The sequence below is a fragment of the Setaria viridis genome, chromosome 3 (assembly GCF_005286985.2).
Source record: "Setaria viridis chromosome 3, Setaria_viridis_v4.0, whole genome shotgun sequence".
NCBI lineage: Eukaryota > Viridiplantae > Streptophyta > Magnoliopsida > Poales > Poaceae > Setaria > Setaria viridis.
In genome coordinates this window covers 41,074,778-41,146,866 of record NC_048265.2, presented here as the reverse complement: position 1 = coordinate 41,146,866, position 72,089 = coordinate 41,074,778, and the positions used below count along the sequence as shown (strand labels likewise).

The 72,089-nt window shown below is 47.5% G+C and overlaps 3 protein-coding genes across 3 annotated transcripts; all 3 read left to right on the top strand.

Annotated features, from left to right (window-relative positions):
• The first annotated feature begins 42,674 nt into the window (after positions 1-42,674).
• LOC117847497 (importin subunit beta-1) lies at positions 42,675-48,004 on the top strand. Its single transcript, XM_034728712.2, has 3 exons — positions 42,675-42,865; positions 44,315-46,741; positions 46,838-48,004. Exons 2-3 carry the CDS (start codon positions 44,322-44,324, stop codon positions 47,034-47,036), a joined length of 2,619 nt encoding a protein of 872 aa, XP_034584603.1. The 5' UTR covers positions 42,675-42,865; positions 44,315-44,321; the 3' UTR covers positions 47,037-48,004.
• Positions 48,005-48,583: 579 nt separating this feature from the next.
• LOC117847498 (osmotin-like protein) lies at positions 48,584-49,542 on the top strand. Its single transcript, XM_034728713.2, has one exon. The coding sequence runs from the start codon at positions 48,679-48,681 to the stop codon at positions 49,357-49,359; it is 681 nt and encodes a 226-aa protein (XP_034584604.1). The 5' UTR covers positions 48,584-48,678; the 3' UTR covers positions 49,360-49,542.
• Positions 49,543-59,206: 9,664 nt separating this feature from the next.
• On the top strand, positions 59,207-60,115 carry LOC117847071 (uncharacterized). Its single transcript, XM_034728231.2, has one exon. It carries the CDS (start codon positions 59,303-59,305, stop codon positions 59,819-59,821), a length of 519 nt encoding a protein of 172 aa, XP_034584122.1. The 5' UTR covers positions 59,207-59,302; the 3' UTR covers positions 59,822-60,115.
• The last annotated feature ends 11,974 nt before the right edge of the window (positions 60,116-72,089 follow it).

Here is a 72,089-nt window from a genome sequence, read left to right as displayed (position 1 = left end):
TTAGAACTTGCAGCCAACGACTGGCGTAAAGAAATTGCCGATTACCTGAAGGATCCGTCTAAAAAGGTGGAGCGACGAGTACGCTTTCACGCCACCAAATACGTACTGCTCGAAGATGATCTGTTCTACCGAACGATCGACGGAGTCCTTCTTAAATGCCTTGGGACAGAAGAAGCCAAGACTCTAATGGGAGAAATCCATGAAGGGGTATGCGGAGCACACCAATCGGCACATAAGATGAAGTGGATGATCAGGAACAACGGGTACTATTGGCCTACGATCCTCGAAGACTGTTTCAAATATTATAAGGGTTGTCAGGAATGTCAAAAGTTTGGAAATGTCCAACGTGCACCCGCGTCGGCCATGAATCCCATCATCAAGCCATGGCCGTTCAGGGGGTGGGGAATAGACCTCATCGGCCAAATTTATCCACCATCGAGCAAGGGGCACAAATTTATTCTGGTGGCTACTGATTACTTCACCAAATGGGTGGAGGCAATCCCGTTGAGGGCCGTGACCTCGGCTATCATGGCCGACTTCGTAAGGGACCATATCGTCTACCGATTCGGTATCCCTCAAACTATAACAACCGATCAAGGAACAATGTTCACATCGGGGGAATTTGAGGAATTTACGACCGATATGGGCATCAAATTGTTAAATTCTTCTCCGTATTACGCTCAAGCCAATGGTCAAGCAGAATCCTCCAACAAAGGAATAATCAAGTTGATCAAAAGGAAAATTGAAGAATATCCGAAGAAGTGGCACTTATGTTTGATTGAGGCCCTGTGGGCATACAGAATGGCCTGTCATGGGGCTACCAAGTTGTCTCCCTATCAGTTGGTGTACGGTCACGATGCAGTACTGCCATGGGAGTCGAGGGCAGGATCGAGGCGAATTTCGCTCCAAGACCAGTTATCGGCCGATGATTACTCATCACTTATGAGAAGGGAACTTGACGATTTGGCTAACCAACGATTGAGAGCCTTGATAAGCATTGAAGAAAATAAGAAGAGAGTAGCCAGGTGGTACGATAAGAAGGTCAAAGTCAAACAGTTCTCCCCCGGAGACTTGGTATGGAAGTTAGTACTGCCGATCGGGTCGAAGGATCCTAAATTCGGAAAATGGTCCCCTACCTGGGAAGGGCCATATAAAATCGGCAGGTGCGCTCCGGGAAATGCTTACATTTTGGAAACAATAGAAGGAGAAGAATTCACTAGAGCTCTGAATGGAAGGTACTTAAAAAGATATTACCCTAGTATATGGGTCGGAACGTAAGAAATCGACCGTAACACAATCACACGCAGCCGATATAAATCGGTTCAAAATACATGAGTCGATCGGATCGGCCGATTACATTCATTCGGTACGGACGACAGATTACATGGCCGACAAAACATTAGTCGCCCTTAGAACAAAAAAAAACATATACAAAAAAAAACAAACTAATTGTTCTTCTTCTGGGATGCCTTCCCATTCCGCTCCAACTCGTCCACAGCACGAAGGCGCAAGGCCTCTGCCGCCGCAAGGATGACGGGCCGAGGAAGCAGACGGGCCCTATCGGTGGAAGGCCGCTGGCCGCCATTCCTCTCCATGTAGTCCAGGATCGTGCGGGCTGCCGAAGTGACGTCATCTCCAGGAGCGTCACAAAGACGACCCCTCATGATTGGAGATCGGCAACGGCTTTCACTTACCACGGCATCCAAGACTGCATGAGCCTCTGCAGTAATGTGGTCTTGAAGCTCCTCTCGGTGGGCCAGAATCAGAGCCTTGTCCTCTGGGGTCAATGGATCTTCAGAGTGGATGCACTCGATGGCGCGCACGAGCTCCGGACCAAGACGTTGGGGCTGAAACAAAGAAAGAATAAGGCGAAACATTCGTTTCCTAAGATCTAAGAGAAGAAGTCGGGGCTTCACCTGATTAACAGAAGAAGATGACGATGAGGCCATGACGAAATAGTCGCGCTGATGAGAAGAAGAAGAAAAGTGAAATGGGAGCCGAATCGATACTATCGGGAGTAGGCACCGAGGTCGATATTTATGGGGAAAAATACGTGGAAATCTGGTTAGGCCACGTCCCATCGGTAATAAGGAAGGCAGTAAATAGAGAGGGCGTCGCGAAGGGTCGGTCAAAGAAGATAGTAAATGTTCGTACAAAACGGTCAGTGTTTTACAGATTACTCAAAAGGGTATCGATAGCCGTGATGGCCCGGCGCCGGATCTGATCGGCAGAGTCAAGAACCTGTTGGTCTTCTTCCGCCGATCCAGGGACCTCCGATGCGCTGCGGTGGAGTCTCAGAGCCTCATGAGCAAAACGCTGCCTTTCCCGTGTCAAATCGGCAATAGCAGAGGGTAACTCTTGAAGTTTGTTCTCTTCGGCGCTGATTGCCTTGGTCACTTGCTCCATCTCTTTGGCAAGTTCCGCCCTCCGACGTTTGAGGCGGTCTATTTCACTAATGATCGCCGGGCGTGAGTCTTCTAGAACATGGATACGCCGATGCGCTTCTTGAGCCTGACGCTTGAAAGCGTCTTCATCTTCACGAGTCTTGGCCAGTTTTGCGCGATCGGCCATGTGACGAAGGGCCCTAAAGACTGGGATCCTCATGGACTCGATGAAGGCCGCCGGTGCCAAGGCCTCTTCCGCTTCCTCTGGTACTCGTCCGCTGACGTCACTGAAGAGCTGCCGAATCGGCGAAGCATCTTCTACCAATCGGCCGATGTCCCCTTGTAGGAGGGATCGGATGTTGGTAAGTTTAGCTCGGACGTCGTCAGGAACGGAGCTTAGAGCAACTTGGCGGGATGCGACTTCCTCGTCATCAGAAAGAGCAACCGCGAAGGAGAAGAGGCTGTTGTCGGGGGAGTCTTGTTCCTAAGAAAATAAGGAAAAGGGGTGAATCGGCGGGGGGATCAGAGCAAATCGGCTGGTTGAAAGCTGGTTTAGGAACTTACCATTTTAAAGCGAATTTCTTCATGCTGTGCTTGTAAAGCCGTCGTGTCTTGCTCAGTGGCATGTGCCATAGGTTCATCTGATGAAGAGGACTCCACAACAATCGGCGCGGTGCTCGGACCAGCTCCCTGAGAAGAAATCGGTTGTCGAGAAGCGCTCGGTGTGCCGATGGCCTGCGCCGAAGAATCGGTTAAGTACATTACGCAAATACCCGAAGGAAATCCGTAAGATAAGTACCGTACCTCAATGGATGAGGGCAGGGGCGCATTGGTGTCCGGTCGAGTTGTCGCCGATTGTGATATTTCCATAGAGGTGCTCTAAGAAGTACAAAGTTAAGAAGAGCTAATATCAAAATGACAATCGGAGATGGTAAAGCTCGGACTTACTTGTATAGCTTCCAACAATAATGATGCGGCAGCCACTCCGGCTTGTGTGATGGCTTGAGTATCGGCACTTTGTGCGGCCTGGGAAGGTGGTGCAGTCAGAGTTTCTGCCGATACAAGCACAGGAGGATCCGCCGATTCCATACGAGCCCGGACTCGGCGACTGGTTTTCCTGACGACCTTCTTATGAACCTGCTTCGATCGGCCAGCGATCATGTCAACTGACGGAGCGTTGTAGCCGATAAGAGGATAGATGGTGTATGGATAGCTCTCTATTAACCGACCGCTGCGGCTGTGCGTTGGAGGGGTCCGATTCCCGGCCTTAAGAAACAATAGAAACATTAGTGTTCAATCATGTTGAAAAGAATAGAAATCAGCTATGAGAAGTACCTCGGCGTTTGGATCAATGTTGGCCGGATCCAGAAGATTGCAGTATGCCGATGCTGAGTTACAAAACAGAAATTGCTTCCATTCGGCCCACCAAAGTTTGAACGGCTGGACGGCAAATGGAAATAATAGCCAGTCATTCAAGTTAATTGTACTGGAGTCTGGAATTCGGTCTCGCAACCGACAGTAATCCAGGCCAGATGTGAGCACATCTCTGAACTTGATTCGGCCAGCAAAATACACCTGTATCGGCAGTTGACCCATGCCGAATTGTCGTGCTGCGGTGGACGGGTTGTAGAATTCGTACGTAGGGGCATCCTTCCCTGAAAAGAAGTTGGCCGGCAGGAGTCCTGGTTTAATCAGTCCTTCATAAAGATCTTCATCAAACCGGCCAGAAGTTGAGTCGAAGCAGGTGGGGAGCTCAAAGACTGGGTTGTCTCGCTGGTATGGAAACCAAATAGTTGCATCTTCATTAAATCCATTGTAGAAGCACTGAAAGTACTCGGCTACCTATGTAGCAGAATACGCACAACCCGGAAAAGCTGACGCTGCTTCACCAAAGGACATGCATCGGCGACGCTCGCTAGGGTCCTCCGCCGATTCGATATTGGGGAACATCATATGGTCCACCGGTTGCCGGGTGATTCTGCTCATGTAAAGGTTCAACCATAGATTGACAAACCACCAAGGCCCGCCTGGATTGCCGATTGGTTCTCCCTTGGAAAGTTTTGTGCCGATTTGATGAAGCATGTGGTACACGGCACCCAGAAGATGTTTCCCGAGAGGAATATGGTTTCCTCTGGACAGTGCTTCAGCTAAGGGTTGGGTGTTGGTTGTTGGGCCGGCGGCTCTTCCACAAAAGAAGTGTTTTTCTAGCCACATCATCAGGAAAGCTGTGTGCTCCCTGTTCTCAACGGTACCGGTCTTCTTGTTACTGTTGATGAAACCTTTCCAACCGCCGATTCCCCTTGTGTCCAGCCGATGCGATGTTGTGGTCAAAAGGTGGAAGGGTGTGTCAGGGGAAGATATGTCCAGGCCGGTCAAGAGGACCACATCGGCCAGGGTGGGGGTCATAGGACCGTGTCCAAATAAGAACGCATTAAGTGCGTCAGACCAAAAATAGGAAGCCGCCATCACTAACGGCTCATTTTTCTCCATTTGAGACAGGGAGAGGTTGATGCATTGGCCGATTTTGAGCTCTTCCCACGAGACGCTCTTTGACACGGCCACCCGTTGGTACCATTCCCTCCAACATGGGGTTTCATTCGGCCAAGATCTGAAGGTGCTCACCCATTGATCTAAGTTCATATCGGATCGTTTGAAGGGTATCCGGTCGGTTTCCGAATTTATAAGATCTACCGGATCTGGGTCTCCCATAGGACCGAGGCAAACAAGGCCAGGACTTCCCGTGAGGAGAATAGTAATTCTATGCCTAACCGCCTAAAAAAGGAAAATGAGTACGGGAATGTAAGAAATAGATCTAAGATAAATACGTTGCCGATAGGGGAAGGATTCGGTATTTACCTCCGGGATGAAGTTCTGAGTAATCGGTGTGGTTGCCGATGCGGATGTGGATGACGGGGCCGCGATGGGGATCGCCATTGGGATTTCTGATGAAGCTCTTTCATCTATGGATGGAGTGACGGTCGTCACCACCACCACCGGAGGCGCTATCTCTGGAGCATCGCGTGCGGGGGAGCTGCCGGAAGGAGCCGCCATTGAAGGGAAGAGGGAAGAAGTAACAGGAGCTGGAACTAGAAAACTTCGATGGCAAGGGAAAGTGTTGGAAGAAGAAGGATGCGCGCGCGTTGGGAAAAGAGACGTGAGCTTGAAGATGAGCTGCGGTGAAGCGCTATTTATAGGATGCCTGAAGAGAGGGTAAAGATGGAATTTTCATCGCGCCGGCGCTTCGAGTTTTTCGGGGTAGTGGCTGTCGTGGGCGCCCGTTTCAAAAAATTGCAATGATCAGCTGGGAGACCGCGAAACGGAAGGATATTTTCACTGCGGCCGTTTCGGAAGGGAGGTTATAGAGAATTTCGAAGTAAAAGACTGTGTTTTACTCCGAAACTGGGGGGCATGTGTTGACGCTGGATTTCGTCACCAGTAGAATCGGCGCCAAGAAGAAAGGAAATCGGAGAAGCACAGTTGGGAATCGGCTAAATGGTGTTATAGTGCGGAATCGGCTGGCGACTTTTGTCTCGCTTCAGGATGAATGCACCAGAATCCCAATCGGTAATCTTTTGCTGATGAGAAATCGGCCGATTACGAGGGTGGATTAATTGGGCCTGTATGGGCCTGGAAAGGGATAGAAGGATAAGGTGGAGGTTAGCCCACGAAGCGTGGAGTAACTAACCTAGCACGAATTGTGCTTGTAGATATTTGTTTTCTGTTTGAATTAGAGATAGGATTCTAGTCAGTTAAGAAGTTGTCTGTGCGGGGCTATAAATAGCTACCTTTGTAAATCTGTAATCATCAACCAATCAAAACAACAAGCTACTTTTTCTTCGTACTTACTTTCGAGCAGGCGACTTCGCCATTACTTTTTCTTCTCACGAGTTCGTGCAGGTTGGCAGGGCTGCATCATCTTGATCTCCGGCCGATTCTGTAAGTTCCGTTTATCGAGTAATATCTAAGCTTTAACTTCTGGCGCATCGCTGTTGTTTCGTTTAGATTTATTCATTAGTTATCGATATTTGCTAGATTTATAGGTTTTTACCTGTTTTTCTAGTTTTTATCACCAGTTATCTAGCTAGGAATCAGTAGTATCGGCTTTCTTTATTTTCTATCGTTAGATTCATCTATTGCCGATTAAATCTGTTCCTAGTATTGTTATCACAAGCTTTGTTCCGATTACTTTAGCAATCTCCTGTCTACAAGGTTATAGAGATCAGGCTGTCTTATAGCCGATTTCATCATCACAGTAAATCGGCCGATTCGCCGATAAACTCTCTCGATCGGAAACTTAGCCGATCGTAATTTCTGAACCTAACACGCGTTCTTCCTTGCCAATCAACAGGTCAGATTGGCTGGCACGCCGCGCGAACCGCACCAGGGCATTCACCCGAACAGGAGCTAAGCAGATTCTCCCGGGTCGTGTGTCGGTCGCTGGGATTCGGTTGACCGATTTCTGGCACCAACAGCAGACCATTAAATACATTAAAGTGACAACACATATGGCTCCTGCCGTGTTGCCGTACGCGCGACACACAGGTCACGAATGAGTTACAGACATGCATCACATACACAAGGGGGCCATACTAATCACAAGATACATACATCCTACAAAACAGAGTTAAGCGTCCTAACGTTCCAAACTTCGGAGGCCCGAAACTCCATCTTCCAAGCCGAATTTAGGAAATCTAATTTCGCTGAAAATGGCAAAGCCATTGAATTTCATGTGTAACTTTTTCTGTAGATCAATTTTCATATAAAATTTACCCCAATCCGAGATCGTACGAAAAAGTTAAGGCTGATTTACCAAAACATACGCACACGGCAAAATCCCGACCCCGGTAGTAGATCCCATCTACTATTGCACATCTCATGCGCCTGGCGTATGAACCTGGATTTCGATTCAACCAATCACATTGATCTTCGCTCACTGCAACTGGAATTACGTGTATCACTTAACTCCGATGGCGGAAACCCAACCGGTAGGAGTATGTCGTTACACTATCATTGCAGCAAGAATACGAAACTAGGACATAGATCAAATTGAAAACTCACATATCTCCATATGCACACATCCTGAATCCAAAACTAAACAGCTACGGCTCTGATACCACTGTTGGGATACGAGGTAGGCTACACTAGCGCAAATCAAAAATTTCTACCGCGTAAACCAGGAAAACTATCGTATAAGGATCACGGGATTACCACTCGACGCACTGGTGCGGAAGATGTAGATTCACGTCGATGCAGCGAAGTTGATCAGCATAGTCGTACGTAGTCGATCACATCGACGTCCAGCAGCTCCTCAGCAGCTCACCCTCGTGCCGCAGCTCATCGTCGGCTCGTCGCGACTCGTCGGCGGCTCGTCCAAGTGCTGCAGGCGCAACACCTCCAAGGTATCCACACGTGCAGGGAGGAAGCGTCGCAAGTCGGACTGCTAGATCCGTGAGTTGCAATAGGCGAGGGCATGGGAGGCGCGGCAAATGTGTTTCGCCAAAAAGGTGTAAACCCTAGGGCGCCCCCACCCCTCTATTTATAGACGTTCCTAACGAGCCTCTGAGTCCGAGGCCCATTAGTACTTATAAACCTAATCCAACTTGGATCACATCCGAATTGGGCTTCCAGCCCCTTAAGTGTTTGACCCTATGGGTTCGGATACGTATAGACATGGCCCGAGTACTCCTACTCGGCCCAATAGTCGGTAGCGGCCTCTAGCAAGACGTGCCAACTCCTATACGCACACGAAGATCATATCAAACGAACCATCACAACATTATATACATGCTATTCCCTTTGCCTCACGATATTTGGTCTAGCTCCAAGCCAACTGCTCTTTCTCGATCCTGTGATTCGGAATTCCTTTGTAGGTTAACTCTTAACCGTACGTAGTATGGCCATGCATTTTCGGATCCGATCACTTGAGGGGCCCAGAGATATCACTCTCAATCAGAGAGGGGCAAATCCTATCTTGATTGACCATGTCTCACAGCATGCTTCTTGACAAACCCGAAAGCTACCTTTATAACTACCCTGTTATGGCGTAGCGTTTGATAGCCCCTAAGTAGGTCGATCCACATCTTGAATACATGCGACAATCTCAGGTCTAAGGACAAAGCGTATATGTTGTTTAAAGAAAGAACTACTTCTCGTGTTGGGTCAGTCCTAGCACATGTCTCCACATGTGCCAACATTATTAGTTCAACATCTCCATGTCCATGACTTGTGAAACATAGTCATCAACTAATACATGTGCTAGTCTAATATTCATGTGTGTCCTCACATGAACTCCGACTAGGGACAACTTTAGAATAACCATACAAGTAAAGAGTTTCACACACAATTCTCATAATTGCAAATCAATTCAAGTAGCCTTTAATGGATATTCAATGAACACAATATAAATCATGGATACAAATGGAATATCATCATCTCTATGATTGCCTCTAGGGCATACCTCCAACAGTTTCAACTTCATAGCTTATTGTTCGAGGATAGAAATAAAATTTGGAAGATGAACCTAACTAAATGAAAGAAAGAAACCTTGAATAATGATAAAGGAAATTTTTGGAAGAGGTACGAAAGAACATTCAGAAAATAGGATAACTTTCCGATCTGAAGTTTAATAAAGTTAAGTTGTATATATGTACACAACCACTATCAAATCAACCCCAGGTTTTGTGCCACGACACACCTTACCTTATGCAGGTAAAGAAAGTGTAGAACCTTGTTTAGGTGAACGAGGTCATGGTGTAATTTATACTTCAGTACTAATTCTTGTTTTACATCCTATGAGAAAGCTTGGAAATTGAACTTGATGCATTTGCATTTCGTGTAGAGCTGAACCTCACTGACGGGACATACGAGCTTCACCCAACGCCAAAATAAGGAGTCTTAGTTCATCTGCAACCAATCGGAGTCCAGCCCGTACTGGAGCAAGCCGAGGACCAGTTCGCTAACTCCCGTGTGAAGGCAAGCCCCCGAGCATGATTTCCTATCTTTAATATGTGGCGGAACACCTCGGATTAACTCAACTAAAGCACGGTTAAGTCGCTTAACACGCGAAATCTCATGCCTTAATTGAGTTAACTCGACGATCCATCAGATTTCATCCGATTTAACCACTTAACAGGACCGAGTTAGCATAGCTCACACGAAAGTGAGTGGTTCTAGAGAATATAACAGATCCACAATTAGCTTAATCAATTCATTACAAGCTGTTCGAAATCAGAGTTTTACAGGGTTTGAAAGCAACAACGGCAGACAAAAACAGAGCAAAAGCTAGCGTCGGGGTCGGATGTCCCTGGTGAGGCCAACAGGACATCAGTGATCCCATTCCCCGTCGTCCGAGGAAGGACCCCACTCGACCTTCCACCCAGGAGAAAGCTGGGACGGCCAAGTGCCACACGCAGCAAGCTCGGAAGTTTCAACTTCACCTGAAAAGAGATGCCACAAACAAGGCTGAGCTTCTAAGCTCAACAAGACTTAACCGACCGGTGGGATAGCTACTCCACCACTTCTAGACATGCGAGGCTCTTTGGCTGAGGGGTTTCTATTTGCCAAAAGCAACTATGTTTGGTCCTTACTTTCAATGTTTTAGCTCAGATTCTAAGTTCATTAACCAGTCTATGTTGGCAACTTACACTAAGAAATCATAGATCCAACTTTATGTATACAAGCTCAACATTAAGACCATGTCATCATCAGACTCCTTCATTACTCAGTGTAGCATGGTGATCAAGCAGTCTCAAACTGTGAGAGACAGACGAAACGATTCGAGCTCTTTAACCATGTATGGTGAACCTAACCTCACGACATCCGCGCACCACCGAGGGTCGCTTCCTGTGTCGGCCTTCCCCATCAATTCCCTAACCCGTGTCCGGCCCACTTCCCTTGGTGCAAGGTTCCACAGACCCGGCCTCTGTCGTTCCGTGACCACACTTGCCACCACACGCGGCCGCAGGGGAACTTCATTCCAGAGACAGTGGATCGAACCGCTCATGTTCAGGTTCAATCAGGTACTAGGCTTCCCCATCCCATAATATGTATGAGATTAGTACTTTCAAACACTTGATCACGAACACCACCACTGTCGGGCCTTAACAGATTTAATAAACAGACGGGGCGATCAGCCGACCACCAAAAGAGTTCACCAAAACCCTGCCCCGTCCATTGTCCTTATAGTTGTAACCAGGAAAAGAACATCCAACTCCTATAACTCGCGAGTGACAGGAAATCACTCGACTTTTACCGAATCCTATTAAGCATTGCAGCTACTCGACCCAACAGACTAGTGTTCAAATCAAAGGAACTAAGTCATGCATCTATGGTTTCAAACAACTCCTATACGTAAATGCACATTCATTAGAAGGAAGGCATGTGCAAGTTTAGAAAGATGGGTTCATGCTCCGGGGCTTGCCTTCAAGCGGGGTGGAGGCAGACGGGTCCACAGCGGGTCCTGCTTCGGCTTCTGCAATCGACGACTCAGCTACCGCTCCGTCTTCAGGCGCCGGATGTAGCTCGTAGGTGCCGTCGGCGAGATGTAACTCTACATGAATGCAATGCAGGAGTTAGTACTTAGACGGTTATTTCAACAACACTTGCAAGTTGAAGCTCAGACACTTGTAGCAAAGCTACAAGAAAGGTGGGGGAGTTCAACTTCAGTTGGGGGAGAACAGGATAAAAAGGGTCAGAGGGGGATAAACTTGTGATCTGACCCTTAAACTTAAGGAATAACTATACCGGGGTCCTTAGACTTAACACAGAGAAGTCCCCGATATTTACACAGATACCCTCGGGTCAAGGAAAGAGATACAGCCGAGCCCTCGGGTGAGGTGGATAAGGGTCAGCGAAACAGACAGGGTCGGGCGAGACGGAAAGGGGTCGGGCGAGACGAAAAGGGGTCGGGCAGCTTACCTTCAGGTCTCCTGGTGAAGGTTTGCGGTCGGGAAGGAACAGACTTGGGCGGAGAGACTTAAGCGCTAAGGCTTGGGCAGCGGCGAGGTTCAACGGTGCTCCGGCGGTGGCGGCGCTTCATGTGGACAACAAGAAAGCTCTGGCACCGGGCGGAGGATCAGACGGCTGGTGGGTTGGGGAGAAGCGGGTTTGAGCAGAGAGGGGAACTTCTCAAGAGCTCGAGCAGCAGGGCTCAAGTGCTAGCAGAGTATGGTGTAGCGAAACAGCGATAGCGAAGGAAACTCCGGTGGGGGCTCTGGTACTCATTATTATAGCTGCGCTGGGGAGAGAGAGAGAGAGAGAGAGAGAGAGAGAGAGAGAGAGAGAGAGAGCTTTAGCAGCACGAAGACCGGGAAGAAAAGGATGGAGTGCGCTGCCCTGGCGGCAATTGAGCGGCGATGGGTGGTGAAACAGAGCTTCAGAGACAGGGTCTTTGGTCATTGGGCATGGGAGACAAGGCCGGCGCAGGCGCGGCTTTGCCAGGATTTAGATTTGGCGAAGGCGAGCATGGTCTAGTTGCATCCAGTGGCGCATTGTGGGTGGCGGACTTGACTGGCATGTGACAGGAAGGAAGGCGCTGCAAGCGAGGTCTCAGCAGGCGAGGTGACAGGGCGAGTGGCGGCGTGAGCGAGCACAGACAGCGGCTTGCCGGGGCACATTACTGGCTAGGTAGAAAAAGGAGTTTTCCCTGCCGGAGTCGTGGTTGGTGCGGGCGGTATCATTGTGGAGCGAGCTCATGGGCAGTGCGACTGTGGATAGGCGGAAAAACCGGAAGGCATCGGAGCTTGCAACCGGGGATCCGGGCGAGGTGATGGGTGCGGGGTGCGAGGCGGTCTGATGCAGCAGCGGCAAAAACTCTGCCACGGCGGCGACAGGGCACCTTGGCGTGGCCGGCAAGGATGCGAGCGAGACGAGGCGAGGCAGAAAGGGTTGCAGGGCCTTCCGTTGCGATTGGGGACAAAGGCGCGCTAATCCATCCTGTCGCGGTCGGCGACTGGGCGAGGCGGCGCGCATCGGAGAGATCGAGCCACGCGGCGGGGGAGCTCTGAAACGGGCGCATGCTGCTCTAGCGTGTTTGTCTCGAGAGAACCGGGGAGCTGGTTGTGGTCCACCATTCAGTCTCTGGTTCTCTTTCTGCTCCAAGATTTGGAAGAAACACTGTCTTTGGGACTTAGAGGGAAACGGCGGTCTAGTTTGGGTTCTAGGGGTCTGGGCGAAGAAACGGGACCTTAAGCGCTCAAGCTCAGGAAAGGTTGAGTCAACTGGATTAGGGACTCGGTTTAAGATTAACTTGGCTAATTAACCGAGGTCGTTACAGCCTACCCCCTTAAAAAGAATCTCATCCTGAGATTCGGGTGTAAGGGCTACCAGTGGGGGTGTGCGGTCCTTACCTTCTTGGCTGAAAAGAAAACCTCGGAAGTGCTTGTTCAGATACTCCTCTGTTTCCCAGGTTGCTTCTTCCTCCGTGTGGTTGTTCCATAGTATCTTATACATTTTCACCGTTTGCCGTCGGGTGTGTCTTTCTTTACGGTCGAGGACTCTGGCCGGGTACTCAGTGTAAGTCAAGTCAGGCTCAATTTGAAGTTGCTCCTGTTCCACGACTTCAGTTGGGACTTGGACATATTTCTTCAGCTGGGATACATGGAAAACATCATTGATGGCCGAAAGCTGTTCTGGTAGTTGGATTCGGTAAGCAACAGGTCCACAAATTTCCACAATCTCATAAGGACCAATGTAACGGGGAGCCAATTTTCCTTTTACTCCAAACCGTTGCACTCCTTTGGTAGGGGAGACTCGAAGATATACGTGATCACTAATGTCAAACCGGAGAGGTCTCCTTCTCCTGTCGGAGTAACTCTTCTGTCAAGATTGGGTGGCCTTGAGATTTGCCTGAATTGAGTGAAGATGTACTTGAGGCTCTTGTGATCGGTGTAGATGTTGCAGTGGGTGCCCATCAGATAGTGTCTCTATATCTTTAAGGCATGAATCACTGCTGCCAACTCAAGATCATGGGTCAGATAGTTTAGCTCATGAGGTCGCAACACCCGCGAGGCATAGCCAATGACTCGGTTGTCTTGCATAAGAACACACCCAAGTCCAGTGCCAGAGGCGTCGCAGTATACGTCAAACGGCTTGGAAGGGTCGGGTTGAGCTAAAACTGGGGCTGAAGTCAGCAAGTGTTTCAAGGTGTGGAAGGCTTCTTCACACTTGTTGCTCCACACAAATTTAACCTCCTTCTTCAGCAGCTCAGTCATCAGCTTAGCTATCTTGGAGAAATCCGGGATGAAACGCCGATAGTAGCCTGCTAGTACAAGAAAACTTCAGATCTGGTGAACTAAAGTGGGTGGCTTCCAGTCCATGACCTCCTGTACCTTGCTGGGGTCAACTGCTATGCCATTTTGAGAGATGGTGTGTCCCATGAATTTGACACTTTCTAACCAGAATTCACACTTGGAGAACTTGGCATAAAGCTGATGATCTCTCAACCGTTGAAGAACCATATGAAGATGTTCGGCATGTTCTTCTTCGCTCTTCGAGTACACCAGGATATCATCAATGAACACCACCACGAACTTGTCCAGTTCGGGCATGAACACCGAATTCATGAGATACATGAAATAGGCGGGTGCATTGGTGAGTCCAAAAGACATAACGAGGTACTCGTAGAGTCCATATCTTGTGGAGAAAGCAGTTTTGGGAATGTCACAGGGTCTGATCTTTATTTGGTGATAACCAGAATGAAGATCAATCTTGGAGAACACTCTGGCTCGAGCTAATTGGTCAAACAGAACATCAATGCGGGGAAGTGGATACTTGTTCTTGATAGTCACCACATTGAGGGGTCGGTAGTCCACACACATGCGTAGACTTTGATCCTTCGTCTTCACAAACAGGGCTGGGCAACCCTAGGGTGAAGTACTAGGTCAGATAAAGCCTTTCTCCAACAGATCATGTAATTGGGTTTTCAACTCAGCCAGCTCGGCGGGTGGCATCCGATAGGGTCTCTTCGATATCGGGGCGGTGCCTGGCTGCAGTTCAATGGCGAACTCGATATCTCTATCTGGAGGCATGCCAGGCAAGTCATCTGGAAACACATCCGGGTACTCGCGGACCACAGGGAGGTCTTTTATCCGGGCTTCTGTTACAGGGTACGCACAAGGAGTTGCGTATTTAGGGTGGGTCAAGTGTAGGGCAGAACTGCCATGCAAGGGTGAGTTGATGTGGAGAGCTCGGGCAGCTACGTCTAGAACCACCTAGTGGCGGGACATCCAATCCATCCCCAAGATGATATCTATTCCTTCTAGGTCAAGGATGATGAGATCCTCCCTAAAAAGAGTCTGGCATAACTGGATAGGCACAAGGTTAACTATCTTGTCTGAGGCTATCTTCCCTCCCGGGGTGGAGATCACATAGGACCCTTTGGTGCAACCAACGCTCAACTTACATCTCTCACTAGTCCTATTCCCGATGAAGCTATGGGATGCTCCCGAATCAAACAAAACAACAACAGTTTGATTATGGACAAGGAAGGTACCCAACATTACTGGCACACCTTCGGGGAGCTCGGTCAGGTTGGTGTAGTTGAGCCGACCTTGGCGAACCTGCACCTTGGGCCTTCTTCCCCTGTTGGCCGTGGGGTTTTGGCCAGGCCGCTGATTCTTGTTTCTGGGGCAGTCCTTGGCAAAGTGTCCTTCATTGCCGCATGTGAAACAGTGGTTACCGATCACAGGGCGCGGTGGTGGCGGTAAGGTCGGCTGGGGCGCCTGCGGTTGGAAACTGAGAAAACGAGGTGCTGCTGGTGGTGGAGGGCGAGCAATCCATCATCCCGATTGTTGTGGCTTGTGGGGCACCTGAGGGGGAACCATTCTGAACCTTTGAGCGGGCGGGCTCAGTAATGCCACTGAGGCCTTCCGCTTCTGGTCGGCCTTGAGGGCCTGCATGCAGTCTTCTTGGGAGATGGCCAGATTCACCAACTCATTATAGGTATCCACCTTGATAGGATTCAACCTCTCCTTGAGCTCTAGGCTTAACCCTCTGCGGAACCTATCCCTCTTCTTCTCGTCGGTATCCGCGTGATAGCCGGTGTAGCGGCACAAGTTGTTGAAGGCTTGTGCGTAGTGTAGAACGTCGTGGCTTCCCTGGGTAAGGGCCAGGAACTCTTTGAGTTTGCGCTCCAGAAGACCTTCTAGAATGTGGTGCCCTCTGAAAGCGGTCTTGAACTTATTCCAGCTGACAGCATGGTCGGCTAGCAACATGGCATGGTAGTGGTCCCACCAAAGCCGGGCGAAACCACGCAGTTGTTGAGTTGTGAATCGAGCTTTGTTCTGGTCAAGGCACGGGGTGGTGAGGAGTTCAAACTAGGATTCGATCGTATGAACCCATGCATCGGCGTTGAGAGGGTCCTCTGTCTTGTGGAAGGTCGGGGGCTGCGTGCTCAAGAAGTCTTCATAGCGAGCAACTTGGGGTTGCTGATGAGCCCTCCCTCCATGGGGCTGCTGCTGTTGCCCTTGGACAATGTGCCTTAGTAGCTCAGTTTGAGCCGCTAAGATGGCTTCCAGCGAAGGTGGGGGCGGAGGCGGGGGAAGGTCCTACCTCTGCTCGCTGCCACTGGGCACAGAGCCAGATCGGGTGCGGTGCGCCATCTGCAAGAGTCAACATCCTATTAATTCCATAAGCTTAGAAGTATTCCAAGCATGCGGGAACGTATATGTTAAATCCTTAAATGAGACTCTTGCCGATAGTGCAACACAACAACATTTCTCACTAAGGATATGTACACTTCTTTTTGCCATCCTAATTAGCAACAAGCTTGGTCCTGCACACAACCTCGGGCGAGCCAAAACCGTATCCCATGGGTTCCACTATATCCGACCTTAGGTGCTCGGGTCGGGGAAATGAAACCGGGCAACAAGGGGTCGGGTGAGGCGGAGACCTACCACGAGGGGTCGAGCGCATCCGACCTTGCTACTCGGGGTCGGCCAAGCTTTGGACAGACCCAAAGGAACGGGGTCTAGGTTATCTAGGAACGAGGACAGACCTTCCTACAGTCTTCAACCTAAAAGTTATCTAGGTTCCCTACTGAGGAAACAATATGAGTCGGAGAAGGGGTGTCGCCATCTTCAATGTCCATACTGGACGCTCCCACTACCGCCTCAGGATCCTCTTGCTCGTCCAGCTACATTTCAAGGGCATGGATGGCATCGAGCTCGGTGTGGTGCTCGCCCAAGTGGGCATTAGCAACTGCGAGCTCCATCTCAACTTCCATCTTTTCTTCGGCAAGCTGGATCATGTCGTTCTCCATGTCCGTCACTTCTTCCTCAAGCTCGAAAATTCTGGCCTGCATGTCATGGATCTGTATGCTTCTCTGAATGAGCTGATATGACCGCTCCACCAAATCCCTCTTGGCGGCGTTGAAATGCTCCTGGGTATCCACGGCTATCCGAGCCAAGACAGCCATGGCCCGGCCTTGAAGCTCAATCAACCGGTACAAGGCTGACATGCACCTGGTTCTGGTAGAGAGGGTGACCAACGAGTGGGAGGTTGCCAACACCTCCATGTTGTTAACGCAGTCAAGCCAAGCCGGATCTAGCTGATCCCTAGCGGGAAACAAGCGGATCGGGTCCAAAAGGACCTCAAGCGGATGTAGCCGGCAAAACTGGGTGAGGGCCTGCAGGGCAGCCGACTCCCAGGTGTCCTCAAGGGCATGACCGTAGGTCGAGACCTCGATCTGGGGCCACTCGGGCTGTACAGGGGGTGGAGGTACAAACACTTGCACATTGCACCGCTGCACTCCGTGCTCCTGGTACTCCCGTCCCGCGTACAAAGGCGGTGACTGGTACCCAAACCATCTTAAGGTATCCCACAAAATAGCAGGAAAACCCTCAAAGTGTAGGCATGTAGAGTGGGAAGTGCCATCAGCGCCATAAAACACGTGTCCGGGAGCAACCATCTGGAACCAAGAACCGAAACAAGCATGAGATAGAAACCCCAAGGAGAATAGATCGGGCAGGAAAAGCACTCAGAGTTTGACCAGAGCGCAAGATGAGAAGGCAACTAGAAATCCTTAAAGCGAAGAAGAGCTTTTTACCAAGGCAAGGTTGTTGTAGGGATGTGATTTCATAGATTTTAGTTTATGACGCATGCACGACCTACTTCATCCTCTCAACCAAAACAACTGCCAAAAACTTTGGTCTTACGCGATCAGTGCCGGTGGCAAGGCAACCAGTACGTCGCTCCCTAGAGTAGCTAGTCGGCTTCTAACAGCGTTTCCCTAAGCGAACGTGGTTAGTGTACCTGCAGAAAACACGACCACATGAACCTTTCGTGCCACCACCCACGAAAGCGTCCCCAAGCATTACCGTTCACTATAGAAACGGTACCCATGCGCTTAACGCTGCATGGACAGCACAACAACCATGGAAATAGGTCCCCTTTGAATGGAACCATATAACCCTTCGCAAACTCGAGATGCGGAAATCAGCGCACGTATAATAGATGTGGGCGAACAACCGTGATGATAGGCTCATTGGAATCGAACCATACCACCCTTCGCATGAATTAACATACGGAACCTGCGTATGTATGATAAACGTGGGCGAAACAACCACGATGATAGGGTCCTTTGAATAGAACTCCCTATCAACCCTCGCATACTCGTGATGCGGAATTCGGCACACGTATGATACACGTGGCGAAGTGCTGGGGGTTAGCAAAATAACCAATAAGTAATAGCCACCTAAAATAACCCCAAAATCCCCTAGGGCCTCTCGTACTAAAGTCATCCTTAACGATCGTACGAGATTTTTCAACCTTTTTCTTGCAATTTTCATTCAAAAACAACGTGTTTTAGGAGCCATTGTGTTCTCTGTCCTGCTAAATCAGCTCTGATACCAGCTGTGGCGAAACACCTCGGATTAACTCGACTAAAGCATGGTTAAGTCGCTTAACACGCGATCCTCATACTTTAATCAAGTTAACTCGACGGTCCGTCGGATTTCATCCGATTTAACCACTTAACAGGACCGAGTTAGCATAGCTCACACGAAAGTGAGTGGTTCTAGAGAATACAACAGATCCACAATTAGTTTAACAATTCACCACACACTATTCCAAATCAGAGTTTTACAAGGTTCGAAAGAAACAACAGAAGACAAAACAGAGCGGAAGCTAGCGTCGGGGTCGGATGTCCCTGGTGAGGCCAACAGGACATGAGTGATCCCATTCCCCATCGTCCGAGGAAGGATCCCACTCGACCGTCCACCCAGGAGGAAGCTGGGGCGGCCAGGTGCCAGCAGCAAGCTCAGAAGATTCAACCTCACCTGAAAAAAGATGTCACAAACAAGGCTGAGCTTCTAAGCTCAACAAGATTTAACCGACCAGTGGGATAGCTACTCCACCACTTCTAGACATGCGAGGCTCTTTGGCTGAGGGGTTTCTGTTTGCCAAAAGCAACTATGTTTGGTCCTTACTTTCAATGTTTTAGCTCAAATTCTAAGTTCATTAACCAGTCTACATTGTCAACTTAGACTAAGCAAGCATAGATCCAACATTATGTGTATAAACTCAATCATCAAGACCATGTCATCATCAGACTCCTTATTTACTCAGTGTAGCATAGCGACCAAGCAGTCTCAAACTGTGAGAGGCAGACGAATCGATTTGAGTTCCTTAACCATGCATGGTGAACCTAACCTCACGACATCCGCGCACCACCGAGGGTTGCTTCCTATGTCGACCGTCCCCATCAATTCCCTAACCCGTGTCGGGCCCACTTCCCTTGGTGCAAGGTTCCACAGACCCGGCCTCTGCCGTTCCGTGACCACACTTGCCACCACATGCGGCCGTAGGGGAACTCCGTTCCAGAGACAGTGGATCGACCGCTCACGTCCAAGTTCAATCAGGTACTAGGCTTCCCCATCCCATAATGGGTATGAGATTAGTACTTTCAAACACTTGATCACGAACACCACCACTGTCCGGCCTTACAGATTCAATAAATAGACGGGGCGATCAGCCGACCACCAAAAGAATTCACCAAAACCCTGCCCCATCCATCATCCTTATAGTTGTACACAAAAAGAGACCAACCAACTCCTATAACTTGCGAGTGATAGGAAATCACTCGACTTTTACCAAATTCTATTAAGCATTACAGCTACTCGACCCAACAGACTAGTGTTCAGATCAAAGGAACTAAGTCATGCATCTATGGTTTCAACAACTCCTATACGTAAATGCACATTCATAAGAAGAAAGGCATGTGCAAGTTTAGAAAGATGGGTTCATGCTCCGGGGCTTGCCTTCAAGCGGCGTGGAGGCAGATGGGTCCTCAGCGGGTCCTGCTTCGGCTTCTGCAATCGGCGACTCAGCTACCGTTCCGTCTTCAGGCGCTGGATGTAGCTCGTAGGTGCCGTCGGTGAGATGTAACTCTACATGAATGCAATGCAACAGTTAGCACTTAGACGGTTATTTCAACAACACTTGCAAGTTGAAGCTCAGACACTTGTAGCTACAGGAAAGGTGGGGGAGTTCAACTTCAGTTGGGGAGAACAGGATAAAAGGGTCGGAGGGGGATAAACTTATGATCTGACCCTTCAACTTAAGGAATAATTGTACCGAGGTCCTCAAACTTAACACAGAGAAGTCCCCGATATTTACACAGATACCCTTAGGTCAAGCAAAGAGATACAACCGAGCCATCGGGTGAGGTGGATAAGGGTCGGCGAAACAGACAAGGTCGGGCGAGACGGAAAAGGGGTCGGGTAAACCGGGAAGGGGTCGCCAGCTTACCTTCAGGTCTACTGGTGAAGTTTTGGGGTCGGGAAAGAACAAGCTTGGGCGGAGAGACTAAAGCGCTAAGGCTTGGGTGGCGGTGAGGTTTGACGGTGCTCCGGCGACGGCGGCGCTTCTTGTGGACAACAAGAAAGCTCTAGCACCGGGCGGAGGATCAGGCGGCTGGTGGGTTGGGGAGAAGCGAGTTTGAGCGGAGAGGGGAACTTCTTAAGAGCTCGAGCAGCAGTTCTCAAGTGCGACCAGAGTATGGTGCGGCGAAATAGCGATAGCGAAGGAAACTCCGGTGGGGGCTCTGGTACTCCTTTTTATAGCTGCGCAGGAGAGAGAGAGAGAGAGAGAGAGAGAGAGAGAGAGAGAGAGTTTGAGCAGCATGAAGACCAGGAAGAAATGGATGGAGTGCGCTGCCATGGCAGCGATTGAGCGACGATGGACGGCGAAACAGAGTTTCGGAGATAGGGTCTTTGGTCATTGGGCACGGGAGACAAGGCCGGCGCAGGCGCGGCTTTGCCGGGATTTAGATTTGGCAAAGGCGAGCATGGTCTGGTCGCGTCCAGTGGCGGATTGTGGGTGGCGGACTTGACTGGCGTGTGACAGGGAGGAAGGCGCTGCAAGCAAGGTCGCAGCAGGTGAGGTGACGAGGCGAGCGGCGGCGCGAGCGAGCGTAGACAGCGGCTTACCGGGGCACATTACTGGCGAGGCAGAAAAAGGAGTTGTCTCTGCCGGAGTCGTGGTTGGCGGGGGCGGTATCGTCGTGGAGGGAGCTCGTGGGCGGTGCAATTGGGGAGAGGCGGACAAACTGGAAGGCATCGGGGCTGCAGCCGGGGATCCGGGCAAGGTGATGGGTGCGAGGTGCGAGGCGGTCTGATGCAGCAGCGGCAAAAACTCTGCCACGGCGACGACGGGGCTCCTTGGCGCGGCCGGCGAGGCTGCGAGCGAGACGAGGCGAGGCAGAAGGGGTTGCAGGGGCTTCTGCTACGATTGGGGAGGAAGGTGTGCTGATCCATCCTGTCGCGGCTGGCGACTGGGCGAGGCAGTGCGCGTCGAAGAGATCGAGCCACGCGGCGGGGGAGCTCTGAAACGGGCGCATGCTGCTCTGGCGCGTTTGTCTCGAGAGAATCGGGGAGCTAGTTGTGGTCCACCATTCAGTCTCTGGTTCTCTTTCAGCTCCAAGATTTGGAAGGAACACTATCTTTGGGACTCAGAGGGAACCGGCGGTCTGGTTTGGGTTCCAGGGGTCGGGGTGGAGGACCGGACCGTAAGCGCTCGTGCTCAGGAAGGGCTGAGTCAACTAGATTAGGGACTCGTCTTAGGATTAACTCGGCTGATTCACCAGGGTCGTTACAAGGCCATCCTGTAGGCCCATAAAGATTTAGTCAAGGATGTGTGCCATGGGCTGCTCCTCTATCTTCCTCTTGATCAACTTGATTATCCCCTTATTGGATGACTCGGCCTGACCGTTAGCTTGAGCATAATACAGAGAAGAATTCAACAATTTAATTCCCATATCGGCGGTGAACTCTTCAAACTCTCCCGAAGTGAACATTGTCCCTTGATCGATTGTGATGGTTTGAGGGATACCGAACCGATAAACAATGTGGTCTCTCACAAAATCGATCATAGCGGCCAATGTCACGGTTTTCAGGGGAACTGCCTCCACCCACTTGGTAAAGTAATCAGTGGCTACTAATATGAACTTGTGTCCCTTGCTTGATGGAGGATAAATCTGTCCGATGAGGTCAATTCCCTAACCCCTAAACGGCCACGGCTTAATTATTGGGTTCATAGCCGAGGCTGGTGCATGCTGCACGTTGCCAAACTTCTGGCAATCCTGACACCCTTTATAATATTTAAAGCAATCCTCGAGTATCATCGGCCAATAATAACCATTGTTCCTAATCATCCACTTCATTTTGTGAGCTGATTGATGAGCCCCGCATACTCCTTCGTGAATTTCTCCTATCAGAACCTTCGCCTCTTCCATTCCAAGGCACTTGAGCAGAACCCCATCAATCGTCCGGTAAAACAAATCATCCTCAAGTAACACATACTTCGTGGCCTGAAAACGTATTCGCCGATCCACTTTCTTGGACGGATCTTTTAAGTAATCGGCGATCTCCTTTCGCCAATCGTTGGCCGTAAGCTCCAGAGTCATGGCACCTTGAATCGGCCGATACCCGAAAGCATGTTGTGCAAGCCTGTTGGCCGCTTCATTATAATTTCTAGGAATATGCTCAATAACCGCAGACTTGAACTCTTTTAACAACCGAAGGCAATCTTCGTAGTAAATCCTTAAGACATCATCTTTGCATTCAGATTTCCCCATCAATTGATCGACAATGAGCATGGAATCCCCCAAAAATCTCCACTGCATCGGCTTTGATCTCTCTCAATAATTGGATACCTATTAGGATAGCCCGGTACTCTGCTTGACTATTGGTGGCGGATGCCTCTATCGGCAGAGAGAAATCATAACTAGCCCTCCAAGGCAATATGAGGATGATGTCAATTCCTGATCCGGCCCCACATGAAGAACCGTCGAAGTACAGTGTCCATGGAGCTGGCTCGATGACGGCGATTTTCGGTCCACAATGCTAGGCCACGAAATCGGCCATAACTTGGCCCTTGACAGCTTTGGCCGATTCGTACCTTAGGTCAAACTCTGATAGAGCTAGAATCCATTTTCCAATTCTTCCTTACAAAATCAGCAATGATAGCATGTACTTTACCACATCATCTTTGCACACGACTATGCACTCCGCCGATAACAGGTATGTTGGAGGTATGCCCTAGAGGCAATCATAGAGATGATGATATTCCATTTGTATCCATGATTTGTATGTTGTGTTCATTGAATATCCATTGAAGGCTACTTGAATTGATTTGCAATTATGTGAATTGTATGTGAAACTCTTTACTTGTATGGTTATTCTAAAGTTGTCCCTAGTCGGAGTTCATGTGAGGACACACATGAATATTAGACTAGCACATGTATTAGTTGATGACTATGTTTCACAAGTCATGGACATGGAGATGTTGAACTAATAATGTGGACGCATGTGGAGACAAGTGCTAGGACTGACCCAACACGAGAAGTAGTTCTCTCTTTAAACAACATATACGCTTTGTCCTTAGACCTGAGATTGTCGCATGTATTCTAGATGTGGATCGACCTACTTAGGGGCTATCAAACGCTACGCCGTAACAGGGTAGTTATAAAGGTAGCTTTCGGGTTTGTCAAGAAGCATGCTATGAGACATGGTCAGTCAAGATGGGATTTGCCCCTCTCTGATTGAGAGTGATATCTCTGGACCCCTCGAGTGATCGGATCCAAAAATGCATGGCCATGCTACGTACGGTTAAGAGTTAACCTACAAAGGGATTCCGAAACACAGGATCGAGAAAGAGCGGTCGGCTTGAAGCTAGACCAAATATCGTGAGGCAAAGGGAATAGCATGTATATTATGTTGTGATGGTTCGTCTGATATGATCTTCGTGTGCGTATAGGAGTTGGCACGTCTTGCTAGAGGCCGCTACCGACTATTGGGCCGAGTAGAAGTACTCGGGCCATGTCTATACGTATCTGAACCCATAGGGTCACATACTTAAGGGGCTGGAAGCCCAATTCGGATCTGATCCGAGTTGGATTAGGTTTAGAGGTACTAATGGGCCTCGAATCCAGAGGCCCATCAGGAACCTCTATAAATAGAGGGGTGGGGGCGCCCTAGGGTTTACACCTTTTTGGCGAAACACACCTGCCGCGCCTCCCATGCCCTCGCCTGTTGCAACTCGCGGATCTAGCAATCCGGCTTGCGACGCTTCCTCCCTGCACGTGTGGATACCTTGGAGGTGTTGCGCTTGCAGCACTTGGACGAGCTGCCGATGAGCCACGATGAGCCGACGACGAGCCGCGGTACCGGAGGCGATCTTGCTGCACGTGGACGAGCTGCTGAGGAGCTGCTGGACGTGATCGACTACGTACGACTACGTGATCGTCTTCACTGCATCGACGCATATCTACATCTTCCGCACCAGTAGTGCGTCGAGTGGTAATCTTGTGATCCTTATACGGCAGTTCTTCCTGGTTATACGCGGTAGAAATTTTGAATTGCGCTAGTGTAGCCTACCTCGTATCCCAACAGTGGTATCAGAGCCGTAGCTGCTTAGTTTTGGATTCGGGATGTGAGCATATGGAGATATGCGAGTTTTCTGTTTGATCTATGTCCTGGTTTCGTGCCCTTGCTGCAATGGTAGTGTAACGACATACTCCTACCGGTCGGTTTCCGCCATCGGAGTTAAGTGATACACGTAAATCCAGTTGCAGTGAGCGAAGATCAATATGATTGGTCGAATCGAGATCCAGGGTCATACGCCAGGCGCATTAGATGTGCAATAGTAGATGGGATCTACTGCCGGGGTCGGGATTTTGCCGTATGCGTATGCTTCGGTAAATCAGCCGTAACTTTTCGGTACGATCTCGGATCGGGGCGAATTTTATATGAAAATTGATCTACAGAAAAAGTTACACATGAAATTCAATGGCCATGCCGTTTTCGGCGAAATTAGATTTCCCAAATTCGGCTTGGAAGATGGAGTTTCGGGCCTCCAAAGTTTGTAACGTTAGGACGCCTAACTCTGTTTTGCAGAATGTATGCATGTATCTTGTGATCAGTATGGCCCCCTTGTGTATGTGATGCATGTGTGTAACTCATTCGTGACCTGCGTGTCGCGCGTACGGCAACACGGCAGGAGCCATATGTGTTGTCACTTTATTGTATTTAATGGTCTACGTACCAATCTGTGATGATCCAAGCAACTATGTAATCTTCATTACTAGATTCTTTACTAGCTATTAGGCGTAATAGCATGCTCTAGTTCTTGGAGGACTCATCACCAGGAGGATGGCGCACATGGAACATGGAGATGGAGATCACCATGGTGAACAGGTTCTATGGAGATGGAGATCACCATATGAAAACGGGCCATACTGTGTCACAACTGTGTGAATGCTATTCTATTTATGTTTTACTTTCTGCATGCTGTGATGTTAGAAGTAGAACGATCCCTCACAAAGTTTAAGTTAGTATGCCCTCCCAACTAAAACTTGCACCGTCCCATGTCTTGTACAATTAGTGGTGGGTCTATGAAATTAGGGTGCCACTAGTTTTCCTTGACTAGACGGGTTTGTGTCGGACACTTACACGCATAAGGGTTGGTTTGCTTAACAAGGTTATATTAACGGTTAAGGACCTTGGGGCATAAAGGTTGGGCGCCGAGACATAGAGATGTCACCCAACAACAGGAGTCATATGTGATATGATTAGCAAAAGTTGCTTACCGATCTACCTCGTTTGCTAGCGGTGATGCTAAAGCTCACTAGTGGACTTGTTAGTTGTGGATCCTGAATCACTAAGTTTCAATAGAGGGATATTGATTTTAGTGGGAGTAGATTCTGTTAAAATAGTTTAATGTAATTTGCTCTATCATGGATACGTTTGTCTTAGTGTATTTTGCATTACTTTTGTTGTAGATTAAATGGCACCTAGCAACACCACCGCATCGTTTGCTTTGCGTTCGGTCCTTGAGAAGGACAAGTTGAATGGAACAAACTACTCGGATTGGATCCGTAACCTGAGAATTGTTCTCAGGGCTGAGAAAAAGGAAGATGTTCTAGACACCCCACTACCACCAGTACCTGCTGATGATGCATCTGTTGCTATTAAGGCTGCTTACAAGAAGGCATTTGATGCTAATCTTGAGGTAAGCTGCCTTATGCTTGCTTGCATGGAACCCGAGCTGCAGATGCAGTTCGAAACAAATCATGAGGCACACGATATGATCGTGGCGCTCAAGGACATGTTCCAGACACAGGCTAGGACCGAAAGGTTCAATGTGTCCAAAGCCTTTCTGGAGTGCAAGTTAGCAGAAGGCGCAGCAGTAGAACCACATGTAATCAAGATGGTTGGTTACACTCAGCGATTGGAGAAGCTGGGCTTCCCAATGGGCAAAGAGTTGGCCACTGACTTCATTCTTTCATCTCTTTCGCCTAGCTATGGGAACTTCATCTCGAACTACCATATGCATGGGACGGAGAAGGGTCTGAATGAACTGTGTGGTATGCTCAAGACAGCAGAGGTAGACATTAAGAAAAGCGCTAGTACCAGCCATGTGATGGCTGTACAGAACAAGCCTACCTTTAAGAAGAAGGGCAATTCTTGGAAGAAGAAGGGCAAGGCTGGAGTGTCCAAGCCAAACCCAGCGCCCAAGGCTAAAGCTGGACCTGCTCCAGATAAAGAGTGCTTTTACTGTCATGAACTTGGTCACTGGAAGAGAAACTGCAAGCAGTACCTAGCTTCGTTGAAGAACGGCGGAAGTAAGAGTACTTCTACCTCAGGTACGCTTGTTGTTAATGTTATAGACAACATATTTCTCGCTGATACAATTATTAATTCTTGGGTATTTGATACCGGATCGATTGCTCATATTTGCAATTCGATGCAGGGAATGATAAGAAGTAGAAGCGTGGAAAGAGGAGAAGTTGATTTCCGCGTGGGCAATAATGCAAGAGTTGCTGCTTTGACCGTCGGGACGATGCAACTCCACCTCCCGTTAGGATTTATTATGGAGTTGAATAATTGTTATTTTGTTCCTAGTTTAAGTCGAAACATTTTATCTCCTTCATGCTTGATGAAGGATGGTTATTCATTTGCGAGTGAAAACAATGGTTGTGTGATCTCTAAGAATAACATGTTTATGGCTTTTGCACCCATTGTGAATGGATTATTTGTTTTAAATCTTGATGGTTCACCTATCTGTAATGTAAGTGCTAAAAGGCCTCGGCCTAATGATTTGAGTCATACCTACTTGTGGCATTGTCGTTTGGGTCATATAAGTGAAAAGCGCATGAAGAAGCTCCATTCTGATGGACTTCTAACTTCGTTTGATTTTGAATCATACGAGACATGCGAGGCTTGTTTGCTAGGCAAGATGACCAAGACGCCTTTCACAGGATTTCCTGAGAGAGCAGTAGACTTGTTGGAACTCGTACATAGTGATGTATGCGGACCAATGAGCACGACGGCTAGAGGAGGATTCCAATACTTCATAACTTTCACCGATGATTTTAGTAGATATGGCTATGTCTACTTGATGAGGCACAAGTCTGAAACCTTTGAAAAGTTCAAGGAATTTCAGAATGAAGTTGAAAATCAGCGTGGCAAGAAAATTAAGGCCTTACGATCTGATCGTGGAGGTGAGTATTTGAGCCACGAGTTTAGCAATCATCTAAAGAGTTGCGGAATTGTTCCACAACTTACGCCGCCTGGAACACCTCAGAGAAACGGTGTGTCCGAGCGACGTAATCGAACTTTGTTAGACATGGTTCGATCAATGATGAGCCAATCGGACCTACCATTGTCATTTTGGGGATACGCTCTAGAAACAGCAGCTTTCACACTAAATAGGGTACCATCTAAATCCGTAGTTAAGACACCATATGAGATATGGACTGGAAAGGTTCCTAGTTTATCTTTTCTAAAGATTTGGGGATGTGAAGTGTTTGTCAAGCGACTTCAGTCAGACAAGATCACACCCAAGTCGGATAAGTGCATTTTCGTGGGATATCCAAAGGAAACTTTGGGATATTATTTCTACAACCGATCAGAAGGCAAAGTGTTTGTCGCTCGGAACGGGGTTTTCCTAGAGAAAGAGTTTCTCAAAGGAGAAAAGAGTGGAAAGACAGTGCATCTTGAAGAAGTTCAGGATGAGCCGATCGGGCAAGAATCAATGAGTGATGCTAACATAGCAGAACAAGTTGAGATACCCATGACAAGAGAAGCACCGCCACAACCACGAAGGTCGGCAAGGCTCCGCGAAATGCGGGAAATATTATTGTTGGACAATGATGAGCCTGCGACATATGCAGAAGCAATGATGGACCCAGACTCTGAAAAATGGCAGAGTGCCATGCAATCCGAAATAGAGTCCATGGGAGACAATCAAGTTTGGAACTTGGTTGACCCGCCTGATGGTGTTAAAGCCATAGAGTGCAAGTGGATCTATAAGAAGAAAAAGGACATGGATGGAAATGTTCACATCTATAAAGCACGACTTGTCGCAAAAGGTTTTCGACAAGTTCAAGGAGTTGACTATGACGAGACCTTCTCACCCGTAGTGATGCTTAAGTCCATTCGGATTATTCTAGCTATAGCTGCATATTTCGATTATGAGATATGGCAGATGGATGTCAAGACAGCTTTCCTGAATGGAAAAACCTAACTGAGGACGTGTATATGATACAGCCCGAGGGATTTGTCGATCCGAAAAATGCTGGAAAGGTATGCAAGCTTCAGATATCCATTTAGGGATTGAAGCAAGCATCTAGGAGTTGGAACATTCGTTTTGATGAAGTGGTCAAAGGGTTTGACTTCACCATAAACGAAGAAGAGTCTTGTGTTTACAAGAAGGTTAGTGGGAGCTCTGTAGTATTTCTAATCTTATATGTGGATGACATATTACTAATTGGAAATAACATTCCTATGCTTGAGTCCGTAAAGACTTTACTGAAAAATAGTTTTTCGATGAAGGACTTAGGGGAAGCGGCATATATTCTGGGCATTAAGATCTATAGAGATAGATCGAGAAGGCTTATAGGTTTAAGCCAAGATACTTACATTGACAAAGTGTTGAAGCGGTTCAGCATGGAAGAGGCAAAGAAAGGGTTCTTGCCTATGTCACATGGCATACATCTCAGCAAGACTCAGTGTCCTTCGACTGCTGATGAGCGGGATCGCATGAGTAGAGTGCCATATGCCTCGGCTATTGGATCTATCATGTATGCAATGATAAGTACTCGACCAGATGTTTCATATGCGCTAAGTATGACAAGCAGACACCAATCTGATCCACGTGAGAGTCACTGGACAGTGGTGAAAAACATTCTTAAGTACTTGAGAAGGACTAAAGATATGTTCCTCGTCTATGGAGGTGAGGAGGAGCTCGTTGTAACAGGTTACACCGATGCTAGTTTCAAAACCGACAGAGATGATTCAAAGTCACAATCAGGATTTGTGTTCACGCTAAATGGTGGTGCTGTTAGTTGGAAGAGTTCCAAGCAGGAGACGGTGGCCGATTCTACGACAGAAGCCGAGTACATCGCGGCTTCGGAAGCCGCGAAGGAAGGTGTTTGGATAAGGAATTTCCTCATTGAGCTTGGTGTGTTCCCGAATGCGTCCAGCCCATTGAATCTCTACTGTGATAACAATGGGGCAATTGCGCAAGCAAAGGAGCCAAGGAACCACCAGAAGAACAAACACACAATGCGGCGATTTCATCTCATTCGAGACTTCGTTAACCGGGGTGAGATCAAGATATGCAAAATACACACGGATCTGAACATTTCTGATCCGTTGACAAAACCACTCCCGCATGCTAAGCATGATGCGCATGTAAGAGCTATGGGTATTAGGTACCTTCTAGATTGACTCTAGTGCAAGTGGGAGACTGTTGGACATATGCCCTAGAGGCAATCATAGAGATGATGATATTCCATTTGTATCCATGATTTGTATGTTGTGTTCATTGAATATCCATTGAAGGCTACTTGAATTGATTTGCAATTATGTGAATTGTATGTGAAACTCTTTACTTGTATGGTTATTCTAAAGTTGTCCCTAGTCGGAGTTCATGTGAGGACACACATGAATATTAGACTAGCACATGTATTAGTTGATGACTATGTTTCACAAGTCATGGACATGGAGATGTTGAACTAATAATATGGACGCATGTGGAGACATGTGCTAGGACTGACCCAACACGAGAAATAGTTCTCTCTTTAAACAACATATACGCTTTGTCCTTAGACCTGAGATTGTCGCATGTATTCTAGATGTGGATCGACCTACTTAGGGGCTATCAAACGCTACACCGTAATAGGGTAGTTATAAAGGTAGCTTTCGGGTTTGTCAAGAAGCATGCTATGAGACATGGTCAGTCAAGATGGGATTTGCCCCTCTCTGATTGAGAGTGATATCTCTGGGCCCCTCGAGTGATCGGATCCAAAAATGCATGGCCATGCTACGTACGGTTAAGAGTTAACCTACAAAGGGATTCCGAATCACAGGATCGAGAAAGAGCGGTCGGCTTGAAGCTAGACCAAATATCGTGAGGCAAAGGGAATAGCATGTATATTATGTTGTGATGGTTTGTCTGATATGATCTTCGTGTGCGTATAGGAGTTGGCACGTCTTGCTAGAGGCCGCTACCGACTATTGGGCCGAGTAGAAGTACTCGGGCCATGTCTATACGTATCCGAACCCATAGGGTCACACACTTAAGGGGCTGGAAGCCCAATTCGGATCTGATCCGAGTTGGATTAGGTTTAGAGGTACTAATGGGCCTCGGATCCAGAGGCCCATCAGGAACCTCTATAAATAGAGGGGTGGGGGCGCCCTAGGGTTTACACCTTTTTGGCGAAACACACCTGCCGCGCCTCCCACGCCCTCGCCTGTTGCAACTCGCGGATCTAGCAATCCGGCTTGCGACGCTTCCTCCCTGCACGTGTGGATACCTTGGAGGTGTTGCGCCTGCAGCACTTGGACGAGCCGCCGACGAGCCACGACGAGCCGACGACGAGCCGCGGTACCGGAGGCGATCTTGCTGCACGTGGACGAGCTGCTGAGGAGCTGCTGGACGTGATCGACTACGTACGACTACGTTGATCGACTACGTACGACTACGTGATCGTCTTCACTGCATCGACGCATATCTACATCTTCCGCACAGTAGTGCGTGGAGTGGTAATCCCGTGATCCTTATACGGCAGTTCTTCCTGGTTATACGCGGTAGAAATTTTGAATTGCGCTAGTGTAGCCTACCTCGTATCCCAACAAGGTAGTGCCTGAGTTTGGTACATGAAAAATACAGACAAAGGCACAGCCGTTCCACTGGGGAATATCTAGTCTCAGCGTCTAGCAGCCTTCTGCTGACACAATAGATTACCCTTTCTTTTCCTTCAAATTCTCGTACTAGCGCCGATCCAATAGCTTGTTCTTCAGCCGACAAGTATAGTCTGAACGGCTTGTCAACATGTCGCGGGACCAACACCGGTGGTGAGATCAGGTACTGCTTGATGTCTTCCAACACTTTTTGTTGTTCTTCTCCCCACACGAATTCCTGATCGGGTTTCAATTTCAAAAAAGTAGTGAAGGCTTGAATACGCCCGGACAAGTTGGATATGAACCTTCTAATAAAGTTAACTTTGCCGATTAGGGACTGCAGCTTAGTTTTGTTCTGCGGGGCCACAACTTTATTGATGGCAGCTATAATCTTTCGGTTGACTTCTATCCCGCGCTCATGGACCATGAATCCTAGAAATTATCCAGCCGAAATACCGAAGGCACATTTGTTTGGGTTCATTTTCAATCCATGCTTCCTTGTGCACTCCAATACATCTCGCAAATCGGCCAGATGCTCCTGATGTCCTTTCGACTTGACCACGACGTCGTCGATGTAAATTTCCACCAGGACACCAATAAGCTTGTGGAAAATATAATTCATAGCCCATTGATATGTAGCTCCGGCATTTTTTAAACCGAAGGTCATCACCACCCACACGAACAAACCGAGGTGGCCTGGACACCTGAAAGCCGTCTTTGAAATGTCTTCTTTGGCCATTAATATTTGATTGTACCCAGCATTACCGTCCATGAAACTGATGACTTTATGTCCTACGGCGGCGTCTATCAAAACATCGGCTATTGGCATTGGATACCCATCCATCGGCGTAGCCTGATTAAGATTCCTGAAGTCAATGCACACGCGCAGCTTTCCATTTTTCTTGTATACGGGTACAATATTGGAAATCCACTCAGCATAACGGCACTGCCGAATAAATCCTGCTTCAATCAATCTTGTAATCTTGGCCTTTATATCAGGTAGGATTTTAGGGTTGCACCGTCGTGCGGGTTGCTGATACGGCCGGTATCCTAGTTTTATAGGCAACTGGTGCTCGACGATGGACCGGTCTAGACCACGCATCTCATGGTATTGCGAGAAGTGTTGGAGTGCACGAGGAAGCATGGATTGAAAATGAACCCAAACAAATGTGCCTTCAGCATTTCAGCTGGACAATTTCTATGATTCATGGTCCATGAGCGCGGGATAGAAGTCAACCAGAAAATTATGGCTGCCATCAATAAAGTTGTGGCCCCACAGAACAAAACTGAGCTGCAGTCCCTAATCGGCAAAGTTAACTTTATCAGAAGGTTCATATCCAACTTGTCCGGGCGTATTCCAGCCTTCACCCCTTTGTTGAAATTGAAACCTGACCAGGCATTCGTGTGGGGAGAAGAACAACGAAAAGTGTTGGAAGACATCAAGCAGTACCTGATCTCACCACCGGTGTTGGTCCCGCCACAGGCTGACAAGCCGTTCAGACTATACTTGTCGGCCGAAGAACAAGCTATCAGATCGGCGCTGGTACAAGAATTTGAAGGTAAAGAAAGGGTAATCTATTATGTCAGCAGAAGGCTCCTAGACGCTGAGACTAGATATTCCCCAATGGAACGGTTGTGCCTTTGTCTGTATTTTTCATATACCAAACTCAGGCACTACCTGTTATCGGCAGAGTGCATAGTCATGTGCAAAGATGATGTAGTAAAGTACATGCTATCATTGCCGATTTTGAAAGGAAGAATTGGAAAATGGATTCTAGCTCTATCAGAGTTCGACCTGAGGTACGAATCGGTCAAAGCGGTCAAGGGTCAAGTTATGGCTGATTTCGTAGCCCAGCACTGTGGACCGGAAATCGCCATCGTCGAGCCAGCTCCATGGACACTGTACTTCGACGGTTCTTCGTGTGGGGCCGGATCAGGAATCAGCATCATCCTCATATCACCTCGGGGGGCAAGTTATGATTTCTCTCTGTCGATAGAGGCGTCCGCTACCAATAATCAAGCAGAGTACCGGGCTATCCTAAAAGGTATCCAATTATTGAGGGAGATCAAAGCCGATGCAGTGGAGATTTTCAGGGATTCCATGCTCATTGTCAATCAATTGACGAGGAAGTCTGAGTGCAAAGATGATGTCTTAAGGATTTACTACGAACATTTCCTTCGGTTGTTAAAAGATTTCAAGTCTGCGGTTATTGAGCATATTCCTAGAAATTACAATGAAGAGGCCAACAGGCTTGCCCAACATGCTTTCGGATATCGGCCGATTCAAGGCGCCATGACTCTGGAGCTTATGGCCGACAATTGGCGAAAGGAGATCGCCGACTACTTAAAAAATCCATCCAAGAAAGTGGATCGGCGAATATGTTTTCAGACCATGAAATATGTGTTACTTGAGGATGATTTGTTTTACCGGATGATTGATGGGGTTCTGCTCAAGTGCCTTGGAACGGAAGAGGCGAAGGTTCTGATGGGAGAAATTCACGAAGGCGTATGCGGGGCTCATCAATCAGCTCACAAAATGAAGTGGATGATCAGGAACAATGGTTATTATTGGCTGACTATACTCGAGGATTGCTTTAAATATTTTAAAGGATGTCAGGATTGCCAGAAGTTCGGCAACGTGCAGCGTGCACCAGCCTCGACTATAAACCCAATAGTTAAGCCATGGCCGTTTAGGGGTTGGGGAATAGATCTCATCGGACAGATTTATCCTCCATCAAGCAAGGGACACAAGTTCATATTAGTAGCCACTGATTACTTTACCAACTGGGTGGAGGCAGTCCCCCTGAAAACCGTGACTTTGGCCGCCACGATCGATTTTGTGAGAGACCACATTGTTTATCGGTTCGGTATGCCTCAAACTATCACAACTGATCAAGGGACGATGTTCACCTCGGAGAGTTTGAAGAGTTCACCGCCGATATGGGAATTAAATTGTTGAATTCTTCTCCGTATTATGCTCAAGCTAACGGTCAGGCCGAATCATCCAATAAGGGTATAATCAAGTTGATCAATAGGAAGATAGAGGAGCAGCCCAAGAAGTGGCACGCATCCTTGACTGAATCTCTATGGGCCTATAGGATGGCCTGCCATGGGGCTACTAAAATATCACCTTATCAGTTGGTGTACGGCCACGAGGCACTATTGCCTTGGGAATTAAGGATGGGGTCCAGACGCACATCACTTCAAGATCAATTGAAAGCCGATGACTATTCCCTCCTCATGAAGGGGGAGCTCGACGATTCGGCGGGTCAGCGATTAAGTGCCCTGATCAACATCAAAGAAAATAAGAAAAGGGTGGCTAGGTGATACAACAAGAAGGTTAAGGTCAAGCAATTCTCCTAGGGAGATTTGGTATGGAAGTTGGTGCTGCCGATAGGATCTAAAGATCCCAAATTCGGTAAATGGTCGTCTACTTGGGAAGGGCCGTATAGAATCGGCCGATGCGCTCCGGGAAATGCGTACATATTAGAGACTATCGAAGGAGAGGAATTCACAAGAGCTTTAAATGGAAGGTATTTGAAGAAATATTACCCTAGCATATGGGTGGACGCGTAACCGACGACATGGCATTTTGAGACGCCGTGGCCGACTCCTATTGACTTGTGTTCATATAGCCGATGCAAAGATGACATCGCCTTGAGGACGGAACCTTTGACTAGTCTGGCCGATTTATTATTCGGTACAGCAATAGGATACATGGCTGACACGGTACAAGTCGCCCTTAGACCAAAAGTACCAATACATTCATTAACCACGTTTTAGCTGGGCTTTCTCTCTCTCTCGACCTGGCCTAGTTCTATTAAGAGGCGGATGCTCTTTTCCTCCAAATCATCCATGGCAGCTTCAACAGCAACTTGACGAGGAAGTTGGTGGCTTCTGTCGAGAGGCGGTTGGGATGTTCCTACCATGGCGTCCTCAAGAACGATCTGATGAGGTAGTTGGTGGCTCTTCTCGGTTGGCGGCCGCCTGGAGCAATTGGCTTCCATATGATCCAAGATCTTCTGGATATGAGCAGGGATATGATCTTTGAGTTCTTCGCGATGGGCCTCGATCAGATCTTTGTCCGCCTGCGTCAGCGGTTCCTCGGAGTGCATGATCTCAATGGCTCGTTCCAGGCCAAGGCTAAGGCGTCTCGGCTGGGATGTAACAAACAATCACCCATCGTTAGATTGATGAATGCTGGGCGAAGGAACGAAGGGAGATCTCGTACCTGATTGACGGAGGAAGGGGAAGACATCTCGAAGCCTTGTCTAAGAGTATGGAACTAAGACAACTTGAGGAAAGGAGGCTGGGCCAGGTGCGAATGCCCTTAGAAGCGATACGAGGGTCTCATACTTATAGAAGGAAAAGGATGAAGGGTAACGATTGGTAAAACGTGTCCCATCGGAGTAAAGGACTATTAAATGAAAAGCTGCGATAGAGGACGGTCCAAGTTTGAATTCGCACGACAACGACAAAAGAAAATTAAATGTTTGTACAAAAGCATTCAGAGTTTTCTACAATTCACCCGAGGAGAGCATTAATGGCCGCAATCGCTCACTGCCGAATCTGATCGGCCGAATCTAAAATCCTTTGGTCATCATCGGCCAACCCAGGGACTTCTGGTATATTGCGGTGAAGTCGGATAGCTTCATGGGCAAGGGCCTGCCTCTCCTGCTTTAGATCGGCGATAACAGATGGGAGATCATGAAGCCTCTTCTCTTCAGCGGCTATGGCTTTGGTTACCTGCTCCATTTCCTTGGCGACCTCTGCCCTTCGCCGCTTGAGGCGGTCTATGGCACCAACAATGTCCGAGCGGGAGTTTTCAAGAACGTCGATCCACTGGTGCACTTCTTGAGCTCGTTGTTTGTAGGAGTCCTCCTCTTCACGTGCCTTTGCTAGTTTAGCACGGTCGGCCATATGCCGTAAAGCTCTGAACACCGGGATTTGCATTGGCTCGATATATGCTACGGGTGCTAGAGCTTCTTCTGCTTCTTCTAGAACTCGGCCTCTGATTTCACTGAAGAGTTGCCGAATCGGCAAGGCGTCTTCCACCAATCAGTCGACATCATCCTGAAGAAGGACCCATATACTCTGGAGCTTGGCGCGGACTTCATCGGGAAGTGAACTCAGAGCGACCTGGCGTGAGGCGACCTCCTCGTCATCAGAAATCGCGACCGCAAAAGAAATAAGGCTGTTGTTGGGAGTATCCTGCTCCTAGTAAAATAAAAAGACGGATTAGTCGACGGCAGCAAAAAATCGACCGATTTGGGTGTTAAGTTTCTTACCTCTTTAAAACGGATTTCTTCTGCTTGTGTTGGTGGGAGTGCTACCCTTATTTCAGGAATCGGCGCAGCTGGCTCATCGGAAGAAGAAGATTCGACGATTATCGACGTTGTACTCGGGCCAGCCTCCTGGAAAGTTACAAAAAATAGATCTCCATAAGTATGAAGCAATGGTTAAATCTGATGATGGGTGATGACTGATCTACTATCAATACTATCAACACTACTCCCCTGTTGAGGTCGGGCAAGAACTGGACAGAGACACGGATGCAACCACAGCATCACAAGGCAATCAAGAATATAAATCAGCTTGTTCGTTTCAGCTTTATCAGCCGGCTTATCAGTCATCGAACAGTATTTTCCTCTTACAATAAATCAGCCGTTTCAGCTTTTCAACCGGCTTATAAGTCCAACCGAACAGGCTAAATAATTCCAAGACACCAAGTCATTAAACACTGTTCGGATTCAAGGCAGCTAAAGATCCAAGCCCCACATCGAGGCGCGACGTGATGGCGGAGGCGTCAGGGCAAACCATCTGCCAGCTCGACAATGTCGTGTTTAGGTCCGCAGGCGGAGCTCATGGCGACCGCAGGCGGGCTATAAATCATTGATACTAATAGCTCTTCAATCTTTTATCTTTTCTTACAAATTATCCACCACTCCCTTGTGAAACTAGTCTAAGGTAACCCCTATCTATATTTAAATTGGACACCTCTACCATTTTAAAAAATAAATCAAATTAACCACTTATATTTGTCTAAATTCTACACCCATATCACTACAAAAAAGAATCTCAAGTAGCTCTCCAAATTTGCATCTAAATTGTTCATCTTTGGTGCTACTAAAAAATATAATAATATCTACAATACCGATTAATGAATAATTAAAACACATTTCATGGTGATTTTTTTTTAAAAATAATTTAGTGTTACGGATGCCAATTCTTTTGTATAAATTTGTTTAAAGATAGATATTTAATACAACTAAAGTCAACTGCAACTCGGGATGGATGGATTGAATATGTTATATAACTAGTTTTACAAGGACTTTTACATCACTTAAGAGAGAGACCACTCACCAAAGCAACCCCCACTGCTACCGAAGCAAGCCAAGCATCCAGTCAAGCACGAGAGAAATACTCATCTCACGATTTCCTTTATTCTTGCCTCTGAATCGAGTTTTCTGCATTGAAAATTCCGCGAATCGGTTAGTTATAATGTGCAACGTGCCAGGTTAATTCCTAGTCGACTTCATATCAACTGAAGTGGGAATGCAGGATACATTTCATTAGTTCTAATCTTTTTGCCAATGATCGTTTCTGAACTTGTGCTGTTCTGAATGATGCATTCTGCATTTTCTGAAATCATCTTTTCATGCTTAACTGTATATTCTAAATTGAATGATTCTTCACGGTATCTACCCAATCTGTTTGACGACCAGCAATCCAATCAACCATTCCACGAGGGGAAACTTCAATTACAATATCACTTAGACTGCATGTGTGTACGCCAGTGCCCCGGATGCTCAATGGCGCCGCCACCTCTCTCCGACATTCGGCACACCACTGCCGGGCAAGATTTTCAGTACTTTTGTGACCGAATGTTGTTCTTAAGTTCTTGGTCTACATTCTTCGGTTCTTGGGGCCTCTACCTTCTCTTGCGACTGAAACTTCCATTCTTGGTGCATGCTTTTCACTTCTCAGTACTGATCAATCTGTTCTTCCTTACATATATGAACTCTACAGCTTTATCTCCAGAAGATTCTTTATTAGTCTCTAAACCTTTGCTTTGCGGACGTTATTGTAACACGTCGAGTGTTTAGCACATGTAATTAGGCTTAATCATTTGCATAACATGAGCACTAACATTTTTCATATATGAACTTTTGAATTTAATGGGTTTTGGTAGCCTTTGACATGTGATATAGATTTACCAATTAATATGCATTTTATAAAGGGCTTATGTCATTTTTGTAATTAAATAATGATAAAAGGCATAATTATGAAAAATAAGTCAAACATACTCAAATATAAGTAGAAATGTAAAATAATCATTGTTTACTCATCGACATGTTTAAATAGAACAAAATCAAATCATATGTTTAAACATATGCAGGTTGGAAAAACCCTAAGTATGGAGGTATTTAATTTTAGCCATATAATTAAAATTATTTTTCCTAAACTTTTGACCAGTACAAGGTATAGCATCTCATCTAGGCATGTTATGAATTAGTTAAAACAAGTTTTCAACATTCAAAATCATGGTCAAAAAGCGGTCAAAACTCTGAAATTCCAGCCTTAGCTAATTTTTGCGCAAGTCCATAGAAAGGATGTTTTCTCTATTTTTTTGGAGCCTTTGATCTCTCAAACCAAGAGTCAAATTATCTCGATCCTTTATAAAATTTGTACCCCTATCATTCATCTACATATTGTAGTTTCGCCAATCTGTATGTACTATTTGAATTCGCGAGATAAATCGACTCAAAGGTGTTGTTCCTCGCCGGTTGGTTTTGCTCTTGTTATCGCAGGTCGTGTCTAGGATGACCAACGCGTGTCGGGCATCAGACGTTGGCGAGCTGTCATGCCGTCACACGGCGGCACCTGCATCCAGCCCCACATCATCTCAACACACACGCAAACACTATGGCCCTGTTTAGTTCACCCCCAACTTTCAACTTTATCACTATGCAAAAAGAAGATTTCCCATCACATCAAACTTACGATACATGCATGGAGTACTAAATGTAGACAAAATTAAAAACTAATTGTACAGTTTTGTTGTACTTTGCGAGACGAATCTTTTGAGCCTAATTAATCAATGTTTGGATAATAATTCACAAATACAAACGAAACGCTACAGTGCTGTAACAGTAATTTGACACCTTCAAATTTTTGCAACTAAACAAGGCCTATATGTGATTTCACCAACTCCAGTGCTACCTGCACTGCCACGCCCATGCCGCTGCCATACCCTCGGTGTCCCGTCGGCACTGTCAGGGCCACGCGCCCGACGTGCGCGCTCAGCCCCTCCCCAGCTGGTTTCTCCTCTCTAGCGCTCGGCCGCCACCAGCCCACCATCCCGAGCTTAACCCCCCCCAAAAAAAAAAATTATGAACCTCGCCTCATCCTTCTCTCTTTGTTGTTTCTTCTTTATCCAGGCCGAACAAACCGGGCCGAGCAAGGTAGCTCTGCCAGTCAAATCCTCTTGGCTCCCTCCACCAAATTCAAATCAACACCACCCAAACCTCAATCACTTCACCAGCTATCCCTTCATCCACTCCTAACCACCGGCCATGGCCCCTAGCACCAGTGATTGAAGATCTTTGGGCCGCCATTGCCACCGGCACTCGACCAGCTCTACCTCAACATCGGCACCCCATCTCCAGCCCTCTTCATCCAACCTAGGTATACAAAAATCAAATCCCCTCAACTCACTGATGCTCATGCCCCTATCTCCTTGCGTTCATCGAGCAGATCCACCCGTCGCTTCCCTTCTTTCTTATGTTCAGGATCACCCATCTCTACATGAATGAAATTACACGGTATAGCGCTACATCAGGTGAGGATACTACAACATTATTAAAAACAAAATCATTTCTAATGAGCCAAAGTTGCCGGTCTTGGAAATCATTCACACCGTTTGTTGCCACCCAAAAGTATCTCTGAAGTCTGAACACACACCATGTGAAATGGGACAACAAACATCTAAACATATGATGTGATCACTAGATTCTTTTTGCCCCCAGACATCTACAAGTATTTTGCATTCTATGTTTCCATGGTAATCTCTCTTTACCAGTTTCTCCGCTGATTGTATCATACCATTGTATACCTGCCAAGCGAAGACTCGGATTTTAATTGAGAAGAAGTTTGGCTTTCCAAATATCCATCATCCATCTATTAACAACACCTCGAAAAGTAAGTTCGTAAAGTCTCCTGATTTTTCTAGGGTCCATATTTCAGTATTGTGGTTTTGTGTCAGAGTTACTCCTCCCATCATTTCTAGGAGCTCCACCCACTATTAGCTCACTCTCTCCAAAGGTCCATCTGAAACTCAGGTCAAAGCACACCTCTTCGCATCAGTTCATATACGTTGTGTTTTGAACTGACAAAGAAGAGTTAGCAAGTGCACGGGAAGCTCGATCAACTGCGGTTCGGGAAGCAACAAGCTGGACTCTCAAAATCTGAGTTTCGATTTACCATTTCAAGGTTGCCGCTAACTACTTTAGAATTGGACGTGGATGGCTAGTTTTCTTTTTCTCTCTAGTGAGTCTATATATAAACTTGACATACATACGAAATTTAATGAAAACGTGAAATATTGGAGACTCCAACAAAGCAATGCGTTTCTTAAGTTCTGTAAAATACTCCCTCCGTTCCAAATTATAAGTCATTCCAAGAATCTTGGAGAGTCAAAGCATCTCAAGTTTGACCAAAATTATAGAGAAAAATATAAAGATTTATGACATTAAATAGGTATACTATGAAAATATAATTGATAAAGAATCTAATGATACTTAGTTGACATCATAAATGTTATTATATTATCATATAAATTTGGTCAAACTTGAGATACTTTGACTCTCCAAGATTCTTGGAATGACTTACAATTTGGAACGGAGGGAGTAATTACATCATTAAAAATGGCGCTCTTCCCCCCTCCCCACCCCCCCACTTCCTCCCTCTCTTTTGATAAGCCATCAAATGGCTTATTGAGGTTTGCTTCGAGTAAACACACCTCTGTCGAGAAAAAAAGTAAACGCACGTGCTCTTTGAGTTAATAAAGGGGACACCCTTGCTAAACTTTAGGGCCTTTTATCCCTAAAGAGCCCAACATCCTTACTTATTTGAGCTAAAGTTTAGCCCCTAAAGCTTAGTCCATAAGCCAACTTTGGATTACTTATTTGGGCTAAAAGGTGCACTGGACACCCATTGCCCTCATTCAATACCTGTCTGAGATTCCTCTCTCTCTCCCCCATTAAATGATTAGGAGCAAACAGATCATTCTTCACCTTATTAAATGTTGTTTAGCTCATGAAACCAAACAGGTAGGACTAAAAAATTTAAGGGGTGTTTGAGAGACAGGGGCTAAACTTTAGTTCTGTCACATCGGATGTTCGGATGCTAATTAGGATGACTAAATATGAGCTAATTACAAAACTAATAGCAGAACCCTAGGCTAAATCGCGAGACGATCTATTAAGCCTCATTAATCCATCATTAGTGAATGGTTACTGTAGCACCACATTATCAAATCATAGACTAATTAGGCTTAATAGATTCGTCTCGCGATTTAGCCTAGGGGTTGTGCAATTAATTTTGTAATTAACCAATGTTTAATACTCCTAATTAATGTTCAAACATCCGATGTGACAGGGGCTAAATTTTAACCCCTGTGTGCGAAACACCCCCTTAGTCCCTCTAAATAAGGCTTGGTTTGGTTCCTCTGACTTATTTTTAGCACCCGTAACATTTAAATACTAATTATAAGTATTAAACGTAGACTATTTATAAAATCCATTACATAAGTGGAGGCTAAACGGCGAGACGAATCTATTAAAGGACTGTTTGGAACCATTGCCGGTTACTATTTAGCCTTGCTAAGCAAGGATAGGGACGAGAGCTGTGCGTTTGGAAGGACAGCTAGCTTATCTTGGGGTCTGTGCTGGCAAGGTTGCTGATGCGGGAGAGCCAATCCAGCTCGCTTGCACCGGCAAATTGCTCGCCCGGCAAGGCAAGGCCAGGCAAAGCAGCAAAGCAACCGAACGATCCTAAGCCTAATTAGTCCATAATTTGACAATGTGTTTCTACAGTAAACATTTGCTAATGATGGATTAATATAGCTTAATAGATTCGTCTCGCCGTTTAGCCTCCACTTATGTAATGGATTTTGTAGATAGTCTACGTTTAATACTCCTAATTAGTATCTAAACATTCGATGTGACGCGTGCTAAAAATAAGCAAAGGGAACCAAGAAACTTTTAACCCTAAAAAGAAACTTTTAACCTAAAAATAAACAAGTGAACCAAACAGACTTAAAACAAAAATTGACAACCAGACGCCCCCCCACCCCCACCCCCCCGCGCCGCGGCGCGCGCGACGACGGTAGCGTCGAAACCCAATAAACCAAACCCACACGGAAACCATCAGAAAAAAAAAACGCCGCATCCTATCAAAAGGAAAAAAACCCTCGCCCCTCATCCACACCGTCCACCCCCAGATCGGACGGCCACCAACGCCCCCGCGCCCAACCCAAACCCGCTCCCCACGTCCCACCTCACCAAAGATGCCCTCCTTTTCTTTTCCCCGCATTATTTGATTTCCTCCCCTCCTCTACCCTCTCCCTCCTCTCCCTCTCCGCCGCCGCCGCCGCCGCCTCCACCTCCCTCCCTCCACGCGCCGCCGATCGGGTCCGCGGCCGCGCGTCCCCTCCCCGCTCCCGCCGCGGGGAACCGAAGGCTCCTCCCGCTCCGGCCCGCCCGCACGCCTCGGGGTCGTCTCCGCGCGCCCAGCGACGTAAGTGCCCGGGTCAAAACCCTAGGCCCCCCCCCCCCCCCCCCCCCCGGTCGGATCTAGCGCCCGGCCTCGATCCACTACCGGATCTCCGCCCCGATCCGTGCTCTCCGTTCGCGTGTGGCTCCGGCCGTCTCGATCCGTCGGCTCGCCGGCGGGGGAAGGCGTTACGGGCCGCGCGCGCGATCGGTTCCGCCGTGTGGTTCTAGATCTGAGATGCGTTCGTGCCGGTTAGAGTTGGCTGGGCGGTTTCTCCGTGTCGGGGAGTTTAGATTCGTTGGTGGGTTCGTGGTGCTGGCGAGGAGTGGGCTGTGCTGGGCGTCGATGAATCTGGTGCGCACGTGTTGTCTTCGCGTAGGTTTGTTGTTTCTAGTGTAAACGACTCATGAGCATGCTATCTCTAGTGTTGCGTTGCCGTTCTGTGAACTAGCTATAACGTGTAGCTTCTAATTTAGCTCCTGTTAGTGTTGCCTTCTTGGTGAAAGCTAAAGCGTGCTACTAAAAATTGAACAGGGACCAGTTATGTCCTGCCTCGTAGATCAATTTTAGTTTTGGTAGTTCCTGGTAAGCTGTAACTGCAACTGCTAATCTGTTGTGGGCCAATTTTACTGCAACCAATTAGTTACACAAGGCGTTCTTACTTGCTTGCTGGGTAACTCTAGCTTCAGTGACTTCTAGTTTGGATTCTAGTGTTGCCTTCTTATGTGAAAGTCGAAGCACACTACTAAAAAATTGAGCAGGGACCAGTTATGTCCTGCCTCCTATATTGACCTGAGTTTGCTGCTAATCTGTTGTAGGTCAATTTTAGTGCAACCAGTTAGTTACACATGTTTTTCCTTGCTTGCTGGATAACTTTAGCTTCAATGATTTCTACTTTTCACAGTTACTGTTTTAGATAGGAGGCTAGGAAGTTGATGCTTGGTAGCAATTGGAGTGTCAGCTATTATATGCTGGGGCGAACTGAATATGATTCATGCTCTTATAATTTTTGTAAATGTTATGCTGCTACTTTACATATGACCTTGTGCACAAGTAGGGGTTACATGTCCACTGATGACTGGGTCATTCTTGTTCATATGGCATCTTGGTTCCTAGTTAGACCCTTGTATATTGTCTCGACATGATTTATCTCTCCATCTTGTGGATTTTCGTACTGATGAACTATCATTTTCGTGATTGGTATTATACAAGCATACCATTTTTGTTCCTCTTTTTAATTGTTTAACACTAATACATCTGGTACTGATAACTCTCTCCATTTGCTTTTTTTTTTCTAACTTTACATTGTATAGCAATTTAGAGTGTCTTGTTTGGCTGTTCAAAGAGCAGTTTGGTTTGCCTTGCTAGGCTTTACAATAAGGATCAATTTATTATAGTCTAATTTTTATTGAAGGGAGCAATTTTTCTTTGCTCATGCATATATCTGATTCCTCACTGTTTTGTTATTCACAGAGTCAATATGTCACTCGATGTTACGCAAGTTCTCTTAAGCGCGCAATCTGCTGATGGCGCCATTAGGAAGCATGCTGAAGAAAGCCTCAAGCAGTTCCAGGAGCAAAATCTTCCAGGATTCTTGCTCTCCCTCTCAACTGAGTTGGCCAATGAAGAGAAACCTGAGGAGAGCCGAAGGTTGGCTGGGTTGATTCTTAAGAATGCACTGGATGCAAAGGAGCAACACAGGAAGAGTGAGCTTTTCCAGAGATGGCTGGCACTGGATGCTGGTGCCAAGGCGCAAATTAAAGGATTGTTGCTGCAAACTCTTACATCTCCTGTTGCTAGTGCCAGATCTACTGCTTCTCAAGTTATCGCCAAGGTTGCTGGTATTGAGATTCCGCAGAAGCAATGGCCTGAGCTTATAGGATCATTGCTCTCAAACATACATCAGGTCCAGCCAAACGTCAAGCAAGCAACGCTTGAGACGCTTGGCTATTTATGTGAGGAAGTTTCCCCAGAGGCTGTCGACCAAGACCAAGTCAACAAGATCCTTACAGCTGTTGTTCAGGGTATGAATGCTTCTGAGGCGAACTCTGATGTGAGGCTTGCAGCTACACGGGCATTGTATAATGCATTGGGCTTTGCTCAGGTTAACTTCTCGAACGACATGGAGCGTGACTACATTATGAGAGTTGTTTGTGAAGCAACTCAGTCTCCGGAAGTGAAGATAAGGCAGGCTGCCTTTGAGTGTTTGGTGGCTATCTCATCTACTTATTATGATAAGCTGGCCACCTATATGCAGGACATATTTAATATCACTGCAAAGGCTGTGAGGGGAGATGAGGAGTCAGTTGCACTTCAGGCTATTGAGTTTTGGAGTTCCATATGTGATGAGGAAATTGACATTCTGGATGAGTACAGTAGTGAATTTACAGCTGATTCTGATGTTCCTTGCTACTATTTTATCAAGCAGGCTCTTCCTGCCTTGGTACCGATGTTGTTGGAGACTCTTCTGAAGCAGGAGGAAGACCAGGACTTGGATGAAGGTGCTTGGAATCTTGCAATGGCTGGGGGAACTTGTTTGGGCCTGGTGGCAAGGACTGTTGGAGATGATATTGTTCCTCTAGTGATGCCTTTTGTGGAGGAGAACATAACCAAGGCTGAGTGGAGGCAAAGAGAGGCTGCAACATATGCTTTTGGCTCTATCTTGGAAGGCCCATCAGCTGATAAACTGGCTCCTCTTGTAAATGTTGCATTGAACTTCATGCTGTCCGCATTGATGAAGGATCCAAGTAACCATGTTAAGGACACAACTGCTTGGACTCTTGGAAGGATCTTCGAGTTTCTTCATGGCTCAGCGCTTGAAACTCCTCCAATCATTACGGCCGAGAACTGTCAGCAAATACTTACTGTGCTGCTTCACAGCATGAAGGATGTGCCAAATGTGGCTGAGAAGGCATGTGGAGCCCTCTATTTCCTTGCTCAAGGCTATGTTGATGCTGGATCTGCGTCGCCATTATCCCCTTTCTTTCAAGATATTGTTCAGAACCTTCTTATGGTTACTCACAGGGAGGATGCTGGAGAGTCCAGGCTGCGCACGGCAGCTTATGAGACTCTAAATGAAGTTGTCAGGTGCTCCACTGAGGAGACAGCCCCTATTGTTATGCAGTTGGTACCTGTCATCATGATGGAACTGCATCAGACTCTTGAAGCCGAAAAGTTGTCAACTGATGAGAGGGAGAAGAGGAGCGAACTGCAGGGCCTCCTTTGTGGCTGCCTGCAGGTCATTATCCAAAAGTTGGGAGGGATGGAGTCAACCAAGTACTCTTTCTTGCAGTATGCAGATCAGATGATGGATCTATTTTTGAGAGTTTTCGCTTGTAGGAACGCCACAGTGCATGAGGAGGCTATGCTTGCTATTGGTGCATTGGCATATGCAGCTGGCGCAAACTTTGCAAAGTACATGCCACAGTTTTATCAGTATTTGGAGATGGGACTTCAAAACTTCGAGGAGTACCAGGTATGTGCCATTACCGTGGGTGTTGTGGGTGACTTGTGTAGGGCACTTGAAGACAAAATTTTGCCCTTCTGCGACGGTATCATGACCCAGCTCTTGAAGGACCTATCCAGTAACCAGTTGCACAGATCTGTAAAGCCACCGATATTTTCATGCTTTGGGGATATTGCACTGGCAATTGGGGAAAACTTCGAGAAGTATCTGATCTATGCCATGCCAATGCTGCAAAGCGCAGCTGATCTATCAGCACATACTACTGCTACTGATGACGAAATGCTTGACTACACCAACCAGCTTAGGAATGGCATCTTGGAAGCCTACTCTGGTATTCTTCAGGGATTCAAGAGCTCACCTAAGACACAACTTCTGATGCCGTATGCCCCACATATTCTTCAGTTCCTTGACGCTCTGTACAATGGCAAGGATATGTAAGTCCTTGAAACTACATTATGTTTTTCTAATTCATTATTTGAGTAAAATAAGTTTGTTGACCTAATTCATTATGATAATTGTATTCTTACCAGGGATGATACTGTGATGAAAACTGCAATTGGTGTCTTGGGAGATCTGGCCGACACATTGGGCGTTCATGCTGGCCCTTTGATCAATCAATCCTCCTCGAGCAAGGCGTTTTTGGAGGAATGCTTGGCATCAGATGATCCTCAGGTGAAAGAATCAGCTGATTGGGCAAGTATAGCAATCACCCGTGCAGTTTCCGGTTGATGTCACAAGGAGTCTCGAGTCTGCACTTGCATCCATCCACATGTCATCATGTCTGGGTCGTCGGTTGCATCATGTCCAGACCTGCTCTTTGGAGAAGTCCAACATCCTTGCAGCAGAGTCAGAGGGTCCTCACTAACTCATGCATCAGTACATGTGTCAGCCCGTCCTTTTCGCCCCCACGAGAAAAGAGGGTTCAAGTTGGCCGCCTGCTAACTTTTTCAAAGGGCATCTGCCGCCTTCATTTCTTATTGGAGGTGAGATGAGTGTCGCCTGACATGCTGACAGTCTCCTCGGCATGGCACGCCTATGGTCTGTGGCCTATCATTTTCCCCTGCATTCATCTCATGCATCGAACTCTGGTCGGATGGTCACTCGGGACAAAAGGCCCAGTTGCTTGCTGCTGCTCCAGTAAGCAGAGCAGCAGGCACGAGCGAATTGTCACAGGATTATTTTGTATTGTTCAGGGCGGTCAAGTCCATTATGTCAAGACATACCCTCCCTGCTGGTTGCTATTAGCTTGTTTTTTTCTCCTAGCATTCTTTTCCCCTTTGTCCACTTGCATTGTCTTGCATTTCATTCTTGGTCCTGTTTTGTAAGAGTTCTTTTTTTCTGGGCAAAACTTGTGTCCTGTCCGGTCTGGAACCGCACGCTGTTTGTACAAGTGCAGTCCCTGCGTGCATATCAGTTTATTTCCAGGTGTCATGGGAGCAGCTTTTTTCAGTTTTGTTTTTGGTTATCTACATGCTGCTCCATTTGGGTTTATCTGAAGCCAGGCTGGTGAAGAAACATAGTTATACTAGAGTGGTTTTTGCGGGGGGCAGAGGCAGTTGGTCGGAGTTGGATTTGGTTTATGAATTGTATACTATGATGGTGTGGGGCTCTGCTTCCTGCTACCCAACAACGTGTCATATCAATTTGTTGAGCATATGAGAATATCATGATGCAATGTGATATGGTCTTTCGATTTACCTTGGGCACCTTGCCAGCATGTGCGTGTACACGTGCCGACATGAACGATTCCTGAGTTATGTAGACAAGGCTCTCCTTACTGCCAAGGAGTGCCTGTTATCACCTGATGACTGGCGACTGGCGATGCCTGAGTTATGTAGACACGATGGTATCTACTATCTAGGGCGTTCTCCTCTGCAAGTCTGCGTAGTGCACGTTCGGCATTAACAAAGCTTAAAACCAACGAAAATTCCTTTGGTTCAGCCTATACCATTCTAAATACTTGTACTGTTTGTGTAAATGCTAAGTTTGTGGAACATAGAGTTTTGTGGTGGGGTATAAGTTGACGCTTTGCTCCTCTTCGCTTTATCTTTGCCATGTCGCCAAGTTGCCTCCTGCTATGCACCTCTTCGCTTTTTTTCTCTCCTTTTGACCAACGCTCAGTCCTCACTCATCACTCCTGCACATCGACACAGCCACGTGTATAATTGCAGCACATCTTTAACGCAAACGTAGCACCGCGGCTTTTATACATTTTATTTTAGAACATTAAAGCCTTAGTATTAAAGATCTCTCCAATTAGCAAGGACGTCGTGACATCACTAAGCTCGCCTATAAAAACCACCCAAACCCGTCTCGTGTATCGTCACTGATCACAACACGATCAGCTAGCGACCCAGCTTTGGCAAAGACCATGGCCAGCGCCCTCGCCTTCGTTATTGTCCTCGCCGCCAGCACCTGCGCCTCGACGGCGACGACGCTGACCATCCACAACCTCTGCCCGCACCCGGTGTGGCCGCTGGTGACCCCGAACTCGGGCCTCCCCTCCATCTCCGACAACACGGCGCGCCTGGACACCAACGCGCTCCTCTCCCTCTCCTTCCCGGCCACCTTCTGGGCCGGCCGCGTCGCCGCGCGCACGGGCTGCGACGCAGCGGCGTCGGGGTGCTGGACGGGCGCCGCGCCCCCCGCCACCGTCGTGCAGGTCACCGTCCACGACGGCGGCAGCAGCCAGGACCGGGCCGCCTACAGCGTCAGCCTCGTGGACGGCTTCAACGTCCCCACGGTGGTCACCCCGCACGCCGCTGCCGGCGGGCAGTGCCCGGCCCTCGGCTGCGCCGTCGACCTCAACTGCGACTGCCCGCCCGCCCAGCGCGCCGCCGACGGCGTCGCGTGCCGCGGCCCGCCGGGGTACTTCAAGAGCCGGTGCCCGCTCACCAGGACCACGCCCACCGACGTCGAGCCCGTCCCGCAGAGCTGCCGCGCGCCTGGGGAGATCAAGATCGTCTTCTGCCAGACGACCATCGTCACTGGCGGCGCCGCCGCCGCAGACGCCGAGGCGATGGTCATCCGCTCCGTCGTCGCCGACAGCTAGATCTGGCGGGGGTCCCGCTCGATTGGCCTAGATCGCTTCGTGGATTTGTTGCTGTCATGAATGAATCCTTTTGTTCATGTGTTTAGTGGAGGGCTTTAGCTTTGGCTTCGACGCGTGTGCTCTTTCCGGTGTCTGTAGAAATCTGCCCTGAAGCAAAATAATAATGCAAGTTCTAAATCTAAATATCAGTCTTTTGTCTTTACATGCATAATTTTTCACATTATTTAGGTGAACTATATTATGTTATGCATGCTACATCTCAAGCCTGTTTTTTTACATTCGGGCTAACAAGGTCATAGAAAGAGAACAATTATTGGCCATTCTCTCACTTTGGCAGCTCTTATCCTAATGTATCAGATAATATATTCTTTATCTTTTAACCGCAAGATCAATAGCACAAACGATCGCGTGAATTATGAACAAACGTAATTGTTAATGTTCAAAAAATCGAATTTATTATCATTGCTTTAGAAACATAATGTTTGACTGGAAAATATGGACCTCAGAGAATAATATTCCATGGTCGAGTTTGCCGAGTAGTTTGGCTAGTAGTACAATGGGCGGCCTCTTATACTCTTATATCATGATCGTGTCTCTACCGACTTCAAGCCCTAGAGTGTCTTTGGCCTTTGGCACAATTTCCAGCTTTGTCAAAAGTTGACAAGCTAATGATGACGACACATCAGTTCTGTAATTTCTACGACTTTTGCTTTAACGCTTTTTTCCCGCCAGAAGCAAAGCATATGCCTGCCTAAAGGTTATACGGCATAAGCGCTTTTCACTGTCCTCAAGCACATTGAGATCCATGCACCTCCTCATGCCTATATAGCCTGTGCACAGTAGATTTTGGATGCCCCAGTTTCAGTTTGACTCATCTGAATTTTGCACAAGTCTAGCCCCTACAAACCAACCAAGCAAGCGTTCGGTCCTATGATCAACATGATGAATCAAATATTAGCCTTACATCAAGAGGTACGGACCGGACCGCGTAATTTGTATTATCTGAGATACAGTATAATTCATTTGTTGAACCTCTGGCTTTCAAAAAAAATGTAAACCAACATGAAAGAGATTTGTCTACTACTCATCCATCCCAAATTATAAGTCATTCCAAGAATCTTGGAGAGTCAAAATATCTCAGGTTTGACCAAATTTATGATAATATAATAATATTTATGATGTCATCTAAGTATCATTAGATTCTTCATCAATTATATTTTCATAGTATACCTATTTGATGTCATAAATCTTTATAATTTTTTCTATAATTTTGGTCAAACTTTAGATGCTTTGACTCTCCAAGATTTTTGGAATGACTTACAATTTGGGATGGGGGGAGTATATTAGAAAGAACACGTGGCTACCACATATTGAGATGACTACATGACCAATCGCGTACTTAGAGCAACTCCAAGAGTTTTCAAAAGAATTCCTCCCCAAAACTATGTATTGGAGGCTCTTCCAAAAAGTTTTTTCCCAAAAAATATATCAGCAGATCGCTAATAACTAGCCCACAATATTTCAAAACAGACCACGTCATCGTAATTGGGCCTAATCCGGCGCCTCCTGCTGTTGGGGGGAAATATTAACGACCTCCTTATGCCCCTTAAAATAACAATCATGAAGGTCTAGGTCCACCTGCAGTAATGATGATTACCGCCGACCCGGCATGGGCAAGGAGCATCCCACTCCGTCTCACCCGACCCAAGGCCCCGAGGTTGGACATGCCCGACCCCTCGCTGGCAAAACTCCGCCTCGCCCGACCCACGGTCCCAGGGTCGGGTACGCTCGACCCCTCGTCGCAAGGCTCCGCCTCGCCCGACCTTGGGCGTAGGGGGTCGAACTCATCCGGGCCCACAAGACAAGGGTCCGCCTCGGGCGCAGACCGGCAGACGAGGGCACGGGTCTCATGGGCCCCCCACCAATCTTGCCATAAATACGCCACGGCTCTGGCACGCAGAAAGGCGCCTGCGCCCCTCGACGTGACCCACCACAAGTACCTGGGCGAAACACCATAGCCACGACCGCACAGGCTACAGTGGCCGCGGCTCCCCCTAATTCGCCATAGGGCACTCATTGCATGCGTCGCCCGGCACGGGAAGGAGCGCCGCCCGTTCTCGTGCTCGGCCTATCCGGCGACAGGGACGCGACGTCCGTGTTCCACGGGCGGTAAGCAGGACTACAGGGGTCAGCCGTCTCCCCCAACACGCACGGTTATGGCGGCCGGACATCATCATCATGCTCGGCGGCAGCGATCGCCCAAAGGATCGGCAACAGGATCCGACGACAGCCGCCTTCCTCCGGAGGCCGCGCTGACAGGAGCCGAAGGCCGGAGCAGGAGGCGGCGATCCAGGGACTTGGTCCTTCTCCTTGTATTTTACTTTACTTAGCTTATCTCTTTTACTTCTCCACAGACCCGGCTCACCTGTAACCCTGAGCCCTCCTTGCGCTATAAAAGGAGAACCAGGGGCCCCGAGACCAGGAGGACTCTCAAGCCAACATTACCCACACACTCACCTCACGAGCATCAGTGCACACCCAAGAGACTTGGGACCGGCTCCCTCTCTTGCCTGTTTGTAACCCCTACTACAGACCTTGTGTGAGTAACACGAGCAGCTCCTCATACTGGACGTAGGGCTTTCCTTGCCCAAACCAGTCTAACCCCGTGTCCTCTCACGCCACCATCCGAGGCCTTACGCGCATAAAGGAAATTTACTAGTCGTAGTCTTGATCCGTTAATCGTGACAATGACACCTGCTCTCTCCCCGTCTCATTCTTTCTTCTTCTTCCTCCAGCCGAAGAAGAACCGAAATTTGGATGAATGACTTGAGCCGTTGGTCGTGGCCGATCGGCGCTAGAGTGCACGCTCATGTCACCACCAGCGTATGGCCTCACCCTGCACGCACCAACCAGCATTCGCATCACCTGCAGCCCCGCACCTCACCCCTCTCTGCTCCGCGCCCCCAGCTAGACCAACCCCTTTTCTTCCTCCTCCACACTCCCTCCCCTCCATTGCTAGACCAACTGAGCTCCACTTGCCGGCGCCATCCACCACGCTCTGACCTCCTCCCACCGAGTTCCAATAACCCTGATCCCCCCTCCACCCTAGCCGCCGCCACCACCTCCGAGCTCCCCATCGTTGCCGGTGAAATTCGCCACCGTGGTGAAGCTCATCTCGATTCCTCGCAGCCACAGCACCCCCCTCGAGCTCGCGTACCTGTGAAAGTGCATTTGGCCCCCTAAGTGGGTTTTGGTGTTTATGGCATGTATGGTTAGGGAACTAATAATTTTATGAAGTGATTAGCAGGTTTTAATTCTAAAGAAGTGCAAATGTTATGAAAGGAATCTGCTTCAAGAGTAATGGTGTTGAGCTCAAAAGAAGACTTTTCTATAATTTCTAATTTTGAATTTGAGTGTAGAAACGCTGTACTATTAAGGGGGACGCGGACGGATAACTTGAAGATGCTAAAGTACTCAATTGAGATGCTAACCACCCATTCAGAGACACAACTCACTCACTTGCATACTTTGTTTTCTCACATTTTCTATAACTGTTGGAAGTTCCAACAGGGGTCAGAAGTTCCGACACTGACTGGAAACTTCCGACCGGGGGTGCTCAGCCGTTTTTATCTGGCAGTATTGGAAGTTCCGACACTATATCGGAAGTTTCTTGAAACTTTCAAGGAGAAACTCTCAGCTGTTTTAATTTAACTTCGTCGAAAGTTTTGACCCTATGTCGGAAGTTCCGACAAGCACATAAATGTACCGTAATGGCTAGTTTTTGGGGCTCGGGCATAAATACCCCCTCAGCCCCCCCCCCCATTCATTGCTGCTGAACAACTCGAGCTAAAACAGCCTCCAAGCGTTGAATACTCCTCACCTACTCCCCTTTGAGCTAAATCCTTGAGAGTTTAAGCTAGGGATTGGGTGAGAGCAAGGTTAAAGGTGTGAATCTTGAGGATTTGAGTGTGAGGTCCAACAAATTCATCTCAAGAGCACTCCAAGCATCTTCGACCATCGATTCGTGTTTGTTACTCTTGAAGCTTGCTTCTAGATGGCTAGGCGTTGTCCGTTTGAGCGTCCTCTTTGTGTGGTGCGCCTGGGAACGTTTGTATTACCCATCCTTCATGGATTCATAGTAAGTGACTCAATCCTCCTTTGTGGTCGATTGAGGGAGGTAAAGGGTTAGTAAGGACCCGGCTCTTTGTGAGCTCCTCAGCGGAGACGTAGCTTCCTATGTGGAAGTGAACTTCGGTAAACAAATCCTTGTCTCTTGTGCTTATTGTGTTCTTCGTGTTCATATTGACCTAGAAGCTTGATTTAAGCCGATCTATAAATTTGTGTAGTTCCTTGCATATCTATCAATTGTAGTAGTCTCTACACTTCTTTTGTAATCTTTTGATTCAAACAGAATTGGCAGATTCAGATTTTATTTTGAATTTCATTCAGCTCACTTTCTACTGTCGGAAGTTCCGACCCTGTACCGGAAGTTCCGACCAATCAGAAGTTTTTGGTCCGAAGTTCCGGCACAGTGTCGGAAGTTCCGACATATCTAATACATCTGCAAAGTTTTTCAGGAAAAATTTGAAGTGAGCCTATTCACCCCCCCTCCAGGCATCACAAGATCCTTTCAACCTGTTTTACTTCTCACCGGCCGTGCTCATCCTATAGGCAAGGCGCTCGTCGGTGAGCTCCCCGTTTTTCCTTCCGCCACCGCCTGTCGTCACATCCATCTCCGTTCGACACGCTGACGGCCAAGGACGCGGGGCACAGGCGCCCATGGCGGCAGCCCTAGGGCGCGGGGCAACGGTGCACCCCGGCGGCGGCCCAGGGAAGAGAGCGCGGCGGTCGGGGACACGCGGCACGAGCGCTTTTGGCGGCAGCCCTAGGGCGCGGGGTAGCTGCACGGCAGCCCGAGGGCGTGGGACAGCGGCATGTGGGCAAGTGCAGGGGCCCAGTGGCTAGGCCCCACGGGCGGGGCGACGACGGTAGGGACCAGCAGCCGCCGCGTGGAGCTCCAGCTGGGGTCGGGGCAGCACGGCCACGGCTGCGGCCACCACCTCACGCGGGCTCCAGTGCAACCATCCTCGAGCCCCCGAAGGAAGCTCTCGCAGCGGCTGGCAAGCGTCAGAGGAAAGGAAGAACTAGGGAGAGGGTGGGGTCCGGAAGCCTCTCTCGCGCGCGGGAAGGGGCCGATAGGGGGAGGAAGGACGTCGCGCAAATATGCACGGTGATGGGCTCTGTTTTAGCATCGCGAATAGCTTGGGGAAGTTTTGGGGAGCTATTGGAGTTCTTTTTTTTCTCTCCCTAAGAATACAGATTCTTTTGGAGTTACTCTTATACACTCATATACAACTCACGTGCGCTTTACCTATCCTGGGCAGGCCGCTTGTAAGCTACTCCCTCCTTCCCTCCCAAATTAATATTCATTTTAGCTTTACTGCATAACTAGATATAATCTAGAAAAGTTAAAATAAATATTAATTTGGTACGGAGGAAATAACAAAGAACCGAGGCCCATGAGTGTGCGTTGAAACTTCTGATAACCAAGTAAAAGGGACCTTAGAAACCCGGTCCAACTTGGCCCAGCACGACAAATGGAATCAGCCGAACCTGGCCCGTTGAGGAGGTCTGCTCGGCCGGATTGTCATGACATGGATATGGATTTACTGTAACTTGTAAAATGATCCTGCGTTGCTATGGTAAAAAATTAATTGTATTTTTTAAATTAATAATATTTTTATTTTCACACTAAATTTTTTTCTACTTATTGGATCTCTACACATTTAATAGAAAATCAAAAGAATTTTGACTTAATTATTTCCTTCAACTCAAATACCATTAAATTAAAATATTTTTTTATTCAAGCGAGAGAGTTAAATCAACCTCCGATGGTCACCGACGGAGGGTTCTTTAGTCTCGGTGGGTAATATCAACCGGGACTAAAAAACTCTTTAGTCCTGATTGTAAAGGCTAGTGGCCCTCGGGAATCTAGTGGGGCGTTTGTCCCGGTTGCAACTATTAACTGGCACTAAAGGGACCTTTAGTCCCGATTGGTGTTTTTAACATGGACAAAACGCCTCCCCCCCACACGCAATGCGCGCGTCCCATTTTCTCTCCTCCCTCTCCTTAATTCCAACGCCGAGTTCTCCTGTCCTTAATTCCAACGCCCACAGGCCTCCTCTCCTCCTTCCTCCGGTCACCACCTTCTCTCCTCCCTCTCCTTCTCCTCCGCCAGATCCAGCCGGCCCCACTCCCTTTCCCCCCGCCGAGGCAGGCTGCAGGCGCAGGTCGGGCGGTGCGGCCGGGCAGGCAGTCAGGGCCGAGGCTGAGGCTGGGGCACCTTACGACTAAAGCCCTCTAACAAGTGGGCAAGTGGGATCCACTTGTCAGGACGGATGAAAAATAAGAGCCAGCTTTAATACGATTAAGGAAGATGGTAATGACGTGCGCGTTCCGCTGCGTACGTGTGTTTGTCGTAGACCTTGAGATTACTGAATGCCATAGCTTTTTTTCAGATACGTACCAGGCCATAAGAAAGAACAAGTCGAACATCACTTTCTGCTGTCGCGAGGATGCCAAGAAAAGAACAAGTAGCGCTGGCTGGTATCCAATCACGGCGGTGGACCAACAATCAGTGACGCCGATATGCTCCTCTGGCCTAGCTCGTGCCTGCTGGGGCTGCGGCGTCGTGTGCCGTGCAGTGAGCTTTACTCCCGTGTCAATGGTGTTCTGAGTGTCCTAGTCGGGAGGGAGGGAGGGAGGGAGAAGCAGCAGGCCGCGCTCGACCAGGTTGCTTTTGCATAGCTAATATTAACAAAGAACCAAGGTCCATTGGCAACAACCACCCAAAGGGCAGGAAATCCGGCGCAACTCGGCAGAGAACAGCAAGAGCCTAGTCAGCACCTCCCGAGGCCTGTCAGGAGAGTCCGTCACGAAATAAAGAGGAAATGGGGCATATGATTGTGCACCCATGTCATGATGCGGATGTGGCTTTTAAGAAAGATGATGATACACACCAGTCCTGGGTCATGATGATACATGCGAGAGCTTACAAAGTAGTCCTGTACATGTGTGTTGTTCTTCGGGAAGCAGTGTACGTGCCCATCGTAGATTTCGTTCCCTCCTAGTCTATTTGTTTGTTTATACATTACCGGCCAAGCCATATGAAAGAAAAGAACATGCGGCTGCCGCGATTGTACATCCTGATCGTTGGCCTCCAATCCTACGGCTGTGGACCATTCATTCTTCCGGAGCCGCGCACGTAGAGGATACGAATTCACCCACCCATGACCCACCCACCCACCCACCGGCCCATGCATTGCGCGTAAATGTCATCATGACCGGACCAACAGACATTCCTCAAGCACGAAGCGGAGCTTAGCTTAAACTAGTCCCTGATGGGCAGCAACTTAGGTTACGTAAACTAGTTAGTAATTAACCCATCCTGTTATCTTTTCACTGAAACAGGATTAAATTAACCTCTCCTGCTCGTGCTATCGCTGCAGTGCCCCTAGGGGCGCCCGTGGCCCTCCATGCTGCTGCTCCAAACCCCATCGGTCAGTACGAGCTGCTCGGATCTCGATCCATAGGCCATTGCCATCATCCTGCTCGAATGCAGACGCTGCAACTGTGCACTGAGCTGCACTGCACGCAGACACAAGGATGAGTACTGCACTATGCATGGGTAATTCAATTTCTCAGGTTTTTTACGTGGGGTAAACAGTAAACTACTGTAGATTCGCTGCCACTGTTTCGATGTCTGTAGCCTGCCCAAGAAAGTCCCCATGCACGTTGTCACTGACTGGCCGTAGGGTAGCTGCTAGAAGCTAACCGCGTTTCTCACGCGAGCGCGACAAGTCAGGGCGGCCAGGAGATAAGGGTCCGTTTGGCAGCCTGTTTTTTTACCATCTTCGACGAGCCCTGATCTTTTTTTTTTTGACGATGTTGGGTAAGTTGAATCACTGTAAACAGGTTCCTCTTAAACGCTGATTGGTAAGCTACACAAATTGGTACGCTTACCTTGTATACAGGACACGGTAGAGTTACCATCCACCATCTCCATTTCTCCAATCTTTCTCTATCTCCTCTGTTCTAGAATCAGGCACTAGTGATAGCTTTCCTCTAACTTCCCTCCCAGCCATTGCTCGAGTAACCAGGACATGCACACGTAAACACATTGCTTGATGTCGTTGCTACCAGGTTAGACTAGCGAATCAACGGGGCGAACACAAGCGGCGATGTTGCTTACGTTGAACATGACGATGTTGCCGGTGAAGTGATTCAGAGGCCAGAACCCCAGACGGTGGTGGTGAAGGCGAGATGGACTAGCCTCGCCGCCGCAGGAGCAAGCGAGGTGCAGCGCGGCAAGGTGAAGAGGGCCTCCCCGGCTCCTTGCCCGCGGTCAGCCGTCAAGAACCACGCCGCCCACACCAGACACCATCGCGCCTCATCTCGCGGCCCTTTGATTCTTTTAGTGACAATCTCGAATTGAATGGCTGAAGGCTTTGATTGGATGTGCGTGTGAGCTTGGTTTTGGCGGTGAGCAACTCGATTGGTGGCTTGGTGAATTCTGATTTAATTTGTGGGGATTGGATTTGAGCCTTGATGCAGGTAATAGAGTGCGGTCCTGGCGGTGGCGATGTCATGTGCAACAGGAGCTGGCGCGATCACTCGGCCGCAGCCTCCGCAGCTCGTCCGCCGGCTGCACGGTGACCGCCTCGACTAACTTCTCGTCCTCTGACACGGCAGTAGCATGATAAACCCGGCGGCGGGCTGTCGGCCGCCGACGGTCGAGGTCCCCGTGGATGAGGGTAGCACTGGGGTACCTCGCGGGACCGGAGGTTAGCGATGACTGGCGAGGTGGCTGCGACGAGGGGCAGCGATGGGAAGGGGCGAACGGCACACGCCGGCTAGGAAGAAGCAGCAGCATAGGGAAGAGAGATTTGGGAAAGAATACTTGTTCACAGGCTCACGGGTGGTGACCGCAGCTTCTTCCCCACCACTCGAGCGAACCGGGCTCGCGTGGAACGACCAAATTTTCCGTTCCACGCGGTGCAGCTTTTTTTCATCCGATGAACCAAAGACGCTGCATCCACAGATGCAGCGCTGGCTAGGTACAGGCTGCCAATCGCCCCCATAGAGACTAGTGTTGTGTTGTCCTCTTCGCTCTTCAGGTAATTAGTTTGTCCAGTGAAGCAATGACGGGATTCTAGCTAGCTAGTACCAAAAAAAGGAGAAGTGATTAGAGTGTGGTTTGATGGAAAATTTGCATGGTTCAGACTTCAAACTTCAGAATATAGCCGTTACTAATATGTCTCCCTGTCAGCATTCTTGCCGTGATGCATCGTGCTGATGTCTAGCAAAGCTACAGATAAGCCATTTAGCACTAATTCCAGTGTAGTTTTTCCCTTATCACTAATTCCACTTTGCAAAAACGAATGCTTCACTTTCGACCACCTTTTCCTTTATCATCCAAACTTTGCGACGTGTCCGATAACTATGTGAAAAGTGAAAAAGTCCTACGCGGCGCCTTTGCCATCATCTTTACCGCCCTATCCGGAACAGGCTGCAACTGTAGCGCTGCCACCTCGTCGTCGCAGCTCCGCACGCGACGCATCCATGCACTCACGCAGGCCACTAGACGAGCAGCATGGCCGCCCCACAGGCTACACGACACCACGATACCCATCTCAATGCCATCCTCTCCTCTGACACGCCCTCCTCGATCAGTCTAGAGCATCAACGCTCCTCCTTTTAACCTTTTCACCGTCCCTCAGTTTCACATTTTTACCGTCACCTTCGTTGTTGCCCCTGGCACGTACGCGCCTATAAAAAGGGCTATACTATACCCCAAAACCAACAACCCGACTCAAGCACTAAACTCCCTCCAAGTCACTCCTAGCCACTTCTGAGTCACTCGCTTCGAAGATCCACCGAACCCATGGCGCCGTCGTCCAAGCTCGCGGTGGCCCTGCTCCTGGCGGTGGCCGTGCTCGCCGCCGCCTCGCCGGCGGCTACTGCGCAGATGAACCACAACAACTGCGACAAGAACAAGAAGATCACGGTGCAGAACCTGTGCGCGCGCGACGTGGTGCTGACCCTGGAGCCGCTCGCCAACAGCCCGCACCTCTTCAACGGGGCGCCGAAGTACACGCTGCACCCGCACAGCCACGCCGAGTTCCCGGTGTGCTGGTGGACGGGGCGGCTCCACGCGACGGGGGCCCCCACCGCCGAGTTCCACGTCGGCGTCGACGGCGGGTCGTTCTACCTCGCCGCCAACACCCGCAGCCCCGGGCAGGAGTTTCCGGTCATCGTCTCCCCGCACGGCGCGCCGCTCCTCGGCGAGTGCCCCGCCGTCGGGTGCCCCGTCTCCGGCCGGTGCTCCGTGTCCCAGGTGCCTAGCGGAAGGTGCAGCCACGTCCAGGAGATCAAGGTCATCTACTGCAGCCCGCACGTGTGATGAGCGTGTGACCGAGCTGGAAGAAGAAGAAGATGTCGTCCGGCCATGGCCGATCGAGTGCTGTTGTCGCCGGTGTCGTCGTCGTCGTCGTCGTGTTCGTTCGGATCGGATTAGCCGGCCGTTTAGTCTTGATTACGAGTTGTCGCTGATAGCTCAGGTCGATGTGAGCCACGCGTGCGTGTCAGGTGTGTCGTGTCATGTCACGTGTTCGCAGGCAGCGATGCGTGCCTGCCTTCGTGTTTGTCGAGTCATCAATAATTTCCATGCATGTGGGCTTTTGCTCTGCTGCTGAAATCGGTCAGTGTCTTTATGGAAAAAGTTCCGACACACACATGCATACAGGCAGAGCCGCAGAGAACACTACTGCACAAACATGATGGCTCCGTCTGGCTTGTCAAACGAAGCTCCAAGAGGCCCCACACGCCATGCCTCTATTGCCCTATAACCCCACGGGCCACGGCCCATCTTCATCAAAGAGAAGAGAGGCACACCCAAGTGGAAAATAGTTCATCAGAAAAAGAAAAGTCCGATTTGCCTCACTCAATCCTCGCTACAATCCCCTATTCGTACTGTTTTCTCCCCCAAACGACCATAAGGCATATCGGTATGAGACAACGCTACCGTTTTCACCCTTTGAAGGTCTAGCAAGGGCTTTTAAAAACCACAGTGCACGCTACGACGTATGGACGTATGGTTTGGTTCATGAGATGCCTCGGTTTTTGAAAAAAATGCCAAAGTCCTAGATGGCACCCCTTATAATTTCATATGTTTAGCCTGATAAAGCAAAGGGTGAGGATTTCGGTACTATTATCATTTTAGGTTATTTCGTTGTTTTAATACGGTGGGAGTCATGTGATGAATACAATGATCACCACATTAGGATCATCCAGTGCCAATAAAATTGTGAGTATCTTACACAATTTATAATCTCACCGTCTCGTACATCTCACATCTACTTTTATTGCTTGCATGTACCATGTTTCATAGACTTGAGAACCCATTTCGTACAAACCTACAAAAGAGTATTTTCATTGATCGATGCGGTAAAGTGTATATCAAACCATTTGGAAAGTTAAGCTAAATGTAGTTGTATTCTATAGAGATTTTTTTAAAAAATACCTGCATGAGCGTTGCCAAGTCATTTATATAGAGATATAATGCACATATTCAGACCATGCTATTGAGTTTCGGTACATGCAACAGATGGCTTCAATGGTGCGACTGCTGAAAACAAGTTTTTTTTTTATCAATGGAGTGGACGAGGTTAAGTGCTAACTTTGTTGTGTTTTCCTAATTTATATGAGTTATTGTAACTTGTGTGTACATTTATTTATAGTTAGTTTTTCTTGTATGCTCTGTAGAAAAAAGTTGTGGTGGAAGCCCGAGAGCTACTCTCTCTAAACTAACGAAAGGTCATATGGTAAGATTCTTTTGTGAAATAGATAGTATAAGCTCAAATATTTACATACACGTACGCACACTGGTTCCTACAAATACACGCACATAACCCTACTCATATGAGTACTGAATATAAAAATGGGAATAAACTAGACATAGTTAAGTAGGGGACACATGCCCCTCCTTAGTCCTCACCCTCCGCTTCATGAAGATTAAAATACAGTTCACTTGCTATCACGAGCATTGTTGTCAATTCTGGTGACCAGGTTAATGAGACCATGCTAGCCTTTCGCGACAGGAGCCAAGCAAAACATATAACAAGTCGGACTATGACGTTATTATTATAACCTGTGCCAAAGAATCTGAACGAAAATTTTAACGTATAAACAGAACTACTATGCACCTTAATATGTTTACAATGGAATTTGTGCCTTTTATCAATTTCTTTTCTTTATAAAATTAATTGCCATCATGAATGTTTTGGTACTGCAATGCATATGTAGTGAGTATCTCTCAAAAACTTCAAAAATAGACATCCAGAACAACTTAGTGTTCTACAAAATGCTATTTATCATCGCTTAACAATTTGGTCATTCTGTATTCGAAAGACGGGTCCAAATTTGGCTTGCACTTCAGAGTGACATTGCATCTTTTTTAATTAATCTAGCAGTGTGTATATGCAATTACTACGAAGTACGAACAAAACTTCCCCAGCAAGGAGATGTACTCCTTCCGTTCCGCAAAGAGTGTCCATTTAGGTTTGTTCTAAGTCAAACTATCTTAAGTTTGACCAAATTTACAATGAAAAATATCAATATTTATAACACTAAATAGGTATTTTATGAAAATATATCTCATAACGAATCTAATGAAACTTGTTAGACATCAAAAACATTTATATAGTTTTATATAAACTTGGTCAAACATAAGATGATTTGATTTAGGACAAAACTAAAAAAACACTCTTGCAGGGTGGAGGGAGTATAAGCTAACATAAACCACGTGTATTAATAACAAGATGTAAGCTAACGTAAACTAATTAATCTCTTGTCCCTTGCTACAGTACCCTAGGGGCGTCCGTGTGCCCGTGCAGCTCAAGCTCAGTCACTCAGAAGCACTGCTGCTTGGATCTCCCTAAGCTGGTATAGCTAAGCATATACAAATATTTTGGAGTCAAATTAAAACTTTAGTAAAATAGCCTTTTGTTGGTTTCTTTTCTTAGTAAAATAGCCATTATCAAATTTTTAGTACTGCAATGTATATGTAATGAGTACCTCTCAAGAACATTAAAAATAAACATCCAGAACAACTTAATGTTCGGTACAAAGTGCTATTTGATCATCACTTACCAATTTGGCCATTTCGTATTTGAAAGATGGTGTGGCGGAACCGTCCAAATTAAACCGGCTTAAGTGTACTTAACTATTCTTGAAACAACTAGTCGGGTCAACGTGCACTTAAAACGGTGGAATCTGACAGTCCGTCGGGTCAAACCCGATTCTACCACTGATCCCTTTGATCAAACTCATATCCATAGAGCTCACGCGACGGTGAGAACAGATGATACAACAGAACATTTGATAACAACATGGAGTACTCATTCACCGAGTACCAAATAAGTACACACAAGTTTTGGAACAAGTTTGAAGTTCGCAGCGGATTACAAATCAGAGTTGGAAATAAAATAGCTACAGAGGAAGTCTAAGCGATACAATGACAACAGGTACACGATGACATGGGTAGCCCATTCGCATGTCATCTGTCCAAGTACTCCTTCACCCGAGTACTCTTACGCCGAGTCTGGAGACCACTCGACTGACCACCCGTCAGGTAGAGGACGGCCGTCCTAGGGTTGACCAGCAACTAGCTCAAACAAGTCAGCATTAAGCCCTGAAAAACATCAACAAAGCAAGGCTGAGTATACTAATACTCAGCAAGACTTAACTGACCATGGACTATACTTAGCCGACTTCTAGTATGCAAGGCTTTTGGTGAGGGGCTTGTTTTGCCAACAAAAGCAGCTAAAGGTGGATCCTTACTTTAAATTTTTAACCTCCATTTACAGTTGAACTAGATTACTCTAGGTGAGCAACTTTGCATAACTTTTTCAAGGTAAGGTAAACAAGTAGCGAGATAACAGCTGAACAGAGCATGTTTCCAGTTCTTTCATTCCACTTCTTACTACGATGTGACGAAGAGATCAAGGTTCTCTTAACCGAGAGCGGTGGCGAATCAATTCGATTTATAACCTTGCAAGGTGAACTTATACACCTGGCATATGACTTGCCCCGTCGAGCAACATATGACAAACGATTCCCTTAAAGAACGAGAGCATTTGAGAACCCCTACGCCCCTCGAGTAATAATCCCCACCGGTACCTCCTAGGGCCTGCCATGAGTTACAGACTAGTACATGAATAGGGATCAGGACGAACTCAAACTACTATCACGCAATAAGATACTAGGCTTTACCAGTTTGAACTACCTCTTACTTCCGGCAGGTGCATAGTACAGTTCAAACTTGATCAGCACGGCCACAACGAACGGGCCTTAATCGACATGGGCGGAGTGTAACCAACATTCCAAACTTTCTTTTCTTTATGTCTTCGCCCGATCTCCAATTATTCCATCTTTCAATTCCAGTTTCAAGTAGTTTTTCCCTGAACTGAGAGGTCCTATGTCTCGCGAGTGACAGGAGATCACTCGACTTTTATCGCTCCTGATTAAGCATGGCACTACTCGTCTTGCACATACTAGTATTTGAGCCGAGGAATCCTAGGGATCATGCAACTAAGGTTTCATTCAACTCCTAAAACTTAATGCAGTAAAAAAAATTAGTACTCATAAGACATGGTAGTTTTGAAATTAGGGGTTATGCTTCGGGGCTTGCCTTCGGAATCAGCCTTGGGCTCTTCCGTACTCTGGTGCAATCCTTGCGGCGCTTCCTTCGAAGAGGCTTCGAGTTGCTTTACTCTCCGACACGACCACCAACTCGTAGAGACCATCCACTAGCGGATTGTCTACACGACAATGCATATGTATGAGTTCAAGGAAACATAAGATACAATATAAGATTCAAAAAGTGCAACAACCCAAAACACCGGATTAGAAATCACGAAAACACCAAGACTCTGCGCAACTCAACCGACTACTGATTACCCTTAAACAAACAACAGAAGGGTAATTCGACTACTCGGATGACTACTCTGACTACCTTCTCTGTACTCTAGCACAACCTTAGACTACTTATGGCCCTTAGAAAACAACTTGGTACCCAACCGACTACAAGTGGCCTTGAAACAACTTAGACACACTCCTCCGACTACTCGTGGCTTCGAAACTACTTCGAGTACACACATCCGGCGGTACTTGCACACAGGCGCCGTCGTGGGACTCTCGACTACCCAAAAAACCCAGAAAACGCAATGCCTCGACAAGAGCTTACGCAAAGACTCTGTTTTGGAGAACAAGGGGTAGGAAAGGGTGGAACACGAGGGTGATGGCACCATCAACACTTCACTTCTTGGCTCCAGAAACTCTAGCGGTGGCCAGTGAGGTTAGAGACTAACTGAGAGTGTTGCCGAGGTGGGAGCGATAGTGAATCGAAAGTTTGGAACACAGCTTTTGAGCATAGCTGGTGGAGGAAGAGTTCATTCGTCCTGCTTGCTCTAGCTCTTGGCTGAGGAAGAGTGGAGGGGTGAAAGGGAGCGGAAGAGGGAGGCCTGCTCAGGCAGGAGCTATTTACAGGGAATGGTTACCCGTTTGCTCTAGCAGTTCACGACGGTGTCAGGCGCATGGGAGGCAGCGCCAGCGCTATAGTGGAGGAGCAGTGGCACGTAGGGGCGTGGGCAATGGAGTGGTTGGTGATGGGATGAGGCAAAACGGTGTGCAGTTTCAGTGACGCGAGCGCTGACTTTTGGCGCTAGACGAAATGATGCACGGTGCGGCGTCCATCGGGCAGAACCCATCGGTCCGAATAGTGGATTCCAAAGAAGGCAGAAAGAAGCGAGGATGACAGGTGGGGTTACAATTTTGGAAAAAACTCATAACCAAAACTCGAGTATGGAGAACAACCAACAAAAATTTTGAAAACCTCATTTTGCTTAAGTGAAGTTGTTTAACCCTAACTTAACACCTGGGATGTTACAGACGAGTCCAAATTTGACTTGACATTCAAAATGACACTGCAATTTTTTTTTAATCTAGCACTGTGTATATGCAATTACTACGAACAAAACTAGATTTAAGGTAATTTAACATAAATCACATGTATTAATCACCAACTATTGGAAGGAAACTAATTAACGTATTGTCCCTTACTACAGTAGCCTAGTGGCGTCCGTGTGCCCATGCAGCTCAAGCTCAGCAGCACTACTGCTCGGATCTCCGTAAGCTGGCACTACTGGGGAAAGAGCCTTCTGGTTCCTAACCCCTCTTAGTACCGGTTGTACAACCGATATTGCTACTTTGGTACTAAAGGGGTGCATTTAGTACCATGTCAAATAACTGGTACTAAAGGAGTATTCAAAAAAATTAAAAAAAAAAGAAATCCCGACCCCCGCCACCCTCCCCCCGCCGTCCCTCCCCCCATCGCTGCCCTCCCCCCATCACCCCCGCCGCCGCTCCTTGCCCAGCCCCACCACCCTCCCTCCCGCCACGGCTCCATGCCCGGCCCCGCCGCCCTGCCTCTGCCCTTGGCCCCATCACTGCAGTGCTGAGAGAGAGAGAGGACGGAGAGAGGAAGATAGGGAGGAAGATAGGAAGATAGAGAGAGGATGGAGAGATAGGAGTGTCGGTGTTTAAACATAGCAACCTATCGAGGGGCATCCCGAGGTAGTAGATTGGTTGATGGGGAATCGTCGGACCTGTAACTCGAAGGTAAAAGTGAGGACACAAGACACAGATTTATACAGATTCGGGCTACTAGAGTAGCGTCATATCCTACGTCCTATTTGGGGTGTTCTATATTGCGCCCTGCGCTTGGGTGTTGTGTAGCCTGATTGTTGGCTACTGATGATGGTTTTGAGCCCTCGATCTAGGTACCCCTGCCCTCCTTTATATACTCCAGGGGGCAGGATTACTAGTCGGTTACAAGGAGGAGTCCTAGTAGGATTACATGGTATAACTTCTAGTAGGATTATAGAGGATTCCTAGTAGCAGTCCATTTTCTTCCTTCCTTACGGGTACTGGGGATCTATCCCCGACAAGCCCCCGAGCGCTTCATAGTCGAATGCAGCAGCCTTGACTACTTTTTAGATCCTCGCCGAGTAGTTTTGGTGCTCTTCGAGTACTTTGTCTGGTTGAATCTTCAAAGTTTCTCAAAGTTGCCATGAGGCTATAGTGTGCTCAAGCCCTTGATCGTCTTGATTTTGTAATCTTCATCTTTGGAATGTGATATGGAGGACGGCAGAAGTCGCACTCCATATGGAATAGCCCCCGAGCCTTAGGTTGAATCGAAGAATCAGGCTGAGGGTCAAAAAATCTTGAAAACATTTGAAAACACGATATGCAAACATGATGCACGGTTCCTATGTCCTTTCTAAGACAATACTCACACGCATAAAAATTGGTGGCATTGTAGTACTCTCTCCCTAATAAAATTGCTAACGACGCATCAAACAGCTAGCATCTGTAAAACAATCAAACATAAGCCCAGTAGTCCGTCGAGTGTCCCTAGGACGTCTCGAAACATCCACGACGTGTTTCATAGCCATTAGGATCGCTTCTATGAAGGGAAAGCATCAACAAATATTAAATTTTTACATACATACAGGAGATATGAATTATTACAAATTGTAGATTGAAATAAACTTAGCATTGCAAGTTAGACCATTACTAGGAGTTTTGAACATAAAATCAGTCCAAGGCAAATAATTATACAACTAAGTTTTATTCTAGGGTATCATGAGACTCGTACGATACCCTAGTTCTTCAAGACTTCCTCTTCAGTTGTCCCCTGTTGTGCTTCTGAAAACAACAACAAAGGATCCCTTGAGTATGAGGGTACTCAGCAAGACTGACCTGACTAACCAATATAGATAGATTTAAAATATTGTATGATAGCTTTATGGTGTACTAGCTAACTCACATTTTGCGAAAAAGCTTACTATTAGTGGGACTTTTGTTTTGTCATTTTATTTCAGCCTAATCAGTTGAGGTGAATAAAACATTTTTGAGCAATCAGGTGGAACTAAATCATACAGCATATTAATTCCAAGAAAAACATTATATTCAACTTGATTACACTACGATGCTTAAGCGATGATCAAGTGCATTCATAACCCAGAATTGCGGCGATCCGGACCGATTTACATCCTACAGGAGATACCCAATTACCAGCCATGTACAACTGCGCGGGTTGCACATAACAACCTTTCGATTAGCCGTACCCAAAGATCATAAATATGACTACCCGAACCCAGGGACGTACCCTCACATGGGACCCCACGTCTGGCCTGATCTCCATGTGAGTTTCAGGCTATGCCCCTGCCATTCTCCAGTACGTCAAGCACGGGTATGAAATATTTTCAATTAGAGAGCCAACTAACCTACCGAGTTTTGCTGGTCCCCACAGACAGTAAGCAACCAGGTAAAATCACTTGATCAAAGGTTAAGACAACGAACGGGCCTTAACGAAGTTAACTTAGCTGTGGCGGAACCGCCCAAATTAACTCGACTAAAGCACACTTAATGTCGCCTGACACGCGATCTTGTACTTTAATCAAGTCAACTCAGTCGTCCATCGGATTTCATCCAATAAACCACTTAACGCAGGATCGAGAAAGCAAATCTCACACGAAGGTGAGTAGTTACAGAGATACCAACAGTCCATCCAGAATTAAACATAATGCAGCGATTTATTACAACACAAGGTTCGAAATTCAACATAGTTTGCAGCGTTTTCAAGCAGCAGAAATAAATAAGTGGAAGCTAGACGTCGTTGCATGATATCATGAAGAAGCCGATCATGACATCAATGATCCCTATCCTCGCCATCCGAGGAGGGATCCCACTCGACCGTCCAACTCGGAGGAAGCTGGGTAGGCCAAGGAACACTTGCAGCAAACTCAGAGGTATCAACATCACCTGAAAAGATGTGCCACAAGCAAGGCTAAGCAACTATGCTCAACAAGACTTAACCGACCGGTGGTACTATTCCACCAACACCTAGACATGCAAGCTTTTTGGCTAGGGGGTTTGTTTTTGGCAAAAGCGACTAGTGCAGATCCTTACTTTCAATATTTTAGCCACAAGTTCTACGTTCATTTGCCAATCTAAGTTAGCAACTATACTAAACAAGCATAGTTTCCAAACAATTTATGACAAACATCAATATTAACATCATCATCAAGTTTCATTCTTACTCAGTGTAGCATAGCGATCAAACAGTCCCAAACTGTGAGAGGCAAACGAATCAATTCGAATTTATTAAACATGCATGGCAAACCTAATCCCACGACATCCGTGTACCACACTGGGTTCACTTCATTTGTCAGCCGTCCCCATCAATTCCCAGACCCGTGTCGGGCCCACCTTCCTTGGTACAAGGCTCCACAGTCCCGGTCTCTACTGTACTGTGACCGCACTTGTCACCACATGATGCACCGCGGGAAAACTCAATTTCTAGAGGCAGTTGGGCGATCCGCTCACGTCTCGGTTCAATTAGGTACTAGGCTTCCCTATCCCATAGTAGGTATGAGATTAGTACTTTCAAACACTTGATCATGAACACTATCACATCTTGACCTTAGCCAATTTCGTGCATACAAACGGGGCAATCCACCGACCACCAAAAACAGTTCACAGAGCCCTGTCCCGTCCGTCGTCCTTATAGTTGCAACGAAAGGAAAGGTCATTCAACTCCTATAACTCACGAGTAACAGGAAATCACTCGACTTTTACCGAGTCCTATTAAGCATTGCAACTACTCGACTCAATATACTAGTGTTCATATCAACGGGTACTACGTTCATGCATCTACGGTTTCAATCAATTCCTAGGAACGCAAATGCACAATCAAAGCAACCAAATATATTGCAGGTAGTTAAAGATAGGAGTTTATGCTCTGGAGCTTGCCTTCACACTTGGAGTTAGCGAATTGGTCCTCGGCTTGCTCTGGCACGAGCTCGACTCTGGCGTGGTGCAGATCCACTATGGCTTCTTCTTCCGGCGCCGGGTGCAGCTCGTACGTGCCGTCAGCAATGTTCAACTCTACACAAAATGCAAATGCAACAAGTTCAATCTTCCATGCTTCCACATGCAGGATGCAAAACATGAATTATTGCTGAAGTGTAAATTACATTTCGACCACATTCACCTAAACAAGGTTCTAAACTTTTATTATCTTCATGAGGTAAGGTGTGTTGTGGCATAAAACTCGGGGTTGATTTTGATGGTGATTGTATACACATTTAAGGTTTTACAACTTAGACGTCATAAAGAAAGGTGGGGTCATTCTAGGGTTGCTCAAGGTTTATTTGGGAAGTTATCCTGTTTCTGAATGTTTTTCTGTACCTCTCCTGAAATTACCATCATTACCCTTATTATTACTTAATGTTTCTCTCATCCATTCAATTAAGTTCATCTTCCAAATATTTATTTCATTAACCAAACAGCAAGCTATGAAGCTACAAATTGAATAGCAACTTAACTTTGTCATTAATAAGCTACTGCATAACTTTGAGATCCATTGGAGGTGCACAAAAATGATTTACATTGTTTTATCGCCCTAAGGTAGCATGTAGTTAACTATTTTGAAACACAAACCACAATGAATCTAGGGTTGAAATTTTAACAGTGAGTTCCAAGGGTGAATTAGAGCCTTTGGTGAATTTTTCAAAATTTTTAGTGAAGGACATATGTATTCCATATATTACTCTTACTCATTTTTCTCTAAAAAGGAAAGTGGGTTTTATTACTTTCAGACAAGGTTTCATATTTTTCTTGTGAACTATACTTCATCACTGAATTACTCCATGTGGTTTCACATTTTTCTCCTCTCTGGATTAAATATTGTGCAAAAGATAATTTAAACCTTAGATTGCAATTATAAAACTAAAACAGAGACTTAAACATCTGAGCTAAGCTCCAAATCATTTTTCCAAGCTTCTATTCTCTTACACAACACTTGAGACTTGGATTCATCCTTTTAGCATTTTTCTGTGATTTACAATGAATTAAATAGATTAAACAAGGATTAAATCATATAACATTAATTCTAACAGTGACAGGTGGCAAAATTATTTTTATCAGAAACTATACTTCATATGAGTCTAGCAAAATTTATTTGATATTTTTTCGATTTTTCTACAATTTATGGTGTATTTTCAAATTTCACTATATTTTCTGCCGAAAATAAAAACAAAACCGAGGCAAACTTGCGATCTAGCCCTCACGTCTACGGTTTAACTGCGCAGGGGTCCCTAGTTCTTGCGCTAAGGCCCCTAGAAAAAGGTAAAAGACACAAAGGTGTCCCTCGCGGCACGCACGGCAGCGGTCCGGCCGAAATCCGGCGATGCGCCGGCCAATCCCGGGCAAGAAGTTGCGGGGGAGGCGCGGGAGTTCACCGGGAGTCAATCGGCGGCGGTTGGGGGCGCCGAGGAGGCTCGGCAGGGCGGAACGGTGCGGGGACGGAAAGCTCGGCGGCGGCTAAGTCCGGCGGCGTTCTGGCGTCGTCGGTGCTTCTCGTGGGCAACGAGCGGCGACTTGAGCTGCATGAGGTGATGGCGAAGCGATTGGTGGCGACGGCGAGGGGCGAGGTCTGCGGAGGTGGGAGCTCCGTGGAGAGGTGGCTCGGCGGCGCATGGGCGACACAGAGCAAGGACGCGGCGAGCTTGCGAGCGGGGAAGGAGAGCGTGTGCGGGGCTAGTGAGCCATTTATGGGCAAGGTGAAGCTCCAGGGCTAGCGGATGGAACCGAAGGGGAGGTACAAGTGCTGCTGCAGCCATTAATGGCGGTGGCGCCATTGGCGCAAGCAGGGGCACTGCAGGCGAGGAGCGCGGGGTTGGGTGAGAGCCGGCGTGCGCGGCAATAACGGCTTTGCCGGGACACGACACTGGCGAGGCTGGGCGGTTGTCGCGGCCAGGGCGTCGGTTGGCGGAGGCAGCGGCGTCGCGGGGGTGCAAGCACGGAGCAGAGCAGCGGGCAGAGCGCGCCCTCGGGCGAGGGGAGGTGGAGCAGAGGGCTGCAGGCGAGCGCGGCGCGTGATTGGGCATGGCGCGCTCGAGGCGTCATCCTATCACGGTCGGAGACCGGGCGAAGGTGCTACGCCGGTGAGAGGGAGCCATGCGGCGAGCGATGGGCGCGCGTGAGCTGAGCGCGCTCTGGCTCAGAGGGATTTGCGGGATTGGGTGACGGGGCGGTCTTCAAGCGCGATTTACTTCACATGAATTGCGCAACATTAACTCCCTTTACAAAAGTTGTAGACCTAAGATCCAAGTTCAATTCTTGTATTTGGTTTGAGTTCAAAATCGTAGCAGATTTGAAGATAAAAAGCTTCAAATTTTGGCAGAACGTGTTCATTTCAGTCTTAGCGAAAATTTCAATTTGTGCCAGGGTTGACTGTTTTAGCTATGTTTGACTTCATTTTTTAAAACCTTTTGTGCAGATTTTGGTCTAACTCCAATAATCAAATCAAAGTTGTTAAGGGCTTGTAGCATTAAAAATTTCATATAAAGCTTGAGTCGAGTTTGCACGACACTAACTCCCTTTACAAAAGTTGCAGACCTAAGATCCAAGTTCAATTCTTGTATTTGGTTCGAGTTCAAAATCGTAGCAAGTCGAAGATAAAAAGCTTCATAGTTTGGCAGAACGCGTTCATTTCAGTCTTAGCAAAAATTTCAATTTGTGCTAGGGTTGACCACTTTAGCTGT

Coding starts and splice junctions, on each gene's coding strand:
- LOC117847071 (XM_034728231.2), top strand. CDS start 59,303: ATGGCGCCGTCGTCCAAGCTCGCGGTGGCCCTGCTCCTGGCGGTGGCC.
- LOC117847497 (XM_034728712.2), top strand. CDS start 44,322: ATGTCACTCGATGTTACGCAAGTTCTCTTAAGCGCGCAATCTGCTGAT. Junction 46,742..46,837: donor CTGTACAATGGCAAGGATAT/GTAAGTCCTTGA, acceptor TATTCTTACCAG/GGATGATACTGTGATGAAAA.
- LOC117847498 (XM_034728713.2), top strand. CDS start 48,679: ATGGCCAGCGCCCTCGCCTTCGTTATTGTCCTCGCCGCCAGCACCTGC.